This window comes from Erythranthe guttata, chromosome 3 (genome assembly GCF_056151865.1).
Source record: "Erythranthe guttata isolate IM_541 chromosome 3, IM_541, whole genome shotgun sequence".
Lineage (NCBI taxonomy): Eukaryota > Viridiplantae > Streptophyta > Magnoliopsida > Lamiales > Phrymaceae > Erythranthe > Erythranthe guttata.
The window spans coordinates 1729581-1801669 of NC_142535.1; the positions used below are offsets into that span (position 1 = coordinate 1729581).

A 72089-nucleotide genomic window follows, 5' to 3' on the forward strand; every position below is an offset into this window, starting at 1 on the left:
CTCATAACAACGTTGTTTTGAATGACCGGGCTCACCACAATGAGTGCAAGCGTAGTTACTCAATTTTCCCGAACCTTGACCATTTTTTCCTTTGCCATAATTGAAACTTTCCCCTCGCCGATTTCGATTAGCTATCATAGCTGTATTTTCGGAGATCAGTTTAGACGTTCCCATGACTTGTCGTTGTTGTGACTCTCTTCTCACGCATGCGTAGGCACCTTCCAGGTCCAACTTCGGGTCTTTTCGAAGAATTTCTCCTCGAATCTGATCATATTCAGAATCGAGGCCGCTTAGAAAAATATGAACTCGCAAACGCATCATTGTCGAGTGAACTTGTAAGAGCCCTTCAACCGATTCTTCTTGGGCGGTGTTTCGGTGATCAATTTCTTGGAAGATTGCAACCAATTCATTGTAATATGTAGATACAGGCCTCCCATTCTGAGTTGTCGAAAAAGATTTTTGATTTAATTCGAATAATCGTGTTTCGTCAGATCCATCGTAGAAAGTCTTTGACACTGCCTCCCATATTTCCTTTGCTGTTCCAAGACGAATAAATCGTTGCATCAGGTGAGGGCTCATTGAATCGATGAGCCAACTCTTCACTTTGTGGTTTTCGGTAATCCATGTATCATAATTCGGATCTTCAAGTGCGGGTTTTTTCGTTGCTCCTGTTAGATACCCAACTTTGTTGCGAGCTCCAATTCGCATCTCCATCAACTGCGACCATAATGGATAATTAGTTTCGTTTAACACAATACTAACAGGAAAGCCGGAGTTTTCTTGTTGGATAATAATCGGGGCTGGAGCAATTGAAGTTTTTTCTTTTTCAGTCATTGTAATTTCGTGTGAAGATTCGAAGTTATTCGAGAAGGGTATAAAGAATCAATAATGGTGACAAAAGAAATTGATTCGTAGAAGAAAAAAAAATTGGATCAACCATGCTCTGGTACCATGTTGAACACGGCAAAGAGAAGAATTTCTTGTACGTATATTATTAACCCTTAATAGAGGTACATATATAAGAAAAAAAAGAATCAAGACTCCTACTCTAAGAAGGAGAATCAACTGTACAAGGAAAGTAAATAAAATTCCCTACAATCTCGGGATCTATAGAAATCTTCTCGGCTAACAGTACCCGTTTTATCCCGTTCGATCTCCACATTTTGAAACGAGATGATCATAAGATGTGTTTTTTGGCTTGCATATATCATATTTTGGTGCATCAGAAACTGTATTTTGCACACAAAATGACTACACACTAGAGAATATTCCACGGAACCTACTTGATTATTTTGAATTTGATATCATAAGGGTGAACATATAAGAAGATTCATAGTTGAGAGGGGTAGATGTAATCATCCAAACATGAGGGGGTTTTGTAATTTAACCGTAGCTCATCAAGGGGTTGGTTGTAATTTTCCCAAAAAAAACGAAATATTCGATAAAAGTTAATTCCATATCGTTTCCGTCCAAAGTTCACCACTAATTGATTCTTCAAGCATGAAATATGTGTCACACTTGTCACCAAAAAAAACGAACCAGGAAACAAAACAAAACGACACTTTTAATGATTATAATTATTGATTTTGATAAAAGTTGAAAGTGCCCAAATAAAGTTATTAACGTGACATATTAGTCAAACAATGTCACTTTAATAATTTAACCTAAGATAATAAAGCAATAAAAAAACAGCATTTTGGTGGTGGAGCCTTTTCTCCTATTTAATTTTTTATTGAATAATTAATCAAATTAATTGGGCTCTTAGAGATAACCCCAAAATGTTATAATAATAGACAAAGGCCTAATTCCAATTTCCCTATTAGAGATAAGTTGTATTTTTCGAGCAGTTCCAATATTACACTTCACTTTATCCCAAATTTATACGATTATCAACCTACATTCTTAATGTATATTGCTCAAGTCTGACTACTCAGTCTCATTCCGCCTCCTAAAGTGGTCTTCTCTGGAGTCATCACCATTTTATGTCCACTGATCTAGTACTGTTATGCGACAATTTACGTAATGGACTACTTGCTCCAGCTAGTATAATAATGATAAAACAACTATGTTTTTTTATAGTTGATTTATTGCTTCTCAGATCTAATATTTGATTTAATACTTTTAGGCCTTGTTTGGTTGTCAAGATAAGTCATGATTAACTAAATAGTTGGACTTAATTTGATGTTTGGTATCCTCAATAAATTGCCGGGTCGACCCGTCAAAATTATATAATCATGGCTTATCTTGCCTTCTAATGACCTTTTTCTATTGTACATTTCAAGTTCCAATAAAATAATTGGGTTTCATTAGATTATTTAATCTTATCTTGGTTAATCTTATCTTGCCAACCAAACAAGACCTTATGCCTCATTTGGTTGCCATGATAAGACTAACAAGATAAGATTAAATAATCTAACGAAAATCCTATTATTTTATTGGACCCGAAAAGGTTCAACAGAAAAGCTCCCTACAAGATTGATAAGGCATGATAACATAATACTTATAGGTCGACCCGAAAAGTTATTGGAGTTACCAAACATCAAACAAAGTCCAATTATTTGGTTAATCATGACTAATCTTCCCAACCAAACGAGGCCTTAGTCAACTATATTATCATGTAGTCTATTAATAAAACAACTGCGCAACAAAGCAGTTGATTTACGTACAATTTAATCCATTATTTTTTCAAAATATAGAATTAATAGGGGTTATCACTAGTTTCCTCAAAAGGTTGGACGTATTATATTGTATTAAGTGTTAAATGAACAGTTGAACGGACAAAAAAAAATGATCAATGCTCAGCGAGGAAAAAAAAAAGATGTCTAGTAGTCTAGGTCGATGAACGGCGACCAGGAAAATAAATAATAACGAAAAAAGATTAAAGGAAATCGTCGACTTCGACGGATCAACGAACGGTCAATTGTCGAAAAATGACCGATCAACCGATCAATTGATAAATTAAAATAAAATTAGGAATTTAAATTTGAAAGATAAAGTATATTCGTCTAAACATATGTACTAACTTTAAATTTGTAGACACAGTCACAGTTATGGGCGCGAAGCCGTTCAAGCATATGGAAAACGGGCAGCCGGGGCAGCTCCCCACCACCGTTCGGGCAGCTCTCGAAAACACTGCATACAGCACACAAACACGCCCAAAAAGAAAACAAACCCCCCTCCGATAATTATCACATACACTCCCACTCTCTCTCACACCTCCACACTCCCACAGAAAGAGAAGATTTCTAGAGAGAGAGAGAACGAAGAGAAAAAAATACCCTAGTACAATCGAGGTAAAAAGTTTGCAGAGACCGATTTAAGCGGGCTGGAGAAGGAAAAAAAAAAAAAAAAGCAGTACGAAAATCCCAACTGAGTTTTTGGGTCTTGTTAATATCAACTGGGTTTCGTCGATTTTTTATTTATTTATTAAATGCTGTGTAATTATTTATTTATTTGGATCTGTGGTGTTATTTCATGAGTTGGTTCAAATTTAGACACGTTTTTTTTTATTATTATTGTATATAAATATAAATTTACTGTAATGAATATATGGTGATGAAGAAGTTGAAGAAAGGAGAAGAAATGGTTTCACTGTCACTGATGGTGTGGTTAATTTTGTTGTCGCACCCTCTTCGCCGCATTTATGCTAATATGGAAGGTTTGTTTTTTTCTAATATTTTCGGTTTTCGGTTTTCGGTTTCGGTTTCGGTTTGTTTAAATGAAAAATGTAGCTTGTGGGATGAATATGTGTGTTATATTTCTTGGGGTTTCGTAATTTTTAGTAATATTCGAAAATCGTAGTAATTTTAGTGCCTGCATTTTGTTTCGTTGCAGTTATGCAAGAAATCGAACAAAGTTCTAGCATTTCTTGGGGTTCGTTATTTATAATATATGAAAATCGTAGTAATTTTAGTGCCTGCATATTGTTCCGTTGCAGTTATGCAAGAAAATCGAACAAAGTTCTAGCATTTCTTGGGGTTCGTAATTTATAGTAATATTCGAAAATCGTAGTAATTTTAGTGGCCGCGTATTGTTTCGTTGAACAAAGTTCTAGCACTAAAAGTTCAACTGTTACGATTATGCGACCGTTTAATTTTCTTTTGCTATGTTGTAATCAATCCATTTCGAACTTTCGTTGAAAAAGTCTAGTCGAAAGTATAAAACCGTTTTACGATTTCGTAATTCGAGATGCTTCTAAATTTGTTAATTGCATATTTTTGACATGTTTAAAATAGGCGATGCTTTACATAGCCTTAGGACGAACTTAGAAGATCCGAACAATGTGCTACAGAGTTGGGACCCGACACTTGTCAACCCCTGCACGTGGTTCCACGTCACCTGCAACAACGACAACAGTGTCATAAGAGTGTAATGAATTCTGCTATTTACTATCAATTTTCTCTCGTGTTTTTTATTTTTATTTTTTATTTATTTTATTGCATGCTTCTTTAGTTTTTAATCACGATTTAGTTTGCTAATTGGATTGTTCGACTAATCTGTTTCAGCGATCTAGGGAATGCTGCTTTATCGGGTCAATTGGTACCGCAACTTGGCCTTTTGAAAAATTTGCAGTACCTGTACGTCATGTTTTCGTTTTCTTTTTTTTTTTTTCGAATTATTTTTTGCTATAGTGAATAATTTAATGGAAAATCTGAAAGGAATTTCATATCATAGTGTTAAGTAACCATTATTTTTTCGATATCCATAATCATTGGATAAGGAAATCATTCTATCTTCTACTTTTAATTAGATATTCTTGATCATATATATATATATATATATATAATATTTGGTGAGCTTGGATTTGATATATATATATATATATATATATATATATATATATATATATATATATATATATATATATATATATATATATATATATATATATATAATATATTTTTTTGTGACAGGGAGTTGTATAGTAATAACATAACGGGTCCGATACCAAGTGATCTCGGAAATCTGACTAATTTGGTGAGCTTGGATTTGTACTTGAATACTTTCAACGGTCCGATTCCAGCTACTTTGGGGAAGCTGTCGAAATTGCGATTCCTGTGAGTAAAGTTAATCTAAACTAGCAAAATTGTGATATAAATTTTACATTTTGTGATCAAGAATCTTTCTGCATTTCGTTTAGTTTCCTTAAAATGTTATTGTTTGCTGTTATGTCTTTGTAAGGATAGCCGATTAAATAACAACACCTTGACGGGTCCCATTCCTTTGTCGTTGACCAATATCTCATCCTTACAAGTTCTGTGAGTGTCTGAATTTTTTCTCAAATATTTTCAAGGGTTTTATTGCATTATTAAAATCCTTGTGCTTGGTCAAATTGTTAGACAAGTCATCGTGTTATTAATATTTACAAAAGTACCCCTCTATAATGCAATTTTTAGCAAACTACCCACTAAAAACTCACCGTTTAGGGGGTTGTGTGCTAAAAAAAAAGTTATAGGTGGGTTTTTTTTTTTGCTAATATTAGTAACACGGGGACTTTTTTAGTAATTCGATAAATCACAAGGGTACTAAACGCAATAAACTCATAATTTCATATCATCTCACAATTTTATCATGCAGGGATCTATCAAACAACATTCTGTCAGGTGAAGTTCCGGATAACGGTTCGTTTTCTTTGTTCACACCTATCAGGTATCTTCTGATAACATAGCAAGTGGAATTAATTATATGTCAATTTTTTTTAAAGGATTTTAATCAGTTTCTGACAAGAGGTAATTTCTCGTTGGCAGTTTCGCGAATAATTTGAACTTATGTGGACCGGTCACTGGACGACCGTGCCCTGGTTCTCCTCCGTTTTCTCCACCCCCTCCGTTTATTCCACCACCACCAATATCTCTGCCAGGTTATCCGATTTTTTATGTTTTAGCTTAATTTAGTTACTTGGTTAACGACAGATCACAATGTAGCATAATCTTGTCTGATAATCTTGTCGGAAATCTTCAGTAGTCTTTACGTATTTCTTTATGAAAAAAGGATCATTGAAAATAAAAATGTGTAGTTCGGTTAGCTTTCGAACTTTTTTTAGTTACGTGTTTTAATTTTCATTATGAACTATTGCTTAGTATTAAATGGTTTTTTTGGTTTTCTCGAATAATGGGAGGGTATGGTTGTGTAATAAAATATTTCCTCGAAATTGAGTTTCTTTTCTAAAATTTATCCAACTTTAGGAGGAAGTAGTGCCACTGGAGCCATTGCCGGTGGAGTTGCTGCCGGTGCAGCTTTGCTATTTGCCGCCCCAGCAATTGCATTTGCATGGTGGCGTCGCAGAAAGCCGAAGGAATATTTCTTCGATGTACCAGGTTTCTAATTTTATCCAACAATATATAGTTATGTATATGCATAATAATCTTCTTTTTTAGCTTCTCAAGTAAAACCAATTTTAAAAAAAAAAATATATATATATATAATAATTAAAGAAATTGAAAATAAAATAAAAAGCTTCTCGAGTAAAATTTTCTGCATAACTTGTAACAGCTGAGGAGGACCCTGAAGTACATCTAGGACAGCTTAAAAGATTCTCTCTCCGAGAGTTGCAAGTCGCCACCGACACTTTTAGCAACAAAAACATTTTGGGGAGGGGCGGTTTCGGAAAGGTTTATAAAGGAAGACTCGCAGACGGCACATTAGTTGCTGTTAAAAGGCTTAAAGAGGAGAGGACACCTGGCGGAGAGCTTCAATTTCAAACGGAGGTTGAAATGATCAGCATGGCGGTGCACCGTAATCTCCTGCGCCTGCGGGGGTTTTGTATGACTCCGACCGAACGGTTGCTCGTTTATCCGTATATGGCTAATGGGAGTGTCGCTTCGTGCTTAAGAGGTGATATATTTACTTTTTTTTTTTTTCGAGATTCTTGATTTTTTTTATTGCGGTTTATCTAAATAGCATATGATGCTCTTGTTTAAGGAGTTCGTTCTTAAGCGTAAATACTTAAGTATTAGATCCCTAATATATATATATATATGTATGTATAGTTCTAATTTTTGAAATTGATTGATTTTCTTTATTATATATTTTTACCGAATAAAATATTATATAAAACTGAAATTGCAGAGCGTCCACCAAATGAACTACCGCTCGAATGGCCGACAAGGAAGCGCATTGCACTGGGATCCGCCCGAGGTTTATCTTACTTGCATGATCACTGTGACCCGAAAATCATCCATCGAGATGTCAAAGCTGCAAATATATTACTTGACGAAGAATTTGAGGCTGTTGTTGGAGATTTCGGTTTGGCTAAATTAATGGATTATAAAGATACGCATGTCACTACTGCAGTTCGTGGTACTATTGGGCATATAGCACCGGAGTATTTATCCACCGGAAAATCATCCGAGAAAACCGATGTTTTCGGATATGGGATTATGCTTCTTGAGCTTATAACTGGGCAGAGAGCTTTCGATTTGGCTCGACTTGCGAATGACGATGATGTCATGTTACTTGATTGGGTATAAATATCTTCATCCTTTTTTTAAATTTAATTTATTTTTTTCTCGTTTTTCTTTTCTTCTCTATGGATTATTGTTTTATTTATTTATATATATTCACTCGAACCTACGTTGATGAAATTGATGCCCATTAGGTTAGAGCAACATGTGTAGCTTGCGGAATGTCCTATTGGAATATTAAATAATTAATTAAATTGAAGGCTTTCTTCGTTAGGGGTGGAAATTGGAATGGAATCTCTGAATTCCGCTTATTCCGATCAGTATATTTCCGATTTTGGAATGACATTTTTCATTCCGAACTCTAAAAAGTTCCCGATTTTTGATTTTTCTGTTTTTTTTGGAACAAAATTGGAATATGTATTAGATTCCGAATTTCGATCCAGATTTTTTTCTTACTGAAAATTAGACTTATAATACCAATGTTATTACGTCTTTTATATTATAGGTGACTAAAAAATTAAAAATTTAGAAATTCGATCAAAAAAATTCTGATTTTGGAACATTTTTTTTCATTAAAATTTCCAAAATTCCGATTTCTGATTTTCCTGATTTTCTTTTTTGAATGGAATTAGAGTTAGTTTTTCACTTCCGAAAAATAAATGATTTTTTCCGAAAGTACTAATTCCGATCCGATACGTCTCATTCCCACCCCTTTGTCTTCTTATTGCAAGTATATGCATACATTTTCTTACAAGGCATATGCGTTTTCAGGTGAAAGGACTACTTAAAGAGAAGAAACTAGAAATGCTGGTGGATCCCGATTTGCAGAAAAATTATGTAGAATCGGAAGTGGAACAGCTAATACAAGTTGCTCTTTTATGCACGCAGAGTTCTCCAATGGATCGGCCCAAAATGTCGGATGTGGTGAGAATGTTAGAAGGCGATGGATTGGCCGAAAAATGGGACGAATGGCAAAAAGTCGAACTTCTTCGACAAGAGGTTGAATTAATTGCCCCACATTTGACTTCCGATTGGATTGTCGATTCTACTGAAAACTTACACGCTGTCGAATTATCGGGCCCTAGGTGATAAGACAACCTAGGAAAATTACTAGGTTTTTCTGCTTTTGTTTTTCTTCTTTCTTCGATTCTATTAGTCGTATTCGTTGTACTTTGTGCATATATATTGTGTGGCTTTTGAAAAGTTCGTGCCGTGACGAAGTGAGTATACGTGCCATTGTATAACTAAGAAAGTTTGTTAACATGCGTGTTGAAAGGTTTTTGTCATTTTTGTGAACAATGAAAGAAAGTATGGATTGATGGCTAATTTTTTAGGTTTTTATTTACTTGCAGGCTTTGAATTTTTTTTTTTAATCAATTTTGAAGTATGGGTTTATTTTGTTTTGGGGTTTTTGGTATTGTAAATAATGATTTGTAAAGAAAATTAATTATTGCTATTAATTTTTTAATGTATCCTAAGTGCATCTTTAAACTGGCTAATATACAAAGAACCGTTTTAGAGTTTTAATTCTGACAAAATAGTTGGGTAAATTACGGCCAACTCCGTGAGTTTAGGTTAAATTACGAACTGCTCGTGTTTGGGTAATTATAATAACCCATCAACTATGAATTTCCTTACACGTCCACCCTAATCAAATTCAACATAATCTTCTCGATTTCGGTGAATGTATTCTAGTTTGTACTCGTTTTGTTCAAAAAGACGATTTCTGATACACCATAATCTGATATTTACAAGCCACGAGACACATAGTATGAGATCATTTTGTTTTAAAATGTGGAACTCGAATGTGGTAAAACGGGTATAAATTGGAGGATATTCCACATAATCTAGAAAAAATCACTAGATTTGACACTGCAAGAGTGGACGTGTAAGAAAATTCATAGTTGATGAGTGATTGTAATTACCCAAATATGACGGATTTTTTCGAATTTGGTCAATTGACACTGACGCACTTAATCCAACTGCCGGACCATCTCTCGCTGGACGAATTGTTAGTTGTTACTACTATTGTAGAGAGGGTATTTTAGTCATGAATATTGTAAAGAGTAAATTGGAGTAATAATATTAATGATCAATAGGTTTTTTTCTTTTTTTTGAAGAAATATTAATGATCAATAGTAGAATGATGTTTTGTTTATCTTTATTGAAAGAGTTGTACAATAATGAATAGTTAAAAAAATAAACATAAAAATAAAAAAATCGAACCGACTAATTATAATTTGTCAAGACTTTACATTATTATATTTTGAATTTAAAACAGTATTGATTTATATTATTTTAGTTAAAGTCTATATATATTCACTTGTTTTGTTCTACCTTATGCAAATAATCCTTAAAGAAACTAGTTGGTTGTGGTAAACCGTAAATGCATGAAATATTGAAATTAGTACGGTGAAATTTATCGAGATTTTAAGAATTAAATTACGAGGTTTTTATTTGGTATTATGAAACATTATAAATACAGCTAGCTACGTGAATTCCGAAAATACCCTTCGCTAGAATGCACGTTCCGCGTGCTCGTCAACCACAGTTAGAGATCACTGTAGCTCTGGTTAATTTGTTAACTCAACCACGGTTAAATACACGAACACACTATAAAAACCCGCCTCGACAGCTTTTCACCTCCCGCCAGTTCATTCAGCTCACGAATTCCAATCACCATAACAAACTCTCCCATTTTCAAATTCAAAATTCTCATTTTCTCTCTCTAACTTTTCAAACAATGGTGAGCTGAAGGAAAATTCTCTCTAGCTCCTTTTCACCGCTTGTTTTTTTTTTCTTCATTTGGAATGTCAAAAGCATGGCTGATTGTCGTCACTTCTCCGATTTCAGGTGGTTGCGCAGAAGGTGAAGGAGTCGGAGATCACAGAGCAGGATTCACTTCTTCTGGTTAATCACTCCATCCTTTTAGCATACTATTTTTTATATTTTTTTATTTTCCAGGTTTCTGTTCGTTTCATTTGTTCTTCACATGAAACGACCGGTGATTTAGCTTATAATTTTTTTTAATCACGTTTTGATAGTGATGTAACTATTGGGTGAATCTAAATTGTTTTCTGATTTTATGAGTTCCAGCGTTTTGGACGGATCAGAATTCAGATCTGATTCGAAAATTTGCAGATAATCGCATTGGTGTTTAGTTTTTGTATATTAAAGCTGATTTTCAAAGTTTTTTAGTATGTCTTCACATTATCTAGGGTTCGTTGAGTTAAATAAGATTTCGATTGTCCTTCTCTCTCTGGTTTGATTTACTGAATCATGAATTTCAATCTGTTTGATCGCTCTCTGCAATTTTGTTTTGGCTACGTTGGTATAGAAACCACACGTAAATTTATTTTAGTGCGATCTTAGTCATGATGCGACTATGTGTAACATAATTGGTGAATTTCACGAAATCCTTGTCAACTCGGATTTAGATTGGTCGATGTTTTTCAAATTTGGAAATAGCGGCAGTGGTTTGTGTATTTTTCTCTGAGTAAGTGCAGTTCTGTAGCTGCTGGACTGATTGCTGTGTGATTGAATTTTAGTTGACAGCATGTTATTTCGGATAAATTGTTTTGCACAGAGTAAGATCTGTGAGATGTGGAATTCTCCCATAAATAATATTTGATTAATTATAGTTTTCTGAAGAACATTCAATTCAGAGAATAAAACAATACATGAGTGCTCTGGGAATATCCATTTGACATTTCTGGAATATTTGGCCTTCAAAGAGTAAAAACAATAACGGGAGTTACTCGCAGGACTCACTATTTGATGCGTTTTAGATATGTATTTTGAAATTTGTTATTAATTTAGAAATCCGTTGCTTAGAAGTTATGTGGATTGAATTTGCATTGTAACCAGTTTACTATTGTTGTAATTGCTTGGTGCTGGGAAATCTGTATGTGTCATAGTTGCACAAGGTCTTATAAAATGTATGTTGGTAATCGGTTACTTGATAAAATCTGGATCGCTACCAAAATTTGCTTGAGCTGGGATGAAGTAGCATTCTGTAATTTTCATCCTGATACACATATTTAATAGAACATTGTTTGCAATTTTTATCTTATCTCTGTTGGAGTTAAATGAACACTTATTTATTTCATAATCTGTACCTTTTTTGAAATACACCATGTGCGATAAGCGTTCTGCAATTGAATTTTTACTTTTACCAGACAAGGAATCTGTTGCGCATTGCTATATTCAACATCAGTTACATCAGAGGCCTTTTCCCCGAGAAATATTTCAATGACAAATCCGTTCCGGCTCTAGGTAAGTTGCCAATTGTCATTGGTTATTCATGCTAAAGCTACAGGTTATTGAATAGAAATTAAGTCGTCTTGAAATTGTAACAGACATGAAGATTAAAAAGCTTATGCCTATGGATGCTGAATCGCGTAGACTGATTGATTGGATGGAGAAAGGTATACGGACATAAATTAAAGTTCCCAGTTAAAATCTTGTTTTCCGTATCTCTACATGCCCTGATCGGTAGCTCATTCATTTCTATGTTTCCCTTTCTTTGCAGGTGTTTATGATGCTTTGCAGAAAAAATATCTGAAAACACTCTTGTTCTGTGTCTGTGAGGCCGCGGATGGTCCAATGATTGAGGAGTATGCATGTAAGTCTTAAAATAAACATTGTTTCGACAAACACTACTGATGTAGAGAGACAGAGTACATAAATTCCAAAAAACAAATTGACAGAAAATTATGCTTGAACTTCTGCTTAATTGTTATTTATGCCTTTCTATTTGAGCATATATTGATGAAGTGCCTTTCTTGCAGTTTCATTCAGCTACTCTAATACTGACAGTCAAGAGGTTACCATGAACATCAACCGTAGTGGGACAAAGAAGGGAGGAACGTTCAAGTACAACTCCACAACAGAGATAACTCCCAGTCAGATGAGGTAGTTGAATCATGTAACTTCAGATAACTTTTTGTGGTTTAGTGTTTATATAAATAATATGATGATTATTATTTACAGGAGCTCAGCATGCAAAATGGTCCGTACGTTAATTCAACTAATGAGGACTTTGAATAAGATGCCAGATGAGGTGTAATTCTGGAGACTGAGTGATCTATATTGATTTATCTAGTTTTGTTTCACTACTCATATATGCCTTTTTGAGAGAGCTAATTCAGTTAATTACATTATTTTTCAGCGCACTGTACTGATGAAGCTCCTGTATTACGATGATGTCACGGTAAGCCTTTACTTTAGTAGGTTTCTGCGTGGGCTTTATCATTTCAAAACTTTCTAATGACTAATTGTATAATCTGAAACTTTTTAGTCAAATAATGGATTTCGGGTTTTTCACATTTATACTTTCTGATATTGCAGCCAATGGATTATGAGCCACCTTTCTTCAGAGGCTGCACAGAAGAAGAAGCTCAGAATCCGTGGACTAGAAATCCCTTGAAGATGGAAGTTGGCAAAGTGAATAGCAAACATTTAGTACTAACTCTGAAGGTACGGAATCACAACATAAATGAAAAGTTCTTACGTCATTTTCGTAGGCCTTACTAGTTTTTCCACACTGTTAAACTCGACAGGTTAGGAGCGTACTCGATCCTTGTGAAGATGAAAACAATGACAATCAAGATGATGAGGTTAGCTTGGGAGCAGATTCCGTCCAAAAAGATGAAGACACTGATTCTGACAGTGAGGTAATAATGCGTTAGTTGTACTTATAAACTTAAATTCATTACATGACCATCTTGTTTCAACATATCAAAACTTGTCTTTTTCTACCTCCCACTTCAGATCAGCAATTCCGATGATGATCAATACATCGTAGCACCCATAGGTAAAGTCCAGTCTCTTAATACAAATCCATCATTCATTATGATTTGCTGTTGTACAATCACACTTCTAACGTTTTTGTCTAACAGATAAAAAGCAGATTCAAGAAGATAATGGAGCACTCGATGAAGGTGCCGTATAAATCTAATGAAAAAATCGAATTGCAAGTTGAGAAAATTCTAATCTGTCTTGTATTGCAGATGATACACAGGATCCTGCAGAAGATGAACAACAGTTTGGACGAGTAAAGGATTGGATCAGTTCATACCACCTTGACACAGTTGAGCTTACTGATGTGCTCTCAAATTTCCCTGACATCTCAGTGGTAAGTATTCTTTACATGATTCAATCCTGTCCTTTTTTTTTTTTTTTAAAGCCAACTTTTGCAAGTCGATGCTTTGACCTATGTTCAATTATTTGCAGATTTTGATTGAAGGTACATCTGAAGGGTCCTTCTGTCTTAAGCTAATAGAAACGAGGTCATGATTTCTGTAACTTTTGGTTTTTGAGTGATCCTAAATGTTCCTATGCTCCAGAAATTATGGACAAGCTGGTGAAGGAGAGTTTTATATCGAAAGCTGCAGAGGAGAGTTTTATCATTAATAACAGAAAGGTTATTTTTCATCATATTTCCATTTATCCCACTAATGTTCAGATTCATATCTAAAAAAATTTCTGACTCTCGTTTTTCTCCTTACGAACTACATCTGGTTATTAGAAGTTTGACTATGAGTTTGATGCTGTGAAAGAAGAAGTCGATGGAAAATATGGAAATTCGAGTGTAGATCACATGTACATGAAGGTGAATCTTTGAATTTTTTATTCTTCCATGAAGTTCATGCTTGAGGTGCTGTGTTATTACTACATTATCTCCGTCATGTATTTAGTCTTCTTTATATAATTTCATTCCTCATTTCAATTGAGTACCTACAACTTGCATCCATCGAACATAAAAAATTTTGCACGAAAATGTCTATATAGGCTGCTAACTGGAGACTGGTCAGATTATTGCTGCATCCACAAATATAATACATCATTGCATTTAAATATTTAAATCAAAATCTCGTGCTCTCCCCATACTAATTATGTCTTTTCATCTCAGGCCTTATATCACACTCTTCCAATGAACTACATATCAGTGACAAAACTTCAGAACAAACTTGAAGGCGAAGCCAGCCAGACCACAGTACGCAAGCTTATCGACAAAATGACACAAGATGGCTTCGTTGAGGCCGGTAGCAATCGCAGACTTGGTAAATAAACTGAAATGTCATCAATAAGTATTTCATTTCCTGACCAAAGTAAAGATGCTATCATTGATAGAAATGTGTTGTCTATTGTCTCAGGCAAGCGGGTGGTTCACTCTGATCTCACTAAGAAAAAGCTCGTTGAAATCAAAAAGCTCTTAAACTTAGATGCTATGGTATATTTATAAGATTTGTATTTTATTTTTACAACTGCTAAATCATCAAAATTTCTCTGTACTTATGGTTCAAATTTATCAGGACCTGGATAAGCAGGAATCGCTAGTAAACAAGTCCAACCATGCAGAACACGATAATACTGCCGGTGAACAATCTTACCTTCTTTGCTACTTTACTAATAAAATCAATGCCATGATTTGCTCAATTTCATAATCTAACAAATTCGATCTTTTTTTTTTTCATTTTAATTTTCTTTTTGGATATTAGGCAACAAGAACAAGGACTTATCGACGTGTGGTGGGCTCCACTCCATTGGATCAGATATCACACGAACAAGAGGTAGATCTGATGCATACATCAACGTCTCTACTAGGAATACTCCGACTAGCAGGGCTGAGGTATATGATTCCGTCATAAGCTCTCTTTGTGTTTTTTGAATAAATAATTAACGAGTAACTATTTCTACAGCCGGCAGCTTCTAGAGAGAGTTTTGTGCCTGGGGCTGATAATGACAGAGCTAATGCGAATACTAACCATGGTGATGACATGGACATTGTCATGGAAAGCATGCCTACTCAGGACAAACGCTTCAGAAAAACAAGCACGGTATGCCCAAACAGAGTTAGTTAATCACCATTTAATATACATATATTTTTACTTCTCGAGCTTTTCTCTTAACGATTTATTTGTATTTAACTAAGTATGTTTGAACAATTACAGGCAAAGGACCCTATCCTGCAGTACTCAAAGCGCCAGAAATCTCAAGCTGTCTGAAAATTTGTCATGTCGTGATCCTACTTAAATGGTCGTCTATCTGGGGCTATTCACTTTCTCCGTTTCCCTGCTTCAAGCCCCTGTTTCGTTTATTCAGCACGTAAAGGTTATTTCTGTATACAATTATGACTGTATGTATATATTTCGTTTTGTACGAACTAGTTCCACTTAAAAACTGAGACGACAGTTGCAATATGGCGTCGAAATGTTATGTGTATAAGGTGCTATCTATGACTATGGAGTTTTGTCACCACTTGACTGAATCGTTTGGTGTTCTATATGTTTGACGTTAACGTTGACAGTTTTGAATATCATAAAGAGTAGAATTGCGCAATCTAATTAATGATCGATGGTTGAATGATGTTTTGCTTGTCTTTATTGAAAGAGTTGTATCCGCGAAATTGTTAATGACACGCTGATGAATAGTTTTCAAGAAATAAAAGCTCGAAATGATCAATTATAATTTGTAACGAGTTTACATTCTATATATATTCCCTTGTGTTGTCCACTTTATACAAATAATCCATAAAAAAAAAAAAAAAAAAAAAAGCCTAAACTGTATCAATTCTTGGCTTTGTCACTGTATGTATGTAAGTACTCAAATTCGGCGACCATATTACACTTATAGTATGGATAACTTTATGTATTGGGGGCAGTGGCGGATCCAGGAATTTAGCCAAGGGTGTGCGAAAATTTACGGGGGTTTGGGGGCAGCGCCCCCGATTTTTTTTTAATAATAATAATACCAACATAAAATAATATTAATATGTAGGAAAATCGAAATTTTAAGATCAATTGCAATTTTTTGGAGAATTTAGGAAAAATGAGAGAAAATGTTAGAGTATAAATGGATTTGTTGATAGAAAATGTTAGAGTATAAATGGATTTGTTGATAGAAAATGTTAGAATATAAATGGATTTGTAGAGTTTTGGAAAAGCTATCAAAAATTTGATGATTTTGAGGCTCGAACCTATGACATTTCTCACAAAATAATATAACGATATATATATTTGGAATTTTTTTTTTTTAATTTCAAGGGTGTGCAGCTGCACATAGACATGGCCATGGGTCGGGTCTGACCCGGACCCGCCCCGGACCCGACCAGGCGAGCGCCCCGCCCCGCCCCGTTGACCATGGACCCGGACCCGGACCCGGAAATGTATGGGTCGGTTTCGGGTCCCGATATTTTGGACCCGAGGACCCGACCCGAGGACCCGTCGGGTCCACCCGAATAAAAAATATTTTTTTTTTCAAAATTCGAAAATGCAATGGCTAGAAACCGGACCAGAACCGGACCCGACCCGGACCCGGCCCGGACCCGGTCCGAGCATTCAAAAAATGTTTTTTTTTTTAAATTATAATGGCTAGAAACTCGGGTCCACCCGGAACCGACCCGGACCCGACCCGGACCTGACCCGAAAATTCAATTTTTTTTTTTTTTTTTTTTATTTCAACGGCTAGAAACTCGGGTCCACCCGGACCCGAACCGGACCCGACCCGAAAATAATAAAATTAAATTAAAAAAAAAAATCAAGAACCGATTTTGGACCCAGACCCGGACCCGGCCCGGACCCGGAGGACCCGAGTGGACCCGACCCGGACCCGGACCCGCCTCCACACAGGTCGGTTTCGGGTCCCAAAAAAGTAGGACCCGGACCCGGCGGGTCCGACCCGGACCCGGACCCGACCCGGCCCGTGGCCATGTCTAGCTGCACACCCTAGACCTATAGTAGATCCGCCCCTGATTGGGGGTGATTAAAACTAGGCGGCCGTTATATGCAAGCCCATTTTTTTATTAGTTCAAAACCACATAAATGAGTTTATTAGTTCAAGCCCGTAAATTAATCTAATTTTATTACATCAAGACCAAAGATGACAAATATACCCCTATCCACAAATAATACTCAAATACAAATAAATCTTATTTTTAATTTGTTCAAGACCAAAAATCAAAAAAAAAAAAAGAGAGAAAACAAAAAAGAAATATCACGACTGCCAAATATTAATCTATGCTAAATATGTATGAATGAACATTAATCTATGCTTATTTCTTGTTGGGTTGCAATGATTTGGCCGATTTTGGAAAAAAAATTGAGATTGAAATTGGTTTTTTTATTTTTTTTCGTTGGTTTCCCAAATCGGTTTATCCAGACCGATTTTGTACACGAAAATCGGCGTCATAATACCGATTTTTGTTAACCAAATCGGCGACACAACGTCGACTTTACAAGTCAAAATCGGCGTTCTAATGTCGATTATTGAGTACAAAATCGGTTTTCGAATACCGATATTTGTTGAATTTTTTTTTTAAATAATACATTATATATTTGGTTAATTGATATTTTTTAAATATTTGAAACGAAAATGTTTATCACCATTCGGTGGCGTCTACCACTCCTTTAACCCAATCGAGTAGAGTTTTCCGTATCTCAAATAATCCTCCATCAATCCCCTAGGTTGATGCACGAAAGTATGAGAAAACGGTCTTAAAAAAACACAGATAATAAATTCGGTATTTAAAAACCGAATTTTGTAGTACAAGTCGGCATGACAATACCGATAATACAAAAACAAATCGGTGTTGTCATGCCGATTTTTACTACAAAAATCAGTTTTTAAGTACCGATTTTTATTAAAATAATCGGAATGTGGTTACCGACTTTAAAAACAAAAATCGGTATTTGCATACCGATTTTTGGTATCGTCGAATTTTTTTCCCAACAAAAAAAAACGACCCAAAAGCAAAAATAAACGGTTAAAACATATTTCATTGTGTTCTCCACCCTCGTAAACCACCATATCATTGTTTTCTGGTTCCATCGTGAATGTTTGGTATGTATTTGATAATTTTGGTGTGTAGGATTTCTTGGTGGGTTTGTGAAGAAGAATGGGAAGAAGGAGGAGAGTTTTAAGTCGTGAAATAAGGAAGAGTGGTTTTTGGATTTATGTATTTTATTTGGTCTTGCACAAAGGAAATTTTTTTTTTTAATTTTTTAATGCTTTGTGTTTTTTATTTGATTTTAAATTTCATTAAGGGTAAATTAGTATTTTTATGTTGGAGGTCTTGAACTAATAAAAAAATGGGCTTGCATATAATCGCCGCCTTAAAACTAATATCAATTTTTTCTCACTTTCATACCAAAAAAATAAAATTAGGATAATAAATAGGTAATGATATAAATATCCTTAATAAAAATCAATACCATAAAAACATTAAAAATCTTATTTTTCTTTCTTCAATACCAACCCCACAAAAATCCTAAAACCCATCTCCTTCTTCACAAATCCCTCAAGCTCCTCCTTCCTCACAAAAAACCCTCCTAAAAAATCTCAAAACTAAATAAATTAAAACCTCACATAACTTGTAAAATGGAGTCAAATGACAACAAGATGATAGTCTACGACCAAGGAGAACACATTAAGGTATGTATCCATGCCTTTTTTGGGCTTCGAAGTCGATTTTGAAGTTTTTCTTTTTGAAACCCGCCGACAATTTTCGAGACATACTTGTCGAATTTTTTGTCAATTTTAGAGACATACTTGTCGAATTATTAATGTGTTTACAATAATTTTATTGTCAACCACAATAAAATTACTGTCGACGGTCAGCGGCAGACGGAAAATAAATTCAAAAAAAAAAAATAAAAAAAAATCAACGCCACTGGAGATCATTGTTGATCGCCGGTCAGCGACGGAAAAAACATAAAGAAAGAAAGTCTCCGACGGTGGGAACATTATTCAGAAAAAAAAAAATTAAAATCGAATTTTTGTTATCAAAATTGATAAAATTAGAATTATTTTTATCATAAACATTAAATTTGCGTTGATTTATAATACATGTTAACGATATGAGGAGATAAAACACCTAATCGTAGATCAATAAAGGTTGTTCGTAAAGACGTCCTCACAAAAAACCCTACTTTTAATACTAACACTATATTACAACAGATAACTTCTTTCACAAGTCATAAATAAACAAAAGCTACTTCACAACAAGGTAATATAATATCTACAAAATCCGACACAATTAATTATTTGGCTTATTGAGTAAACATGGAACTAACAACGTTAATTAAGAAATTATATACACAACTCCAGAAATTTACCAAAACTATATATTATACACGTCACTTAATTAGTAATTACCAATCTATAATTAGAGTTTTATACATGGTAATTAAGTCTTTCACTAACCCTATAAATACACCAACAAAAAATATTCTTCTTACAACAAAATATTCCTAGGCGCCAAACCTACAAGAAAAGGGAAGAAAAAAAAAAACCATGATCTCGAAAACCTTGTACTCCACGAAGAAAACATTCTATTACGAGTTCTTACGAACCAAAGAAGAAGAAGAAGAAGAATCAAGAATATGCATGTCGGAACCAGCCGGAGATCAATACTGCCGCCGCCAGCTGGTGGAGATACGTGACGTATATCCACCTCCGGCGTTGGATTCCGACGGCCCTTGGCGGATCAAGAAATCAATTAACCAACACGAAATCGATTCGGGAATAATCGAACTAGAGTGGGACGACGTGTTTGAGCACGTGCTTCGGTATTGGAAGATGGGATTGGCTAACTACATTGCTATGGGAGTGAAGGTTCACGTAATTATTTTTTATGTTACGCAAGAATCTTCGCCTAGGAAGTACGACGGGCAAGATGCTTATTTGCAGCATGTGGGAAAAGACGAATTTGTCCTCGCCTGCATGGGGTTGATTAAGGACAGGAATTTGAAGGCGGGTGACGATATTTCGTTGTATTGGGACGAGAAGGCAGCTTGTTTTCGATTCAGATCGATTAATGTTGAAACATGATTAAGTAGGAGTTTTAATTTTGATTTTGATAATTAGGTAGCAAAAGTTTTTTAGGGTTTGCATTATTTAGTACACACACTAGCTAACACACAATTATAGGTTTTAAGTTATAAAAAGTACTTTTCTTTTTTTCCAATTATATATACTTTGCTATATTTTCTGGATTTATTATTTTTCCTACATGATTCTTACAGGGGCGACTATATTTATACTATGAAAATTAATTGAGTCGAGCTGAATGTATGATTGTTCAAATTTGTTTATATTCTATCGAGCTTTAAAAGTTATGTTTTAGGTTTATTTGATAAACAATTAAGTCGACTTGGAACAAATTCTCATAGAGCACAACATGAGTAGCTTGATTATTTGTATTTATGTTATCGTGTGTTCAAAGTTTATGATGGAAATATGTGTGAAAATCTGTGTGTTCAAGTTCGGTTTGTTATGTTATACAAATTAGACGTCTATTTTATTCGATTAGAGTCCATGAGTTCAAATTTTGTTAGTTTAAGACTAGGTACCAACTCTCGAAATCAGAGTTGTTAACATATTATAACTACCTTACTCTTTCATTTCATCTCTTGTAATTGATTTGAACAATGCAATTTATGAAGCAAACCAATGAAACATGAAGAAAAATATCACATTTTGGCGATGATCCAATGTCGTTAGGACTCGAAAAATGCTCCGCTAGTTCTTGCTTCCACCAAATAGTGGAAAAATAATTCGTATCAGAATTACTTTTTTTTTTAAACTAATAAGTTAATTTTGGGTTCCAATAAAAAAACAATAGAAAAGTAATAAAAAATTATTTAAAAAAAAAAGAAAAAAGAAATTGAATTAAAAAACTCATGTAGTTCAAACCAATTTCCACCAACTCCAGCATGAACATCACATTGTCATTGTCACAGAAAAACTCCAAATCCCAGGATTTAGAACTCCCCGCCAAACGATGTTACAACTAATAAATGGTGGATAAAACAAAGTTCATTCCTTCAATCAAATCTTGGTCAAAAACGTGTCCCCGAATTCATAAACCGCGTTTATTGTGTCGCAAACATTATATATATACACACATATACAAGACTTATAACAGTTCAAAATAACATCTGCAAGCTAAGAATTACTGAATACTAACTACAATGAATGTAACTCACATCTCTCAATTCAATAGTGCTACAAATTATATTATACTACCATTTTGTCGTCCGAAAAAAATGAGAGTTATTTCGTGCAAAGCGACCGATGAATTCAAAAAAGAGCTATCTGCTTTAAATTCAAAGAGTGCAAATGTAGATCAGATAAAGAAATCGTACCGTAAAATGGCTCTTCGTTTTCATCCCGATGTATGCGATCCATCCAAGAGAGAAGAATCGGCTCGCATGTTCATTGAGTTAAACAAGGCGTACACGAGTCTTTTAAATCAAGAATTTCAAGAAAGTGACGGTTTTGAATCGGGAGCGTCGAGGGCGAAATGGGAATTCCAGCTTTCGGAACTTAAGAGGAAATCCCCTTCGAAACAAGTGCAAAGTGAGGGAAGTTGGGGATGTAGAATGAGAGCAAAACACCAGTAGAAACAAACTACACTTCACTACCATTTTTTTTTTTTCCTGCAATAATTCTTTGATTATTTGAATTATTTTTCTTGCATTAATCATAATACAATAAAAAATTGGGTAAATTACGGCGGCCACCTCTGAGTTAAGATCAAATTACGAAAAAACCCGTCATGTTTGGGTAATTAGAACCACCCCTGAACTATGAATCTTCGTACACCCTTATGGTGTCAAATTCAATAGAATCTTATAGATTCCGTGTAATGTTCTCTAATTTGTACTCGTTTTATGCTAAAATGCAGTGTTTGATGCTCCACAATCTAATTTACATGTCAAGAAACACATCTTATGATTATCTTGTTTCAAAATGTGGAGCTGGAATTGGGGTAAAACGGGTACCAAACTGGAGAATATTCCACATAATCTAGAAGATTCCACTAAATTTGACTCCGCAAGGGTGGACATATCAGAAGATTCATAATTGAGGGGATTTGTCATAATTTAACCTTACCTCAGGGGTGGCTGTAATTTACCCGAAAAAATTTAAAAATGTTTTTGTATTATGTTCATTGTTATCTTTTGGTAATGAATAGTAACACACAGCAGGGAATTACAAAATTAAATGTGAACGACAAATAACGGGTTTAAGAAAAAAAACTATTTGCCGATGCAGAATTTGCCGAAAATGTTCGACAAAACTTCTTCGGAAATATCTTCTCCACTTATTTGGGCAAGAGCTAAAGCTGCTTCTCTGAGATCAATTGTCCAAAAATCGAAAGGTATTTCTTCGTCGATCGAAGATTGCAACCTTACGAAAGCCTCCCTCGCTCTAACAAGCTGCTCGCATTGCCTCTGGTAATTAATTACATTTTTAAATTAATCGTTAATTCCGATAAAACATAATTATGAACGAATGAACGAAAGGAGAGTAACCTGGTTGACAGTCCATTTGCGGCCCCCACAAGGAATCTTATTGAGACCGACGAGATCCACTATAGAAGATTCTAAATCGGAGATGCCTTGACCGGTCACAGCACATGTAAATACGAGTTTGTCGAAAGAGCTCGAAAGTCTATCGGCCCATTCACAATTAGAAGACGAAGAAGCGCAATCGATTTTGTTCACCACAAGAACTAACGGAGTACTCGATGAAGATGCCCTCTGTCGATTCACGCAAAACGATTAATAAGCATGTTATCATAAGTTCCCGCCCGGAAAAAAAAAAATAAAAAAAAAAAAAAAAAAAAAGGGTTAATTCCACTTTCCCCTTGTACTTTGGCTCGATATCACTTTACCCCCTAGTCCCTACTACTCTCAATTGCATCGATTTGCCCCCCTATACTTGAAAAATGGTATCAATGTAGCCCCCGTCGTTAGTTTTTGGACATTTAACCTCAACACCGTTTGATCTAAGTCCGAAAATTAAAAAAATCACCCCTCCCAGTTTAAATAATTATTAAAAAAAATTAAAAAATTAAAGAAAAAAAAATTGTGGCTGCCATCGTAGACTATGTTTTCTCGTTGTCTTAAATTTTTTATTATTTTATTTTGTTTTTTAATTTATTTTTTGTTTTTTAATAATTATTTAAACTGAGAGGGGTGGTGTTTTTTTGTAATTTCAGAGCTTAGATCAAACGGTGTTAAGGTCAAATGCCTGACATTGAGACAATTTTTGAAGTACAGGGGGCAAATTGATGCAATCGAGAGTAGAAGGGGTAAAGTGATATCGAGCCAAAGTACAAGGGGGAAAGTGGAATTTACCCAAAAAAAAATGACAGTCGACAGACCTTATTGCTTTGAATCCTTTCGAGAAGCCTGTCATCCTCTAAAGTCCACCCCTCGGCAGCACTCACGGTCAACACGATGACATCAGCACTCGTCGCGACTGCTTCAGACCTTTCAACACCTTCAACCAAAAATATCAAAATAACAAAAAATATAATAAATAAATACAATAAAAAAATAAAAAAATAAAAGAGGAATAATAGGCTTACCGATTTTTTCGACGACATCATCAGTGTCCCTAATACCAGCTGTATCGAGAAGTGTGACGGGAATTCCACCGATAGTAATATTGGCTTCTACTATATCTCTTGTTGTGCCGGCAATATTTGTAACTATTGCTCTCTCACTCTGTTACGCTAAAAATGTACGCACAACTACACTATTAGGAATCGCATAGAAATAATTCCGATTCTACATTTTGAAATTAAATAAAAAAAAAGGGACAAATAAATTGAAGTACCCTGTTAAAGATATACACGACACCGCCTACTACAAAAATTGAATAAACCGAACTTGTATTATGTAAAGTAAAAACGAAACTAAAGGACTTGACCCTTTTCGTGAATTCAAGTAAAGGCGTAAACAAAAGGTAGTTGGTGAAAACATAGCAAATAAATCATCATAACGAGGGTAAGAATAAAGAACCCTAATGCAATTTAGGGCACAATAATCATAGTACAAATTACGAGGAGGAAAACTAGCAACGAAAAAGGATTTATAGAGAATAAGCTTTTGAAACATACTTTGCTCCATGCGTTAAGAAGGCTCGATTTCCCAACATTTGGTCGGCCAACAATTGCTATCTGCACACACTTTAGTAATGTTACACCACAAAGCCAATAATTCAAAAATCAAAACTATGATCAAAATACAAGAAGAAACAACAGAATTTTATATATATAATCTTCATCTTCTTCCTCTGCCCCCAAAATATTCTCTTTGGAGTAATTTTTGCGTCCCAAATTGAGGTGGGAATTGGACCGAAATTTCCGATTTCCGCCGATTCCGATCAGAAATTTTCCGAATTTGGAACAATAATTTTCAATCTGAATTCCAAAATTCCGAGTTCCGGTTTTTCAGGGAAATTACTTGGATTGGAATTGGAAAATATATGAGATTCCGATTTCCGATCCCATTATAAGTTCCGAAAATAATCGCAAATTCCACCGATTTCCGAATTTAGAACAAGTTTTTTCATTCCAATTTCCAGAATTCGGATTCCAATTCTCTCCGGGTTTTTTTCAATTTTTTTGGAAAGGGCTAATTCCGATCCGATCCGTCCGATTTACACCCCTAGTCCCAAATTATTTGTCACTTTATAATTCCAATAATGCAATAGTTGCACATTTTTCAAGTTTACCCTTTATCACTTTTAATTAATTGAAAGATAATTAGCTGAGAAACAATTAACAATACGGGTATTTTAGTGATTTTTTTATACCTTTTGCCTTAATCGATGCATATTTCATTGATTTTCTTAATATGTGCGCAACATATATTGTGCGACGGAGGGAGCACAATTTCTTACTATATTTTCTCAATAATTCCATCGTATAAAAATTAAAATTTAATCCGAAAATATATGATCGACAAAGTACCTGTACACCTGACTGTAGAAGCTTGTCGTAATTGGCAGTTTCCAAAGCATTATCCACTTCTCGCAACATCGTACATATTTTATTTACGACTAAACCGGAATCGAGGGGCGGCATCTCATCGTCAAAATCAAGGCGAGCTTCTATCTCTGTTAGTAACTCAATGCACTGTGCTCTTAACAATTTCACCATACCGGAAAAGCCCCCCTGTCACAATATAAATAAAAATTCTGATTTTTATTTATATTTTTTTTCACATGATGGAATTAATGCGACAATCATTATTATTACATGAATGTTGATTCGATCCAATAAATTTTTAAATGATTTTTTTTTTTAAAAACGGGACCTGTATTCCTGCCAATGCAGAATCTGCAGCAGCTGTTGAATTAGCTGATATAAGTTTTCCCACATTTTCAGCCTGGGCTAGATCTAAACGGCCGTTTAAAAAAGCACGGAGAGTGAATTCACCTGCAAGATCGAATATTTATTAATAAATATTGCTCGAAAGTGAAAGGAGAAAAAAAAACTAAACTAAATGAAACTCTAAGGTCTCGTTTGGTTGAGAAAAGATAAGATCAGCCAAGATAAGATTAAATAATCTAATGAAACCCAATTGTATTATTAGACCTTGGAAGATCCAATAAATATTTGCGAGTCGACCCGGCAAATATTTCGAGAACCTCCATCACATTGTATACATGGAAATCAGGAAAAGAAAACGCATACATTTAAAATCATTTCAAGATTTAATAGCTAGTACGAACCACTTTAATGTTGTGTTACATCTAGTTACCACATAGTTGAACTATAGAATCTCGTTAAATTTGAAATTCAGGCATCGTTGGTTGTCAAGATAAGATTACATAATCTAATGAAAACCCAATTATTTTATCGGGCCACAGAACGTCCAACAAAAAAACACCTTAAGAGGCAAGATAAGCCATGATAACCTAATATTTGCGGGTCGACCCGGCAAATTATTGGGGATACCAAACATCAAACAAAGTCCAATTATTTTGTTCATAATAGCTAATCTCCCCAACCAAACGAGGCCTCAGAGTATTATTAAAAGAATAAATGTTATACATATGACGGCACTAGAAAAAATTTACGGTCCGACGGCCTCCTAACAGAATTCCGAGTCAACGAATTAGGAAGATAGTATTTATATTCATATATTAATCGAGCAAAAAATCAAGAAGAAGCAAAAACCTGGTTCTGCCAGCCTGGCACCAGCATCTAGGCAAGCCCTTAAGACACGACGCAGACACACTTCACTGCCATGACACTGAAGCTCGATCACATCTTCACGAGTATACGATTTCGGACCCAACATAGGTACAACCAACACCTAGTGCAAAAAAACTCCGAATTTCATTTATTTTCATGTAAAAATATTATCTTGATTACACTCAGGAGTTGTTTGCAAAAGCATTTCGAAACAGCTTCTGAGCTTTTTTTTTTTTGCTCATAATCTGTTTTTATGTGTTTGCAAAATCAGTTTCTCTTAAAATAAGTTGTTTTAAGCTATTTTTTCCAAAAGCACCTTGAGACCTGCTTTTGTCAATTTAAGTTCATTTTCCAGCGTATTTACAAACACCTGCAACTTTTAGAAATAAGCACTTAATACCCACTTAACTCATAATCAATAACTTCTGCTTTTGAATAAGCTTTTGCAAAACACCACCTAATCTGTGCTCAATAACTTTCCCTTCATTGGCCTCTTCATCTCATTTCTAATTTGCTTTTAAGATAATTTGATTAAAGAAAACTAGATTAAAAAAAAAATTGAACTAAGTCATTTACGAGCTAGATAACGAATCACAAGATAGAAGGCGAACCAAAAGAAGCCAAAGTTCTCTCTCTAGCGTAGATAACTTTCGACGAAACAAAACTCATCAAAAGAGAAACCAGAACGCTAAATTTCGTCTTCTTTACTTTCGATCAACACTTATAAAGTAACTGATTTTCCCTCAGCAGAAATTATCGAAGCATTCACTAAAGTCATCAAAATAAACACAATCTGCAAAAATCTCATTCACAACATCATTTATCCAAGAAACAAAAAAAAAAAAAAAGATTAGCAGTACCTCATCGATGACATTGCAATTTGAATCGAAAACAACACCATACTCAACAACATGGCTAGTAGGCAACCAAGAAAAGTCTTTTCTCCTCTTTCTTGATTTGGGTTGAAAAATCCGACCAACGATAGAAACCGCAGATGGACCGGATAATCGAATAATCCCCACTGCACCCGGTGGGCCCCCCAACGAAGTCACTATGGCCGCAATTGTGGTTGAACTCGAAACCGGCTCCAAGCTGCTCACTTCTCCATTACCCAATCTCTCATCTTTCCTTAGTACCAAAGTGTCCTCTATGCATATTTTAACAACGCATTCGTTTAGAATTCAGACACAAACATATACAGTTAAATCTCTATAAATTAATGCAGCCGAAACTAGCAAAATTCTATTAAATTAGCGAAATATTAAATTATCGAACTAATAATTGAATAGGTTTTTACCGAGTCGGGACCAGAAGAAACTATAATTCAATCGAGGTTATTAATTTATCTTCTCACACATAATTCACTCAACTTTTCAAGAATCTTCACACAAAAATTACACTGAAGGCAACTATATAATTTTGTCAGAAAATCCCAGATGGTCAACTCTTCCGTTGACTTCAGTACCAGAATTTTTTCTGTAATCCCATAAACATAAAATAGACTTTAAAAAAAAATTGTGGGCATTATCAAGAATCAGAAATAATACACATATCTTTTTTTTTTCTTTTTCTTGTGAATTAACCTCAGAAGGAATTAAAAGATTGAATCTTTTCGTAAATGTAATGAGAAGAAATGGTACTTGCCTTTAGCGAGTTTAGAGGAGACAAGAGTCCGAGGATTGGTGGGTTTGTAAGAAGTGGAAAAGATGAGAGAGAGATTTCTTCTGTGAATTGGAGTTGATAATTTGGGGAAAATTGATGCATATTTGCAGCGTTGCAATTGATTAATTAGATTGCGGAATGCTAGTGGTACAGCCATTACTTCTGCTGCTATGTTCTTCGAGGTTTACATACAATCTCTTTTGTCCAAAATCCTAATTTATCTAGTATTTAAATATTGACCCTCAATTTTAACAAATATTACATGTTAACCCAATTTTTAACAGGGGAAATTACAAAAACCCATGTAACAAGAACACTTATTAAAAGAGGCCTCGGACATCCTACATAGGGGTGAAAGTCGGATGGATCGAATCGGAATTAGCCTCTTCGGAAAATTTCCTAAAAAATCGGAATTACAAAATCAATTCCAATTCCGATTCCAAAAGAAATCAGAATCTAAAAATTCATTCTGATTCCAAAAGGCTCGGAAATTTCCGAATTTTGGAAAAAAATCATGGAAATTTTCTCAAATGTTCATAATTTCGAAAAATAAGAACATTCACGTCGATAAAAATAAAACTAATAATTACTAAATTTCATTTCAAAAAATAAATAAAAATAAACACAACATAATATCTAATAAAACTTCTATAACAATTCATTATGTCAAAATCCTAAAACAAAACTTATATGTGTATTTTTCGGAAAAATAAGTATTATATAATATTTATTATTTATAGGTGTATTTTTCGGAAAAAAAATCGGAATTTTTCAGAATTAATTTCAGAAATCAAATCGGATCGGAAATTCCAAATTTATTTTATATAATTCCAATTCCAATCCAAAAAAAAATCGGAAAAAATTCGGAAATCGGAATTTCGGAAATCGGAATTTCGGAAGTCGGAATGAAAAAAGTTGTCCAAATTTGGAACTTTTTTAATCAGAACCGGCGGAAATTGAATTTTCCGTTCCAAGTTGGACCCCTAATCCTACTTTTCTTGCTTGCAAATATATTCACCCGTCCAAACTTTATTTGCAACTAAGACAAATTCTTTTATATTTACCAACAGTACCCCTAACTCATTCAAACCCCAATTCACACCCAATTTCATAATTTAAACCTTAAGTTAGTCCAAATTTCCTCAATTATCAACTTTGACTCCTAACCCAATTTTGACTGTCGTCGTGGGTGATCGTCGTTGACTGCCGGTCTCAGGCGTTGATTATTTAAGAAAAAAAAAAAAAAACAAATTCGACAGGTCAACAAGCGTTGACATTTTTTTAAAACCTCTTTTTCAATAATATTATTGTCCGCGGCTGTAACTTTACTGTCTGAGACAGTAATATTGTAGGGTGAGACAATATTTTACTGTCTTAGTGCAATATTACTGTCTGCGACCATATGTGTTTTTATATTATAAATCAAGTATTATATTATTTATTAGGGGCTCTTTGACATAACTAGGGGTGTGAACGAGCCGAGCTCGCCTCTTTTGGCTGGCTCGAGCTCGAGCTCGAGTCTATTTTGTCGAGCTCGAGCTCGAGCTCGTCGAGTTCCTCTTTTTTTGGCTCGAGCTCGAGCTCGAGCCCAAGCTCATTTTTTTTAATAATTTTCTAATCATTAGTTTATTATTATTAAAAATTATTTAATAAAAATACAAAATAAAAAATAAATTGTAGTTATATATATTTTTAATATTTTTATTTATTTCTATAATATTTTATATTATTATACATTATTTAAATAAAAATAACATATAAAAAATAAAATAAATAAAAAAATAATAATAAATAAGGCTCGCGAGCTCATGAACAACTAAAAATCGGCTCGAGCTCAGCTCGTTAGAAAGCTCGAGCTCGAAAAACTCGAGTCCGAGTTCGAGCTTTATACGAGCCGGCTCGTCGAGCTCACGAGTCGGCTCGACTCGTTTACCACCCCTAGACATAACCTCCCATCATTTTTTTTAATGTGGAGAGGCCCAAAATATTTTATTGCATTTAAGAAAAGCCCATACTCTAGTTTCAGCCACCTGTTTTCCAATTTTGCCCCCTGCCACCTGATTAGCCTATCACGCGCTCCTGCAAATCGTGCAAAATCAAAATCACAAAAAAATCAGAAAAACTGCAAAAAAAAAAACTCCCTGTCTTCCTCCCCATAAACTGTCCCACCGGACGTTTCCTCCCTCCGTCGTAATCGTCTTCTCCCACCGTCATTGCAAGGAAAACGACGTCTCCGAGTCGATTAGTGTTCCGGCTTCGATATAACCAGGAACAACGCCGCCGCTGTCGACTAACCAAGGTTCCGCAACTATACTACTGCAAAAAAAACCCTGTCTCCCTCCCCCGGAAACCGCCACGCCTCACGCTTCCTCCCTCCACCGTAGTCGTCTTCTCCGACCACCATTTCTTTGAAACGACGTCTCTGCAGTCGATTAGGGTTCCGGCTTCGATATAACAAGAAACAACGCCGCCGCTGCACCAACGCAAAACAAAAAAATCGTTCGAACAAAGAGAATGCAGACTAAAGAAAAATCAAGTCGTGAGTGATTAGGCTTCTACATTTTATTCAATTATTTAACCTAATTTTGTTTTGCATGACGCCATTTTTCTCGTTTTATGCAGGCGACAGTAAGAAGAAAGGTAAAAGAGATATACGGAAACTTGATGTTGGTATGAAACCCCCTTAATATTTAAAAATGTTGATAGTCGATTAGTGTGTGATTTCGTCTGGTCGTATGCTGGATGGATTGAAGTATGTGTGCTGATAAAACTATGATTATATCATAGTCGATTAGTGTGTGATTTGTATAGTCGATTTACTAGCCGTCTGGTCGTATGCTGGATGGATTGAAGTATTTGTGCTGATGAGCAGAATGTAATTATATCATAGTCGATTAGTGTGTAATTTGTATAGTCGATTTACTAGCCGTCTGGTCGTATGCTAGATAGATTGAAGTATGTGTTGCTAATTTTCAAAATATCATTTGCAGAGTTAAAAATCTAAAGACAAACCCGCCATTGCCGTCGCACTAATTTTTCTCTCTCTCATCTTTCGTCGTTCTTTCACACTTCAAATATCTCTCTCTCTCTCTCTCTCTCTCTCTCTCTCTCTCTCTCTCTCTCTCTCTCTCTCTCTCTCTCTCTCTCTCTCTCTCTCTCTCTCTCTCTCTCTCTCTCTCTCTCTCTCTCTCTCTCTCTCTCTAATGACCACCTCAATAGTTACTGAAATCTATCATTTAATATTAATATCTCCAATACGCCCCCTCAACAACCATAGAATTGTAAAGATGTTTGTAATCTTAGGATGTTTGAACTTCCTGAAGACATTTAAGAAAAAATTAAGAAACTCAAAATGATAAAAATAATTGGTTTTATTCAGAAAATGAATTTTTTTTAAGCAATTAGATGTTTTGGAGAAAAAAAATATAAATACCGAAATATCCCAAGTAAAATGGACTGAAAATGGTGAACAAATATAGTGGGAAATTGTTCAAACAAACCCATATATATATGTGTGTGTATATATATATATATATATATATATATATATATATATATAAATTTTAATATTATTTTGGAAATAATGTAACAGTAGGGGGTTTTTGTATCTATATATAATACACGAGGTATATGATACAAAGTTCATAGTATAAGGATGTTTTTGTATTTAACCCTAAATTTTGTATAAACCATCTTAATTTTAAATATATGTATAGTCGCCAATCGTATACAATTACCATATATTCTATATACAATCTCTATTACTATTACATCCCGCATTTGATTTACACTCAACCGTATAGAATACAAGCAAGGATATACAACAGATGGTATATATCCACGTCGGTCTGGTAGTGTTCAAACAATTCTCGATCCACTATATACGACGTAATAAAAAATTATTTACAAGGATGTAAGAGGCATATCGAAAGGACGTCGAACCATCACGCTACTAAGTGTATGGGGATTGAGGCGCGGCCTATTCTACCTAGTCAAAACTCATTAATCATTACACTATTAAAGCAATTGTTGTGGAGTTGGGGATATATGCGGCTCTCGCGCACTGTGACGGCAGTTTATCAGACGGAACGTGTAGAAATAATAATATGAATAATGTTTTTCATATTTTTCATTAACCAACACTACATTCTTATATATACATATATGCATGATCAAAAAGGATCAAGCAAATATTCTTTAATAAATGTATATAAAATCAAATCAAATATCCTAATGATATTTACAATTAAATCAAATATTGCATATAATCAAATCAAATATCTTTGGGATTATCTCTAATATGCCCCTTCAAGATGGAGCTCCGTGAGGAGAGTCCAATCTTGTCTCTAAGATAAAGAAATCGAGCTCGAGGTAGTGGTTTGGTGAGAGCATCGGCTAATTGATCGGTGGATGAGACATGAGCAACTCGTAGATCTCCATTTTGAACTTGAACTCTAATGAAGTTAAAGTCAATGGCAACATGCTTCATACGAGAATGGAATACTGGATTAGAACACAATTGTGTAGCTCCAATATTATCACAATCGGGTGACTGAGGTAGTTGGATATGGAGATCGGTGAGAAGAGAACTTATCCAAGATAATTCAGCAGTTGTAGCAGCAACAGACCGATATTCGGCTTCACTAGAAGAGCGAGCAATTGTACGTTGCTTCTTGGAACTCCGCGAAATAGGATTGTGACCGAGATAAACAATATAAGCACTTGTAGAAGAGAAATCATCCTTATTTCCCGCCCAATCCGCATCGGAAAAGGCATGGAGTGACTGTGGAGTATCACGATAGAGACATATGCCATAATCAGAAGTACCAGAAAGATAGAGTAAGAGGCGCTTAGCTGAAGTCCAATGGTCGGTGGTTGGACGATGCATGTATTGAGATAGCTTGTTTACTGTAAAAGCTATTTCTGGCTGAGTAAGAGACAAGTATTGTAAGCTACCCACGAGGGCTCTGTATTCCGTTGGATCAGTAAGAGTAGTGCCCGGGTGAAGCGTAAGTGTTGGACTAGTGGGGAGAGGGGTGAGTACTGATTTGCTATCAATCATATTGGTACGAGAAAGAAGATCGAGAATGTACCGGCGTTGAGAAAGAATAACTCCATGTTCGTGCGGAGTGACTTCCACACCAAGGAAGTAGGCAAGCGGTCCAAGATCTTTAATGGAAAATCGATGAGAGAGAGATGTAACAATCTGGTTGACTGTAGCATTATTGTCACTTGTGATTATAATATCATCCACGTAGACAAGAAGATATACACATTGATTACCAGTGTGGAGAATAAAAAGAGACGTATCTGCATGTGAGTTTCGAAATCCAATTGCAATAAAAATTTGACGAAGCTCATTGTACCATGCACGCGGAGCTTGTTTAAGGCCATATATTGCCTTGTGAAGCTTACACACGTGTGTTGGGTAGTCGGGATCAACAAAACCTTGTGGTTGAGCCATATATACATCTTCGTTGAGATGCCCTTGTAAAAATGCATTATTCACATCGAATTGTCGGAGAGACCATCCACGACTTATAGCTATACTAAGGACAATCCGAACTGTGGTAGGCTTAATGACTGGGCTAAATGTATCATTGTAATCTACATCGGGTCGCTGCTGAAATCCTTTAGCAACCAACCGAGCCTTGTACCTATCAATTGAACCATCAGAGTGACGTTTAGTTTGGAAAATCCATTTGCAACCAACAATATTTTGGGAAGGTACAGATGGAACTAACTCCCATGTCCCATTTCGAACAATAGCATCATATTCTTCAGACATGGCTTGACTCCATTTAGGATCTTTGATGGCTTGGGTCGCAGTTGTGGGTTCCAACTCAGTGTTATTGGAAAGTTGGGCAGTGAGGTTCAATTTTTGGGTAGGTTTGTGGATTGAATTTTTGGCCCGTGAAGTCATACGGTGTGAGTTATGGTTTTCAGGTACATGTATGGCTTGTTGGATGTTTGGTTCATGAGGGTTTGTGTGATTAGCTGATTGAGTCGGTGCTAAGGTTACAGTTGGTGGGTTTAGAGGTGATGGAGTGTTTGAGGATATGGGTTGGATATTTGGTTCAGGAGGGTTTGCGAGATTAGGTGATTGGGTCGGTGCTAAGGTTATAGTCGATGGGTTTAGAGGCGGTGGAGTATTTGAGAGTGCTGATGGATTGGGTGGTGTCGGGACTTCACTCGAGAGCATAGAAGGAGACCGCTCGTTAGATGGCGTGGAGAGTAGCCGGAGGTGAGTTTCTTGTGACAAAATTTGTAGAGGTGGCGGGATCCATGTGGAGATGCTGTGTGGTTCAGGGCGAGGTAAATGGGTATGAAGGGAAGAGAACGGGAAAACCGATTCAACAAACTTGACGTGACGAGATATAAACATTTTATTGTTAGAAGGATCATAACAAAAATATGCACTTTGTGTGAGAGAGTACCCAAGGAAGACACAAGGTGTAGAGCGAGATTCTAGTTTATGGAAAGAATATGGTCGAAGCCAAGGGTAACATAGGCAACCAAAGATCTTGAGTTTAGAATAGTTAGGAGAGGTACCAAAAATCTTTTCAAAAGGTGACAAGAGATTTAATGTTAGAGTCGGCATACGATTTATTAGATAAACAACAATGATGAATGCATGCGACCAAAAAGTTAAAGTAAGTGAAGCATGAGAGAGAAGTGCGAGACCAATTTCGACTATGTGACGGTGACGTCTTTCAGAAAAACCATTATGTTCCGGTGTGTGAGGTGGTGTTTTAAGGTGAGAAATACCGTGAGTAGCTAAATAGGAAGTTAGGCTAATATATTCGCCACCATTGTCAGAATAAAGAGTTTTAATTTTTCTGTCAAAGTAGTTTTCGACAATTGTTTTGAATCATTTGAAGACATCGTAGACATCTGATTTGTGCTAGAGTATATAAAACCATGTATATTTTGTAAAATGATCAACAAAAATAACATAATATTTAAAACCATCATGCACGTCGGAAAAAATAGTTTGAAGAGGTTGAGTTGAGTGATGTGATAGAAAAAGGGAGTTTGTGACTTTTATTGCAGTGGGATGCATTACATGAATTAGGCAGAATTGAAGACGACAAATCTAAGTTATAATGAGACGCAACATGTTTTAGAATAGAGAAAGACGGATGACCTAATCTATGATGCCACTCGGACGAAGTGGTTTTGGCACTAGAAAAGGCAATTAGAGGTGGTTTCAGGGATGAGGAAGTCGGCCACTCATACACTCCATCCTTCGTTTGGCCCTTTTGTAGAATTTCCCCCGTGCGAAGTTCCTTCACAAGAAAATGAAATGGTAAGAATTCAAAGGATACATTATTAGTGAGGCAGAATTATAAAATAGATATTAAATTCTTTTTCATGCTGGGAACACATAAACATTAGATAAATTGAACGAAGCGGTCGGGGTAATGAGGGAAGTGGAACCAGTATGTGTTATCGGTAGACCCGTGCCATCGCCAATCATAACGTCGTCTGTGCCTGTGTATGGTGCATGAAGAGATAAGTTGCTAAGGTCGGCAGTGACATGATGAGACGCACCACTCTCAAGGAGCCACGGTGGAGTTGCAGATGCAGAGGTGGCAGCAAAATGAGCCCTAGGTTGCCATGGTGTTGTAGAACGGCCAATCGGAGTTTGAGTTGAGGACGATGAGTCATTCGGTACAAGGCGAAATGAAGGACATCGTTTGGGAGTATGACCTTGAATACCAAAAATTTGACAGTGGCCAAGATATGGTCGTGATAGTGAACAATCACCTCGAGATTGACTTTGACCCGAAGAAGGTCGCCAATTGAAGGAAGGACGCCATTTGGTGTTGGTCGATGGTGGACGCCACCCAGAGGTACGCAGATCTGTATGTGTGCGTTGTGCGGGATTGGTAGTGACTGGCATATAAGACTGATCGGGTTTCTTCTCTTGCAAATGCGCTTCAAAAGTGAGTAGTTTTTCATGAAGCTCATCAAATGTGATCAGTGTGTCACGAGCGTTGACAACATTGACAAGATCTTTGTAATCATTGCCGAGACGTCAAGAATTTTTTCCACTAGATCATCATCATCCATAGGGACACCCAATAACGCAAGTTCATCTTCCCGAGCTTTGACAGATTGTAGAAATTTTGTTATGTTTTGAGCGCCTTTAGTAGGGTTTTTGAGGTCCCTTTTAACTTGTTTGATCCGCCCTCGAGATGCTTTGGCATAAGTATTAGCGAGAATAGTCTAAGCTTCACGAGATGTTGTTGCACGGGCAATGAAAGGAATGATGGTAGGAGAAAGTGAGCAAATAATAGCGTTGAGTATAAGTTGATCCTGACGAATCCAAAAAGTATGGGCAGGGTTCGGTTGTGTTGTTTGGTTTGTAGTGATGGTAGCGGGTGGGCAAGGTTTGGTCCCATCAATATAACCAATGGGATCATAACCAAAAAAAAGGGTTTGAAATTGGAATTTCCATGAGGTGTAATTAGTAGAGGAAAGTTTAAGAGGGGCTTGAGCAAGTACATTGATGGTAATAAGCGTTTGGCTTGTATCAATAGTGGTAGTTGAAGGAGTAGCAGTATTGGCCATGGTGTAATTTGAGGTGTAGAGGTATTAAAAGAATGAGAGAGAGAGAGGTTTGTTAAAAAAAATGTTGCTCTGTATACCATGTAGAAATAATAATATGAATAATGTTTTTCATATTTTTCATTAACCAACACTACATTCTTCTATATATATATATATATATATATATATATATATATATATATATATATGCATGATAAAAAAGGAACAAGCAAATATTCTTTAATAAATGTATATAAAATCAAATCAAATATCCTAATGATATTTACAATTAAATCAAATATTGCATATAATCAAATCAAATATCTTTGGGATTATCTCTAATAGAACGGACTAGAATGGGGTCGAACGGCTTCTGGCGGTGTTCGTGGTGTGTTTTTTGTGGCGGCGGGAATGGATTTAGTCACTCAAGTTTTCAAAAGTTTCAACTTAGGTCCCGAAATTTTATGATTTCTATTAAAATTTTAACCCCCAAATTGGAATTTTCTGTATTTTTTTCACCCTTTTGCACATTTAAATGCTTTAAAGGAGGTTGTTGTAACATTGATATAACATTAATTTTTTATTGTAATATTATTTTAATAAATTAGCATATTATAATTTCTAAATCTATTTTTAGCATTTTAATTAACAAGTGTTCGCTTCGGCCGCTAAATTCCCGTGAAGTTGCAACGGTGGTCTTCGCAATAACGCCTACGACGTTCCCTTTTATATATATTTAGATTTAAAAAAAAGTGTACAGGATACATAAAACTTACAATGAATATTGAATACTATAAATACTTTAATTATAAATTTGTACCAATTAGCATAATTTTATAAGTTTAGGCCCCGTTTGGTTGGCAAGATAAGATTAAATAATCTAATGAAACCCAACTATTTTATTGAAGCTTGAAACGTCCAATAAAAAAAACTCATTAGAGGGCAAGATAAGGCATGATTGTATAATTTTGGCGCGTCGACCCGGCAATTTATTGAAGATACTAGGGCTGAAAGTCGGATGGATCGGATCGGAATTAACCTTTTCGGAAAATTTCCAAAAAATTCGGAAGTACAAAATCAATTCCAATTCCAATTCCAAAGATTTTGGAATCTAAAAATTCATTCCAATTCCAAAAGCCCTGGAAATTTCGGAATTTTGGAAAAAAATCGGAAATCACATAAACTTTAAAATTTGAAAACTTAGCCGAAAATTTCTAAAATGTTCATACTTTTTCAAAAATAATAACATACATGTCGATAGAAGTAAAACTAATAACTACTAAATTTCAGTTCAAAAAAATAAATATAAATAAACACCACATAATATCCAATAAAACTTCTAACAAAAATTCATTATGTCAAAATCCTAAAACAAACCTTATAGGTGTATTTTTCAGAAAATAAGAATTATATAATATATATTATTTATAGGTGTATTTTTCGAAAAAAAAATTTGGAATTTTTCGGAATTAATGTTGGAATTAAATCGGATCGGAAATCGGAAATTCCATATTTATTTTATATAATTCCAATTCCTATCCAAAAAAATCGGAAAATCGAAAATCGGAATTTCGGAAGCCGGAATGAAAAAAGTTGTTCCAAAATTGGAATTTTTCGAATCGGAACCAGCGGAAATTGGAAATTCCGTTCCAACTTGCACCCCTAGAAGATACCAAACATCAAATTAAGTCAAACTATTTAGTTAATCATGCTTATCTTGGCAACCAAACGAGGCCTTAGCATTTTATTTGAATTTTAGAAATATTTATTTGTTGAAATGAAATTTGTAAACATTTTTTTAGAAAATTACATGTTAGATATATTCCATTCATTATAATATTAAAAAAAAAAAAAAAAAAAAGTCTACTACTTATTTTAATATCTTAATATGAAAAAAAAATTATTATTATTTTATTGCTAGAGTTATTTTCACAAAATAATATATATATATATATATATATATATATATATATATATATATATATATATATATATATATATATATATATATATATATATATATATATATATATATATATATATATATATATATATATATATATATATATATATATTTTTTAAAGTAATATATCAGTGACTGTTGTGCGTTTAAGGAGATAGTTGTACCATTTGATGTTCACGATGTATTGTATAATATTCTTCTGCTTAATTATAAATGAATGTCATTTCATACAATATCAAAAATAAATTTTGTGAAACACATTTCAGTAGAAACTTCCGTATTTTTCGTAAACAGAGTATAAACTATATAGGATTAGACTATCACTTCTTGTGAAGAGAACTCTTTCGCAATTGGTGTGCTGGCGCATTATTTACACATCGAAGAATCTCGAGAAGATTCCTCGATTTCAGTACCGAAACAACTTAGGCTTCAAACCTCCTCAGCAAATTTAGGCGAAAATGTTTGGACAGCGTCCGCTACGGTCAGAAAAATCTTATCTTCGCCTATTACATTCGTAAGCTTCGATGCATGCAACTTGTCCATAACTACTGGCCCGGGATTTGCAAGAACAAGCTGTTCGAACAAAAACAAATGCTTTTTTTCAGGTAAATTTTCGAGTTATATTTATTTGTGCTTATAAAAAGATTTTTTTTTTTTAAATAAAGTACGAAGTTCGATTCGTTTTTACCTGAACAGATCTCTTCTGAAGACCTTTTTCCAGTTCTTCCAGTGCATGGATACCACTCGTGTCGATGTCCGTAACGGCTATAAAAGTACCATGAAAAGACGATAAGAATTTAAATATTTTACACGTAAAAATTTTGGTAAATATTTATGGATTTATTGCGAAAAATCGCATGCAATTCAATTTATTTTAGCAAACTACTCCTAGAAACTCACTATTTCGGGGGTTGTGTGCTACAAAAAATGCATTAAAAGGGTTTTTTTTTGCTAATATTAATATCATGGGGAGTTTTTAAGAAATTCGATATAACCTACTAAATGCAATAATGAACTCAAAATTTTACTTACGAGACATTTCGACAATCAAAAATTGAATTTGAGGAAGTCCGTCGGCTTTCAGCTGCTCGTCTTCATCCGTCAGCCACCTCAATAACCTACACAATTTCGAGAAAAAAAGAAAACACATTAGATTCATAATTTTACGTGTTTTTTTTCTTATTTTTCACAACAAGAATAGATTTCATTCGATTTACCTCTCCCTAATATAATTCGAATTCGAGAAGTATATTGCAGAATCGACCCTTATAATCAAAACTCCGGGGACTTTAGTTGCCTCCGGATACTGTTGAATATTCCGATAAACATTCGATCCCGGGATTTTTCCAAGAAGTGCCGTTCTTGGTCTTGTTACTTGTAAGAGTAACTTAGCGAAAGATATCGATACCTATATAACGAGTGTACAATATAATAATAAATTATAAAATTCACCAAAAACTCGAAATGATAAAAAAACAATTTTTTGAAAATAACAAATTTTTTTTTTACTGCAATCAAGAGTCCCATTTCGACGGAGATAAAAACGACGCCGAAAAAGGCTCCCATGCAAGCGATGAAATCGAATTTATCGATCTTCCAAATAAGAATTGCGGCTTCGTAGTCAATTAAGCCAAGTACTGCAGAGATGATGATTGAAGATAGGATTGCGTTTGGCGTGTACTCGAAAAGTGGTGTGATGAATAGTAACGTCAAAAGTATAACTATCGACATCACTATGTTAGAAACTGCCGTTTGGCATCCGGCCATGAAATTTACAGCCGATCTCGAAAATGAACCTGCAAATAAAACCATATATTTAACACATTTTTTTTTATCCGTGCAATATTCTTAGGTCTTGTTTGGTTGTGAAGATACAGCATGATTAATCTCGAATTCACTAATTCGGACACAAAATTTCGGGATTTCCGGAAAATCCCATATTTTAAAAAAACGGTCGGGATTTGAGAATTTCTTCATACCTTGAAGACAAATTTGTGATGATAGTACTTAGAAACAAAAAAAAAATCATTAGTTGAAAATTAAAAATAAAGTAACATAAGTTGAAAACTGAAACTAGAATTGCATAATTTGAAAACTTCGGGATTTCCCGAAATACGGAATCGGGTAAAATTTAAATCCCGAATCCCGAATTTCCAATTTTCCGAAATCTTGTTCCGAACGAAAATCGTCTTTTTATGAGATTCAAAGCATCGTTGTTTACATGTCCGAATATTGTTTCATCGAGGAATCGAATTATTACCTGTAGCCACATAGCAAGATGTCATTGAACCAGCAATATTCATTGCACCAAGAGCAATCATTTCTTTGTTTCCATCTATTTGATAGTCTTTCATCGCAGCAAAAGTTCTTCCGATCGCAACAGCTTCCTGATATATATCCCGTTCGAATTACCGGTTATTAATATGATTCTTGAAAAGAAAAAAAAAAAAAAAAAAAAATTACCGTGAGAGCAACCATGCCGGCCACTATGCCTATTTTAACACCTTTCAAGAGATAATCTCCCGTAAAATAAATTTCGTCTACCGATGGACGATTAATTCCTTTTTCTATATGCTTTACCTAATTGTCATAAAAAAAAATTAAAAAAAAATTATATTTATGTAACTATAAAAGTGGTTAATTTCAAGTAAATGAAGTAAAGGTCTTACAATTTGTACTCCTTTTTTGTCTGCATGAGTAATGTAGACGAAGAAAGTCGATAAAATGACGGAGATTAGAGGAGCGATTGCAGCTATCCAGAATAACTTCTTCTTCTTCTTTCCCTGCATTCATTTCTCTCAACGTATGTCAGAAAAATTGATAATCGAGTAATTGGTTTATGTTTTCCAACATATATACAGTAGAACCTCAATAAATTAATACTCGATAAATTAATAACTTCGCTTAAATAATAATTTCTTACGGTTTCGACTCGGTAAAAACGTACTAAATTATTAGCTCGATAATTTAATATTTCGCTAAATTAATAGAATTTTGTCAGTTCCGAGTGTATTAATTTATAGAGGTTTACCTGTATTATTAGAATATATATGTGTATATATAAGAAGCAAAAGTACTTGAAAAATCTTACAATGTACTTTGCTAATAGGAGAAACACCAGAAAAGTTGCTCCGATGAGAATCGTCGGCACGTTCCACTGTGCAAATATAATATCATGAGAGAGAGAGAGAGAGAGAGAGAGAGAGAGAGAGAGAGAGAGAGAGAGAGAGAGAGAGAGAGAGAGAGAGAGAGAGAGAGAGAGAGAGAGAGAGAGAGAGAGAGAGAGAGAGAGAGAGAGAGAGAGAGAGAGAGAGAGAGAGAGAGAGAGAGAGAGAGAGAGAGAGAGAGAGAGATCAGAGAGAGAGAGAGAGAGAGAGAGAGAGAGAGAGAGAGAGCTCACGCCATGATGTGCCGAACCGAAGACAGATTGCATAACCGAAATAATATCAGTGTTCTTCGTAAATTTTTTAATGCCCAAAAAGCCCTTGAGCTGTTGGAGTGCAATTGTTATAGCAGCACCAGCCATAAATCCAACTATAGCAGCGTGTGATAGAAAGTCGATCAAGAATCCCAATCTGTCACACGGTAAAAAAAAAAACGAAACTTAGCCACCAAAAAAAAAAAAGAATTAACTTAATTTTTAGTCGATAAATTGAGTTTGAATAATCGGAAGATAATTAATTACCTAAGAATGCCAAGAGTAGCTTGCGTTATACCGGCGAAGAAAGTAGCCGTAAAAGCAAGCCTACGATATTCAAAAGGATTTTTCACGGGGTCTATTTCATTTTGCAAAAGAGTCCCTAACAATAGTGACACAACCGCAACCGGTCCGATAGCTATATCTCTCGAGCTTCCCATAAACGCGTAAACCAAAGGCGGGACGAAGCTTGAATCTAAAAATTCATTTCAAATATATTATTAATTGCTTCCTTAAATCATATATTATTGCATTCATCACCCACGCACGCGTTTACTCTAATTGCTAAAAATGTCATAGTGTTAATGTGTTATTGATATTAGCAAGAACCCCCCTATGATTAATCTTTTTTAGCAAACTACCCCGTAAAAAAACCAGTATTAGGGATTTTTTTTTTGCTAATACTAATAACACGAGGATTTTTTTTTTTTTTTTTTTTTTATATATTCGATACAACGCAGGGGTATAAATGCAATAACCTCTACATGAAATGGTTAATGAAATAATAATGTTACTCACATAAGCCATACTGAGGAGCTAAATTTGCAAGCTTCGCGTAGCCAATATCCTGTTAAAAAAAAAAAAAAACGCAACGAAAAATATAACTAAATTCGTCGAACAATTTAACCAATATTGTATTTTTCTTACACAACAACAATAAATAAATATATAAGTATTGTAATTTGTACCTGAGGAATGCAGAGACTGGCAATAGTAAGCCCCGCGATTAAATCGCCTTTGAATTTAGCAAGATTGTAGCTTCTACCCCATTCAAGAATCGGGAAAACGGCTTGTACACCTAAAATGAACTTGCGGGACCCGCTTTGATCCTTAAACGTGCGAAGAGGGTCGTCGGAAAAGAATGTCTCTTTTAAAGTTGTCGAGAATTCCTTCCATAGCTTCTGCTTCGGAGGAACCCCCACTTTGTACGGTGGATGATGAGAATACGACAAATTTTCAGTTTCCATTTATAACCCTCGTTTCGATTTTCGGTACTACAAAAGAAAAAATAAATTGTAATTAGATCATTATTGTAACATTTCGTCTTGTCTACTTATATAATTGTCCGGAAATTACGAGCTTAGCACCATTACATTACAAAAGTCTTCGATCGAGTGAATATATATCGACCAATTTTCGTATAAACCAGCGCGTTATAAAAACAATTAGCACTATTTGAAACATAATTCGTTGTTCAAAGGCGAAGATTCTACAAAGTAAATTCGGTCATGATCCGAAAAATTATAAATATAAATCCAACAGCAGATTCATAATTCTAAATCGAATATCTAATTACAGTGATCACATTTATGAAAATTATATATGAATGTATATCTTTTTTACAAATAACACTAATTAATTAAAAATCAAGAAAATAAAAATCCCAGAAATTCTCACCTAAATTAAAGTAGATAGGATAGCCCCCACACACGACCACCTCTGCACCAACAAAAAACAAAAAAACTATTAAATTAACAAAAGCATCTCCGACAGCAAAACGACAAAGGGCCATTACATAAATAACCAATTTTTATTGGGTTATTTATGAAATTAATAATAATAAGTTTCCAGGAAACACACGAATTTGAAATTGAATTTGAAATTTGTTACCAATCTCACCTTTTTGCCTTTTAATTCTCACCCCCAATAGTGTTCATAAGAATATTTTCTGGGCCACAATCATCATTTAGAAAGATGACTGAAAAATATTAAAAAAAAATTGATAAAAAAGAATAATAAATAAAAATAAAAATCCAGGTGAATTCAATTTATTCTCGTACTAAGTACTAAATTAATATAAGATCGATCCGAGGTTCAAGGAATAACTATATTGTATGTATCTGTACGAGAAGTTGTATGTAGACGGAAATTTTGATCTAATACGTATTAAATTAATACGGTCAAATGTATTTTTTGTGTGTGTGTGTTTGACCGAAAAAAAAAAATTGAAATGAAAAGACAATTATGTAAAGCATTACCACATACTTACTACTTGACTGGGTTGACTTTTAGATACAAAGTCATACCTTCAAAGCAATATAAAGAATTAATTAATAGTAGTATTTGGACGACATTGTCAAGATACATTGGTGATATTGATAATTTTTATTATTTTATAAATAATGATGAATTCATGAAAAGATTAGGGTAATCCAATGGATTTTGATAGTATATAATATAACTATGGGGGGAATTAAATAAAATTTAGTATTTCTTTGATAATATTAGTTTTCTTCGGCGTTGCTTTTGATATTTCAAGTTTCGATTCATATATACTTTCTATTAGGGGGTTAACAAAACAACCGAAAAACCGAACAAAAAAACTGAAAAATCGAGCAGTTTCGAATAGTAAACCGGATGTACGGTTTCTTATTCTTGAAAAATCGAATTATGCGTTTCATATGCGGTGCAAATGACGAATAACCGAACCGAAGTTATATATTTTGATTACCCTAATTGTTACTTTCTATCTTTCGATTACTAGTCTCATTCTAAGCATTTGTGTATAAACTGAGACATTAGTATTTAGTATTTTAATCATTTAGTAACTAAATCGTTACTTAACATAATTTTAATGGGATGGATGAAAGTAGAAAAAAGAAATATAAGTATAATGCATCATTTCTTTTAATGGAATATAATAGTATAATGGATCATCTAAAATCTAAATTATGTTAAGTGTCACATGGAATTAAATTTTTATATTTATGTTGCGTTTAGTATATTTATTTTGATGGAATAGTTTAATGCTCCTTTCCTATAATTAAAAAAGAATATCCTATTTTTTTGTCTTGCAAATATATCGACACGTCCAACACTCTTTGTTACTAAGGAAACTCTCTTATATATACTGATTCGGACTAGAATTTGACCCACTAGGCCCAAAGCAGGAAGCCCATTAAGGACTAGGACCTGACCCGTATGACCCATTAGAATATGAAGCCCATGAAAGGAAGAAAAGGAGGGGGGCCCACCACCCGGCGGCTCAGGGCTGCAAGAAATAGGACTATCGAAATGGCCCGAGCGCACTTACGGCACCCGAGAGTCCCGTCGAGGGCATGACAGGTCGGAACAAGTATGGAAGGGCAGTCATAATGGAGGTGACAATGCCCCCTTTTGCACCCCTAGCGGCCCAGTTAATGTTCTGATGAGGTATTTAATTCTTTGACGATGGCCTTTAATGTTCGAATGACCAGACGCGACTTAAAGACTGAGAAAACGTGGGTAGAAATCCATATTATATCTACAGAAAAAAGGTCTGGCTACAAAAATGATCATCATGATCCGAGCCACCCGGGAAAAGGCATGTAAATAACGTCGAAAGGCAGCAGCAAGGACTCCCCGACCCTTATTCGGGGACTCTTGGGGAGCGAGCCGGAGAAATACTATAAAAGGAGACAGATAGTTGCTAAAAAGGGAGATATATATACATTTTTACTCATTCACTTGTTATATAATATAAAGAATCCTCTTCAAGAACCACGTTCGGTCCACTACTGACTTGGCCGTTGGAGTGCTAACTTCGGCGTCAGTCTGGCTTCCCTCTTTTGCAGGCTATCTTCACTCTTGCAAAGGATGCCGCAGGATTGTATTTCTTTTGGACAGGTTGATTTTGGCGGTCGACGCTGGTCTTCGCCATTGACCTTTTTTTTAATCTATGTTTATGCCACTACCGTTGACTGGCGGTCGGATTCCTCGACGTAATTTTTTTTTTCATTGAAAAAAATAATTATATTAGTGTCTCATACAATGATATTGTTGTGTTAATGTTATTGTTAACATAGTAATATTATTGTTAACATGGTAATATTATTGTGTTAGACAATAATATTAGTATGTTCGACAATAATATTACTGTGTTGGCGGTTAAAAAGTGGAAAAAGAATGGTTTAAAGAAAAACTAATATTACACAGAGAACAGTAGTATTAAGGGTAAATTACGGCCATCTCTATGAGGTATTGCCAAATTATGAAGAAAAAAAAAACCTTTCTAGTTTGTGTAATTACAACCACTCCCCTCCTTTTATATATTTTTACATAAAATTTATGTAATTCGGTTATTTACTGAACCAAATTGTATATTTAGTTCGGTAAACGGTATGAAATGTTAGTGTACCGAAAATTCGGTTCGGTTTTAACGAATTAACAACCCTAAATTTACCTCTGGAGGGGTCTTTTCGTAAGATAATACATAGTTGAGGGGGTGGCTGTAATTATCCAAACAGGAGAGGAGTTATCGTAATTTGACCATAACTCCGGGGGTGGCTGTAATTTGCCCTAATATTAATATGTTAGACAATAATATTACTATGCTCACATAAATTTCTTGACCGGTCAACTATGGAAAAGAAAAAAAAAATCAAAAAGTCAAAACCAGAAACCGTCAGGAAAAAATTCTAGGAATAAAAATTCCAAAAAACTCAACGCCGGTGACATGGTGAAAAAAAATTCTAATTTGTTTTTCAAAATATTATGAAGATAAGGTTAATGTGATATATTTATTATAAATTATAGTCAATGTGCAATATTGATTAAGTTAGAGTTTCAACTTTCATGGATGAAATTAAAATGATGTAAATTATATTTGGAAGCGCATTTTCGCCGAAAGACAAGGGGATGAGGTTTTTTGCGGAACTAACTTTGGTCTGGATATATATATATATATATATATATATATATATATATATATATATATATATATATATATATATATATATATATATATATATATATATATATATATATATATATATATATCAGTCTATGGGTCTATATGCAGTTTGCCTATAAACTTAATGACATGAGTATTTTAGTCATACTATATATTTCCTCAAAATCAACGCGTATTTATTAGTTTTCTTGGAAACAATCCAAAATAACACTTGGTAGAACGAATGTAGTAAGTTCTTAAATCTATTTCAGTAACTCGAAAACAAATTGATGCTACAAATTCCTAATTTATTTAAAAATTGTATCCATCCAAACAAATTCAATAAATTTATTGTTAATGTAGATTTATGAAACTAATGATTTGTTTTAATTGTTTTCGAACTTGTGCAGGTTATTGAGGTGGCTAACAGATGAAGACGAGCATCTGAAAGCTTGATGGCCTTCCCAACATTCAGTTTTTTTTTATCGTAGTAAAATGCAAAGACTATTTTACCCCTTAGCTTGTTATTAGTAACTCATGGTCCGGATCCAACATGAAGTTCGTCTCCACATCGCGACATTGGCATGCTTTTGGAGATAATTCAATGGATTCACGCCAATGTTCGAGTCTTTTCACGTGTCGATTGACTAATTGCTCCAGTCTTAATTTCTTTGCCAATATTTTCTAGATTGATCTTGTTATATATGGGTAGATACAGTGTGTGATTTACATCTCTCGTTTAATTTACAACCTAATTGACGAAAGTTGGAATTTTCTCAATGCACCTACTGTTAAGTGTATATTTTTACACTTTATCGTATCTTTTTATTTGAGCTTTTTGTGTGTTTTAACGATAATTGGTGCTTAAAAAGTTGATTTATTGTATTTTAGGTACAAATTGAAGAATTGGAAAAGTATGGGGTCAAAACTACAATTTTGGAGAAAATATGGGTCAAAAGTGAAAAAATCAAAATTCTGAAGATTTAAAGCTCGGACCCGTCCGAGTTTTAGTTCAAATTGTGGGACCCCCGTCCGAGACTCCGAAGCTGCGCAGTAAAGGAATTTTAATTGCACAAGGAAACTGCCTTCTTCCCCAAGTTCTTCACCCTATATAAGACCAACCCAAGCACACAATTGGGGATCGATCTTTTTACGCAATTTGGAGAGGAACAAAGCAATAACGAAGACGAAGAATTCGAAGACTCTAAGCATAGATTTATCGTTTATGACTTATTTTATTTGTGTTTTTGCTTTAATCATGAGTAGCTAAATTTCTTATTTCTAGGATTTTATTTGGAACCCTATGTGGGATTTATGAACCCTTTTCTATGATTTTATGCAAGTTTTAATTCCGGATTATTTCTTCTACTTGTTTTATTAAGTTCATGAAACTGACCACTTTATGCGCTTTTATGTTATTATTAATCGCATGAATCGGAAGATCGGGTTAATAATTAGAACTGTGGTAGAAGAGCCTTTGTGGTATTAACATAGGAATATAGTTAATCTCTTAGGTAGCCATTATTGAGATTTGTGCTTAATGCTGTGTTCTAGAATTAATTGCATAGGAATATAGTAATTGAATCTAGGGTATTAGAATCGTAATACACGCGGAAGCGGGTTACGATTATTTTAGCATCTCAGGTTAATAATCCGGGTTAATTGCTTGCATAATTAAAGGAATTGGGGGAAATAATAATCACATAGGGGGAAGAATAAAATCCTAGGCTTGTTTACTCTAATAAATCTTCGTGTTTAATTTGATTTCTTGCTTTGTCGTTTTAATTTGCTTTTTAATTTAATTTAATCTAGTTAATTCTTCTAATGTCGACTGTGTAGGGTGGGCTTGATAATAATTGGTAGAATTTAGCGTCTAGGATTTAGTAATTAAATATTCCCTGTGGGTTCGATATCTGGACTTAATTGTCCACTATATTACTTGTACGATACGTGCACTTGCGTGTAGGTATTTCAACCAACAAGTTTTTGGCGCCGTTGCCGGGGATTATTTTAATTATTTATTTTATTCTAACTCTAGATTTGAACAATTTTCACGATTCACCCATTTAATTTTTGTTTTATTTTATTTTTCTTTTTAGGTACTGTGTATGCGCAGGAGACTCGATCTTGCTAGAGAACCGTTTGATCCCGAAATCGAACGTACTTTTTGAGCCGCTAGGAGACTTCAACGCGAAAACAATATAATGGAGGACGAAGAACGCAGGGCAGCGGGCAATTTACTCGAGGCCAACGGAAACCAAGTCCAAGACCCACCCCCTCAACTTCCAGCACAACCAGCAGTTCGTCCACGGGCACTTCAAGATTACATAATCCCAACTCTAGACGGATTCCGCCCGAGCATCCAATATCCACCCATTGAGGCGCACAATTTTGAGATCAAGCAAGGCCGGCCTCTTGACGATGCTCCAAAATAACGGGTTATTTAGTGGATTGGCAGGTGAAGATCCCCATCTTCACATTGTCAATTTTCTAGATACCTGTAACTCCCACCGTCAAAATGGCGTTTCCCAAGAGGCGCTTCAATTAATTCTCTTCAAGCACTCCTCACAAGGAAGAGCTCGCCAGTGGTTGATATCCCAAGCCCCCCACTCTATCTCATCGTGGCCTCAACTCCTCAACCTTTTCATGAAAGTTTACAGCTCACCCGAGAAGGACGAGAGAATCCGACGAGAAATTCATATTTTTTTCCAAGAGCAAGGCGAGCAATTATACGAGGCATGGGAGAGATTTAAAACTCTTTTGCGGCAGTGTCCAACACATGGAGTCGAACAATGGAGGCAAATCCATATCTTCTACCAATGGATCAACGAGAATGCACGAACCGTTTTAGATGCCTCAACCGGAGGTAATTTTATGAGTCAATCGATACCGGATGCATTTATCATGTTGGATCAAATTGCTCAAAATCGGTTTGCCAAGTCAAGCGAGAGGACGGTTAGTGGAGCCAAGAAATTCCCGGAGTGTTGGAGTTAGATGCAATTACAGCCCTTCAAGCTCAAGTGACCCAAATTGCTCAACAAAATCAACTCCTTCTACATCACATCAAAGCAAATCCACCACAACAAGTCCAAGCCGTTGAATCTCCATGTTGTGAAATTTGCGGTGGAAATCATTACACGCTCCAATGCCAACAAGATGTGGAATCGCTCAACTACGTCAACAATGCGCCTCGCCAATTCCAAAATCAAGGGTGGAGATCTCAAGGGCAATATGGAGGAAATCAACAAAGCCAAGGATATCAAAGACCTCAAGGCCAATTCCAAAATCAAGCCCCTCCTCAACAAAGCTATCAAGGCAACAATCCACCGGCCCAAAAATCAAACACGGAGGAGATATTGGCCCAATTCATAATCGCTACCCAAGCCTCGTTGCGAAATTTGGAGAATCAAGTCGCTCAATTAGCTTTGAATCAAGAGAACTGTCCGCAAGGAGCATTGCCATCGAATACGGAAGATCCTCGAAAGCAAAAGTTCGAGACGTGCCAAGCTATCGATTTCAAGATCGAGAAAAAAGAAGAAATTCAAGTCAAGCCGCAAGTCACTGTAGCCAAATGGGTCGAGCCAATCCCATATCCACAAAGATTGCTAACGAAAAAGATCGAGGTTGAAACGTGCCAAGCATCAACCTTGAAGAACGGTAAGCAATTGGAGGAAGCCCCAGCAAAAGAGAAGAGAAACACGGTAATCGAGAAGCCGAAAGTGAATGAGGAAAAAGAATCAACTCATGAAGAGCCACCATCAACGGTGCCTTCACAAGTACCTCCAATTCCTTATCCTCAAAAGTTTGTAAAGAAGAAGCTCGATGCCGAATATGTTAGTTTACGTTTTAAAACGTTTTTAATTTTGGTCCACTAATCTTTGTTTTAATTAATTAAATTGTGGGTAATTCAAATCATGGTATTAAGGTGATTTTATTGTAATTGATTTGTAACGTTGAAGGCAGTAAAAGACCATGATGGGTGGGATTTGTCTTCTGCCGTTACAAATCAATCGTGGCCCTCTTCTCTCGTCTATAAAAGAAATCCACAGCTCTTCTCCTCAACCATCAGACGCAATTGAGAATTCCATCACTTACAGAATAATAGCGAGTTGTGATATGAGAGAGATAGAGAGAAGAAGGTGTGCTACGAATAAAGTTTTCACAAGGAGATTCGAAGGAGGCCTGGCTAGGCTCGGCTTGTAGATTGCTATCATCCTTGTTCATCGTCTCTATCGGAATCCATGGCGAACGGTATGTCGATAATCTCTATTACGTGATTATATTCTTAAGATGAATTTGATTTCAAGATTCTGTGATTAAAGTTTTCCGCATAAAATTAAATAAAAGTCTTTCAATTGGTATCAGAGCAGGGTTTTGAAATCGATTCATCTTAGAACTTAAATATGTTATATGTTAATCTTACGAATTTATGATTTCATAAAATTGAATTGCGATTATGATTATTATTTGTGTTTTGATATTAGTTTTGAGTAATTGGGTGATTATTATTATTCCTGCAAAATCACAACCTTTCCACGAATTAATGTTTTGACAAAAGTGTCAGAGACTTTGTGGGTTTTACTGTTCTATTTTTATTTATTTTATTATTATATCAATGTATTGATTTGTATATGCCGATTGTATGAATTGTATATGGCTGTATTTTGAGTGTGTGTGTGTGTGCAGCGTGTTGTGTGTGTAATATGATAAACACACGTGATATTTAATAAATAAATAAATAAATAAATGTCCTGGTTAAAGTTGTTGATTGAAGAACCAACAGTGGTTTAAATATATTTAATCAAAGAAATATATTATATTTAACAATTGGTGTATTTGTATGTTATAACTGCATAACAGAATTTATACTTTTGTAAGCTGAATTATATGCGATCTGATAAAGTTTATTGTGCATGTATTGAATTTTAATCATTCTGTGACGTACATCATTTTGTTAATGTATCACATGCCGTAAATTATTTCTTTTGCAAAATGAATTGTTATTGTTATGATTATTTATTCCATGACTAATTTGCAATTAAAGGTATCATTTAAATTAAAATAACGAGAATATTATTAGTTTTATATTTATGAAATTTACTAATCTCGTAGTTGCTAAAGTGATCTAGATTAGTAAAATCTAATAAATATAAGAACTATATGAAAGTTTAATCATTTACATGATATTAAAGATTATAATATTCTCAAATTGCAGTCATAATTAAGAAATTGAGACTAGCTCAAAGGATAGTCGATTTTAATTAATTATGAACTGGGTAGGGTATCATAATTTGTATTACTTAGCAATTAGAATTGTTTACCTAAAGGTAACATGAATAATTGACGAGTGAGACAAATTATGTTAGACCCTACTTAGGTGTTATAAAAGATCTTTTACACCAACATAGAGTGAACAATAGGTATGCTGTATTTCACCCAAAGGCGAACTTGTAGTGATATCGATAGTTCATCTTACTTGACTCAAGGCCTTATTCGAGCATCCTTTTATCTTTACCTTATTATATTTGCTATATTTTATTTCAGTTGCTATTCCTACTTCATTGTACTCGCATGCTTCTGGTATTAAGACTCTCAGTGGGTCAAATTTCTCCGAATGGTATGAACAAATTCAATTCACCTTGGGTGTTATGGATTTGGACCTAGCATTGCTTACTGAAAAACCTGGGGAAATAACGGATGCTAACAGTGAGGAAGAAGTTAGCCTAATTGAAGCCTGGACCAAGTCCAATAGGCTTAGTCTTATGCTTATTAGAATGACCGTTGCTAATAACATTAAGACTTCTCTTCCCGAGGTTGACAATCCTATGGAACTGTTAACGGCTATTAAAGAACGCTTTAAATCAGCGGACAAGTCGTTAGCAGGGACACTCATGGCTGAATTGACTACCATGAAATATGGTGGTGATAAGGGAATTCAGGAACACATCCTGAATATGACTGATAAGGCTGCCAAACTTGGAGCTCTTGGCATGAAAGTGGAAGAGTCCTTCCTTGTGCACTTTATCCTTAACTCACTTCCATCAAAGTTCGGCCCATTCAAAATCCACTATAATACTCAAAAAGATAAGTGGAATTTGAATGAGCTGACTAGTATGTGTATTCAAGAGGAAGTGAGATTAAAGCAAGAAGGAAATCACTTTGCATTGGCTGTAACTCATGGAAGTATGAAGAAGAAAGGGAAATTTGTGAAGAGTGGAAAGAAATTCGCACCAAACAAAAGATATGAACCTGGTGAAAGTAGTCAGGGTCATGGAAAGGCTTTTGTTGTCACCTGTTACTTTTGTAACAAGAAGGGACACGTAAAGAAGGATTGTGAGAAACGAAAGGCTTGGTTCGAAAAGAAAGGTATTCATCTTTCTTTTGTATGTTATGAATCAAATCTTATTGAAGTTCCTTCTTATACTTGGTGGCTTGATTCTGGTGCTACAACTCATATCACAAATTCATTACAGGGATTCCTTACAACTCGGAAACCGGAGGAAAGTGAAAAGTACATCTATATGGGGAACCGTCTCAAATCTAAAGTAGCGTTTGTTGGCACTTATCGCCTCATATTAGAGACGGGTCACAAGATGGATCTTGAAAACACTTTTTATGTACCTTCGTTTTCTAGGAATTTGGTTTCTTTGTCAAAACTGGATGTTTGTGGTTATTCAGCTTTAATTGGTTGTGGAAAACTCAGTTTTATGTTTAATTCAATAATAATTGGTTCCGGTATTTTATGTGATAGTTTATATAAAATATCTTTGAATCATGAGTTTGAACAATCATTATTAACCACTCATTCGGAAGTTGGCGTAAAGCGAAGCCTAAATAACGAAAATTCTTCTATCTTGTGGCATAAACGATTGGGGCACATCTCCAAGGAAAGAATCGAAAGATTGGTAAAAACTGGAATTTTGGAAAATCTAGACTTTACTGATTTTCAAATGTGTGTTGATTGCATTAAGGGTAAGCAACCAAACACAATAAAAGGGGTGCCACAAGAAGTAAAGAGCTTCTTGAGTTAATCCATACAGATATCTGCTCGCTACCTATTCCATGTTTTAGTGGAGAAAAGTATTTTATCACCTTTATTGATGATCTATCTCGTTATGGTTATCTCTATCTAATTCATGAAAAATCTCAAGCCGTTGATATGCTTGAGGTGTTTGTTACGGAAGTCGAAAGACCATTAGATAGAAAAATTAAAGTTATACGATCAGATCGGGGTGGGGAATACTATGGTAGATATGATGAGTCGGGACAAAATCCTGGCCCATTTGCTAAATTCTTAGAAAAGCGTGGTATTTGTGCTCAATACACAATGCCTGGAACACCACAGCAGAATGGAGTTGCTGAACGTCGTAATCGTACTCTCATGGATATGGTTAGGAGTATGTTAAGTAATTCAACTGTACCCATTTCATTTTGGAATGAAGCCTTGAAAACCGCTATGTATATCTTAAACCGGGTTCCCAGTAAGGCAGTCCCAACAACTCCTTACGAGTTGTGGACTGGTAGGAAACCTAGTTTAAGACATTTACATGTTTGGGGTTGTCCAGCAGAGGCTAGAATATACAATCCAAATGAAAAGAAATTGGACCCTAGAACAATTTCTGGATATTTTATTGGTTATCCACTAAAGTCAAAAGGGTACAGATTTTATTGTCCTAACCATACTACGAGGATAGTTGAAACTGGAAACGCCAAATTCTTAGAGAATGGTGAAGTTAGTGGGAGTCTTGAATCAAGAAAGGTAGAACTTGAGGAAATTAGGGTGGATATTTTACCATCTTATTTCCCTCAAGATAACGTTACTCTTCAGCCTATACAGCAGGTTGATGAAACAAATGATTCGCCACTCCATTCACCACTTCATGTTATTATTGGCAATACTGTAGAACCACCACAGCCGGTAGCTTTGAGGAAATCTCAAAGGGAAAGAAAGTCTGCCATATCCGATGATTATGTGGTGTATCTACAAGAATCTGATTTTGATATTGGTATTCAAAATGATCCAGTTTCATATTCACAAGCCATGAAAAGTAAAGATTCTAATAAATGGATTGATGCTATGAATGAAGAGTTGAAATCAATGGACTATAACGGTGTCTGGGAACTTGTCGAATTGCCTAAGAACAGTAAGAAAGTCGGTTGTAGATGGGTCTTTAAGACCAAACGTGACTCTAAGGGCAATATCGAAAGATTTAAAGCCAGATTAGTGGCCAAAGGTTTCACTCAAAAAGAAGGCATTGATTATAGAGAAACTTTCTCTCCAGTATCTAAGAAAGACTCTCTTAGAATCGTTATGGCTCTTGTAGCTCATTATGATTTGGAGTTACACCAAATGGACGTGAAAACCGCTTTTCTGAATGGGGATTTAGATGAAGATATCTATATGGACCAGCCTGAAGGATTTGCAAAACAAGGAAAGGAACACTTGGCTTGTAAATTAAAGAAATCCATATATGGACTTAAACAAGCTTCTAGACAATGGTATATAAAATTCAATGATACCATTACTTCCTTTGGATTTAAGGAAAACACTGTTGACCAGTGTATATATCTAAAGGTCAGTGGGAGCAAGCTTATCTTTTTAGTCTTGTATGTGGATGATATTTTACTAGCAAGTAGTGATCTTGGTTTACTTCATGAAACCAAGAATTATCTTTCCAAGAATTTTAAGATGGTTGATATGGGTGAGGCAAATTATGTCATTGGATAGAGATCTTTAGAGATCGATCTCGAGGATTGTTAGGCTTGTCTCAGAAAGGATATATCAATCGAGTTCTTGAAAGATTTAATATGCAGTTTTGTTCAGCCATTAATGCTCCTATCACGAAAGGTGATAAATTAAATGAAAAGCAATGTCCAAAGAATGATTTGGAAAAGGAGAAAATGAAATTGATTCCATATGCATCAGCAGTTGGAAGTCTGATGTATGCACAGACTTGTACTAGACCAGATCTTAGTTATGCAATGGAAGTACTTGGTAGATATCAAAGTAATCCGGGAATAGATCATTGGAAAACAGCAAAGAAGGTTATGAGGTATCTTCAAGGAACAAAGGATTACATGCTTACTTATAGGAGATCGGACCAATTAGAGGTTATTGGTTATTCAGACTCCGATTTTGCTGGTTGTGTAGATAGTAGAAAGTCCACATCGGGCTTTGTATTTCTACTAGCTGGTGGACCAATCTCTTGGAAGAGCATAAAGCAAAGTATTATTGCTTCTTCCACAATGGAGGCTGAGTTTGTAGCATGTTTTGAGGCCTCGAGTCATGCACTGTGGTTGCGAAATTTTATCTTAGGGCTTAAGGCTGTTGACTCAATTGCTAAGCCTTTGAAGATATATTGTGATAACACCGCAGCCGTTTTCTTCTCTAAGAATGGAAAGTATTCAAGTGGATCCAAGCACATGGATCTTAAGTACTTGGTTGTTAAAGAAAGAGTCCAGAAACAACAAGTGTCAATAGAAAATTTAAGTACAACTCTTATGGTTGCTGATCCATTAACCAAGGGATTGCCTATAAAGACATATGAGAAACATGTTATTAGAATGGGTCTTTTGAGCAATCCATGATTTAATGAGTTATGATTATGTAATTGACACTTAATTTATTTAATGAAATGTTTCTGTTTTCCTGTTTCCAATTATGTGTGCACATATTATATTTGGATTTAACAGGGTTTGTCCTAACAAGACAAAATTAAAGGGGCTATTATGGATTAGAATAGTAAGGGTTATTAGTGGCGTGATACATAGAAGGGAATATGATGAATGAATCATATAACCGCTATGATTCACATTAATAACTCAAACTAGTTCTAGTATTAAAGTACTCTATTTACCTATTATGGTAATCACCTTAATTTTCTTTTAAAATCGTGATCACGTGTCAAATGTTTTGTATGAAAAACCCACCGAGTCAAATATTTTTTAAACTTATTTTTTCTTAATCGATTCAGTGGACCAAGTGGGAGAATGTTAGTTTACGTTTTAAAACGTTTTTAATTTTGGTCCACTAATCTTTGTTTTAATTAATTAAATTGTGGGTAATTCAAATCATGGTATTAAGGTGATTTTATTGTAATTGATTTGTAACGTTGAAGGCAGTAAAAGACCATGATGGGTGGGATTTGTCTTCTGCCGTTACAAATCAATCGTGGCCCTCTTCTCTCGTCTATAAAAGAAATCCACAGCTCTTCTCCTCAACCATCAAACGCAATTGAGAATTCCATCACTTACAGAATAATAGCGAGTTGTGATATGAGAGAGATAGAGAGAAGAAGGTGTGCTACGAATAAAGTTTTCACAAGGAGATTCGAAGGAGGCCTGGCTAGGCTGGGCTTGTAGATTGCTATCATCCTTGTTCATCGTCTCTATCGGAATCCATGGCGAACGGTATGTCGATAATCTCTATTACGTGATTATATTCTTAAGATGAATTTGATTTCAAGATTCTGTGATTAAAGTTTTCCGCATAAAATTAAATAAAAGTCTTTCAGAATATCAAAGATTTTTGGCCAAGTTGAAGGAAATTCGCATAAATATTCCTTTTATTGAAGCACTTCAAAAAATGCCAAAGTGGGTGAAGTTCCTCAAGGATCTCGTGAAGAAAAGTAAGAAATTGCTAGGGAACGAGATGATCCAACTCACGGAGCAAATTAGTGCAATTCTTACTCGGCCTCTTCCACAAAAACTCGGCGATCCAGGTAAGTTTACTATTCCTTGTACTATAGGAGGTAAAAATTTTAGATCCCTCATTGATTTAGGCGCTAGCATTAATCTTATGCCGTACTCTACTTTTAAGAATCTTGGGTTAGGAGAAATTGAACCGACGGCTATAACTCTTCAATTAGCCGATAGATCTTTAGTTTACCCAAAAGGTATTTTAGAGAATGTGTTACTGAAGGTTAATAAATTTATCTTCCCTGTAGATTTCGTTATACTTGATATAGATGAGGATAAGGAGATACCTCTTATCGTAGGGAGGCCGTTTTTAGCCACGTCGAAGACGCTAATTGATTGTGCTAGTGGTGATCTTACAATGACTGTGCATGATCAAACAATCAAATTCAATGTTTTTAGTGCTAATAAAAATCCATGTGATAATAATGATTGTTTTGCTATTCAGCTTATGGATTTTACAAATAATGAAAAGTTTGATGTTTTGATCTTGGACAATGGGAAAGCATCTTTGAGTGCAAGAGATGATGGCGGAAACAAGAATCGGAAGGAGCAAGTTTACTTCATGGCTCAATTTCAACTCCTCCGAGAGAAAGTCATACGAGTCGAGGTTTTGACGACGAGGAGAATGCAAGGAAGATGTTGCCACCCAAAGACTCGAGCAAGTCACGAGAGAAGGATGAGTCAAGCTATTGTGGTCGTAAGGAGAAAATCAAAAAGGAATTGCACAAAGGACAATTGGTGTTATTGTGCAAATCCCGTCTTTGGTTATTTCCAAGGAAGCGCAAATCAAAGTGGTCGCGGCCGTTTATTGTCCAAGAAATTCTTCCTCACGAGGTGGTCAAAATAAAGGAGCGAGATTCAAATCGTACGTTCAACATGAAGCGGAGCCAGCTCAAACCGTATTGGGAAGCGAGTGAAGATTGCCAAGTGACTTCGGTCGCTTTAGCTTGAAAATAAAGAAGCAACGTCCGGCTGAAGACTTTAAACTTAGCGCTTCTCGGGAGGCAACCAGAGCTTTATTGTTTTTCGTTGTTTTCTTTAATTTTTCGTTTCGTTTTTAATATCATAGGCATGCATTCTAATTTGTTTATTTGAATTTTACTTTTCAGGGTCGAAAACATGATCAAGGATCCAGTCGGCCGTCCGCGAAAAAAAATAAAAATAAAAATTGCAGCACTGCATTTGAGACGGCCGTCCCAAAATATACCTTTAAAGTGGGACGACCGTCCCACGTCCAGAGGTGAACCAGTAGCCTCGGACGGCCGTCCGAAAATAATGCACAAAATCGGGACGGCCGTCCCTAAACCAGTGAGGCAAGACTACTTCTCGGACGGCCGTCCGAGAAATAGGCAAAAATGTGGGACGGCCGTCCGAACTCAAAAGGGGGCGTTTTAAATTTTATAAAATTAGATTTTCTCCCCCATTATTTCCTAAACCCTCATCTTTTCTTCTCTCAAACTCCCACACACAAATTTTTGAATTTTTTTTTCGAATTTTTCTTCCAAAATTCACAATTTTTTTTTCTTTTGTTGGTGTTGACAGGGAGGTTAGAGAATCGAATCAAATTCTCCAAAATCTACTTATTTGAGAGAGCTAGGGAGGAGACCCCGATCACATCGACTCCGACTAAATCAGGTGTTTTCTATCCTTAAAACTTTGTGCTAATTTCGTTGAGGGCAACGGAAATTTTAAGTTTGGGGGTGAAAAACATATGTTTATGCTTATTTGTTTTAGTTTGCACGCATTAGGCTTTATTTGTTTTTATTGTTTTTATTGCTTTTATCGTTTTTTTTTCCGGAATATAAAAAAAAAAAAAAAAATTGCTTGAGTCGAATGCATCGATGATTTATGATGATGAGAGATGATCAATGTTTGATGATGAGATTGCTTGTTTTGTGTGATAAGGATTTGATGTTTGTTCAGCTTTCGATTCAACGGGACTTAGAAGCGAATTATTGCTAGGAATCACATTTTGTGCATTGCTTTGGTTGAATGTTTTGTATTTTAAATTTGGAATTAATTTGTGCTAGATCATGCTATGTTCGGTTTTAAGACTCACCTTAGGAAATTTATGATTCGAAGTATTGAGTAGTGAGTGATTTGTGATATGATTTGGGCCTTCTTTGAACCGTTTGAGCCTTTCAAGCCGACCTTTTTATCGAAATTATCCTTAGAACCTTGATTTGAGTCTCGGAGAAAAGGTGTTCTTTCTTTTAGCCAATGTGTAAGGTAGAATAGGTGGAGATTCGTGAAAATTACCCCTTGGAGTTCGGTCGAATTTTTTTATAAGATCCTTCTTCTTCTTCGAAAAAAAAGAGAAAAAAAAAAAAAAAAAAGAAGACAAATATATATGCTTCTATATATATATTAAAAAAAATAATAAAAAAAAAAAGAAAGAAAAAGAGAAGAAAAAGAGACTAGAAGGGAGAAATAAGGACTAGTTGTTGAATTATTTTTGAAAACTCGATCCATTGTCTCAAAAGCAAAAGTGGAGACTTTTGAACTTTTGAGAATCGAGTTTATTAAAGTCCGTAGAGGTGAATTCATTGTTTCAAACACCTATCTTTCAAATTTTGGCGTAATCACCTAAATTCAAGAAAAATAGCCACATATACCCATATTTCTTACCTCGAACTAAAGAGCCTAACAATTGAAAGCCACAAAGCCCCAATGATCCCAATAGCTTAATGTTCGATATTAGTAGAGTAGAATAATTTGGTGAGTATTTGGAGTCAAGCATATGCATGTAAGTATAAATTATTTCTATCTTTAATTTGCAAATATTGGATGCTTGAAGCAATTGTATGTATTGTGGTTTTTGGTAATGGTGAGTGACTAAGTGTTGTTGAATTTTGAGCTTGCGAATGCCTAAGAATTGTCATTATAATTACAAGTTCTGAAAACGTGAAGTTGATCATTGATCTATGTGATGAGATGTTATAGTTGAGTTATTTGCTTATTGGTAGATTTTGCTTGAGGACAAGCAGTCAAGTTTGGGTTAAGTGTATATTTTTACACTTTATCGTATCTTTTTATTTGAGCTTTTGGTGTGTTTTAACGATAATTGGTGCTTAAAAAGTTGATTTATTGTATTTTAGGTACAAATTGAAGAATTGGAAAAGTATGGGGTCAAAACTGCAATTTTGGAGAAAATATGGGTCAAAAGTGAAAAAATCAAAATTCTGAAGATTTCAAGCTCGGACCCCCGTCCGAGTTTTAGTTCAAATTGTGGGACCCCCGTCCGAGACTCCGAAGCTGCGCAGTAAAGGAATTTTAATTGCACAAGGAAACTGCCTTCTTCCCCAAGTTCTTCACCCTATATAAGACCAACTCAAGCACACAATTGGGGATCGATCTTTTTACGCAATTTGGAGAGCAACAAAGCAATAACGAAGACGAAGAATTCGAAGACTCTAAGCATAGATTTATCGTTTATGACTTATTTTATTTGTGTTTTTGCTTTAATCATGAGTAGCTAAATTTCTTATTTTCTAGGATTTTATTTGGAACCCTATGTGGGATTTATGAACCATTTTCTATGATTTTATGCAAGTTTTAATTCCGGATTATTTATTCTACTTGTTTTATTAAGTTCATGAAACTGACCACTTTATGCGCTTTTATGTTATTATTAATCGCATGAATCGGAAGATCGGGTTAATAATTAGAAATGTGGTAGAAGAGCCTTTGTGGTATTAACATAGGAATATAGTTAATCTCTTAGGTAGCCATTATTGAGATTTGTGCTTAATGCTGTGTTCTAGAATTAATTGCATAGGAATATAATAATTGAATCTAGGGTATTAGAATCGTAATACACGCGGAAGCGGGTTACGATTATTTTAGCATCTCAGGTTAATAATCCGGGTTAATTGCTTGCATAATTGAAGGAATTAGGGGAAATAATAATCACATAGGGGGAATCCTAGGCTTGTTTACTCTAATAAATCTTCGCGATTAATTTGCTTTCTTGCTTTGTCGTTTTAATTTGCTTTTTAATTTAATTTAATCTAGTTAATTCTTCTAAAGTCGACTGTGTAGGGTGGGCTTGATAATAATTGGTAGAATTTAGCGTCTAGGATTTAATAATTAAATATTCCCTGTGGGTTCGATATCCGGACTTAATTGTCCACTATATTACTTGTACGATACGTGCACTTGCGTGTAGGTATTTCAACCAACACCTACCTATATGGTTGACTATGACTTTTTTTATTATTATATATATATAAAAAATAAAAATAAAAAACGATTTGACACTAGGTTAAGATATACAAAGAAGTTAAGTGAAGGTAAAAGTGATTTAGCATAACAAAACAAAAATAATTTAGAAATAAGATGTGAGATTAGGTTAAGATACACAAACAAGTGAAGTGAAGATGTAGAGTTGATTTAGCATAACAAAAAATATACTATAAAAACACAAATATCCCCAAGAGCTTTGGAAGATCTATTATTTAATTTCTTTAATTTTAACCCTAAAGTTTATGTTGGGAAAAAGGTTGCTTCAACTATACCCAATTATATTCAAATAGGACAATCAATTATTAATGAAAATGATGAAACTTTCAAGATGAGTGGTGGGCAAAGAAAGTGGCCAATGTCAACGTTACTTAATCCTTTTCTATATATATATATATATATATATATATATATATATATATATATATATATGTATATATATATATGTGTGTGTGTGTGTGAGTGTGTGTGTGTGTATTACTTAAATCATTTTTTTCTTCTTCCTTTTTGTGATCTTACGAAAAAGAAAACATTAATAGGTGAAGGAATCAGATCGAAATTAACATTTTCAGTTGAATTTTAATATTTTTCAAAAACTGAAAGACTAATTTTAATTCCATTCCAGGAATACAATTTTTCAAAAACAATAGTCAAACGTCAATTGAAGAGCGTTGAACTGAAAATTTTAAATAAATGTAATTAGCGCATTCAAGTAAAATTGCAAAAAAAAAAAATTTAAATAAAATGAAAATATCCAATACTTGTAAAAAGTTATATATAATTTATTTCAAATTACTGTTTATACAAAGCAAAATACATTGAAGTATGAATTAAATAAATTTATATATTGCAATAAGCAAAAATAAATAAATAAATAAATAATAAATGAATAAATAAAATTATCCAATAGTACCTATCGATAATATTTCCAAATTCTATGGGGAGATAGTGGGAAGCTGTTGTTCAAGTAAAGTAATATGGAGGTTGGAGCACTATATAAAGCAATGACCAAAAGCCACATATATTTTCTAAGTGCCCTAATTTAATAGGAGTGGACCAAAGAACAATAACACCACATCATATTCTTGTCAACTTGCAACCCATGTCGGTTTTTTTTTTTTTTTTTTTTTCTAATGTGGTTTGCGAGTTATTGTACGAAAACAAAATTTATTATGTGCATTTCGAGTGACTGTGAATTCTCGCTTGTTAATAAAGAAAATGTGTCTTATGCCAAAACAAATTAATTTACAATTTGCCTTCGTAAGTTAAGCTAATTAATATACTCGTATGATTAGTTAAATGCTCGATGATTCTGATTTTATTTTTATTCAAGAAAATAATGATACTCAACTTTGTTAAATGGAAAATATGACGGTAAGTCTCGCAATGGATGACCTAGCGGTTGGAGCAAGTGAGCTTGTGTCAATTGAAGTTCCACATGGTTAGCCTAGTGTGGTTTACGTTTCTTGTATGGTTTGCAAGCTATTATACGAGAGTATAGGTTTACCTAATGCAACTATATGATTGACTGTTTGTTACTTCATAACTAAGAAAAGAAGAAATGTGACAGTAAAATTAAATTGAACGTCCGTCTGATACTTTCTTTTATCCGAATCCAATTGGGAATCCGACTCTTTGGCCATTGATTATTTACCTAATTTATAAGTGTTGGGGAAATTGGTTAAAAGTTGAGTCATGAATAACGTTTGATAAATATTAATGTATGGTCTATTTCATTATTTAAATCAACATTTGGATTAGATTAATATATATATATATATATATATATATATATATATACATATATATATATATATATATATACATATATATATATATATATATATATATATATATATATATATATATATATATATATATATATATATATATATATATATATATATATATATATATATATATATATATATATATATATCAACCAATTTGTGGTGAATGAAAATTATTAGTCCAAATTTTTTTATTTTTTTTATGGGTTATTAGTCCAAAATATGTTGCAACAAGGAAAATGGGATTTTGAGCTATCCCACATTGGAAAAATAGTGAAGTATTGAGTTACTTATATATCTCAATGTTCGACTTGTGGGTCAAGCCCTTTGGGCATACAACTTTGTTTGGGAGAAAGGCCTATATGTTATGAGTTTTGTATCATGCCCACGTGCCGCTGTCCAACTGGCTCAGCTCGATCGTTTGGATCTGATTTGTTAACTTTTTGGGCTAAAAACATTAGGGGCCGTCAACCCATTGTACTCTCCTTACTCGAATGGTCCAATTGATGCAACCAATCGGCTCAACTCGAAATGGTGCAACCGATTCGACCCCAACGGCTCCTTAGCCGAAACAGTTTAAGTCCAGGGCGAACCGGTTGGGTTTTTGTACATTTTTCTCTAAAGGGCACTACTTTTCAAATCTTATAAATAGACCCCATTTTCCCCACAATTCAATCCGAAATCCTTTTCTGCATTTCTAGCCTACCCTTTACAGATTCTCTCGAAAGTTCTACACGAAGTACAGTTCGTAGTGCTTGGGATTTTGAGTGCTCATATTCCAAGTTTTTGCCGATGTATCTTGGGAGACGATTTCCGTTCAAACCATCAGCACCGTTGCGGAGAAGTTTCGTCTTAAGGACAGAGATAACAATAAGTTTATAAATATTTTTTAATTATGATCAAAATTTCAATAAATATTCTATATTTTTAACGTAGTGAGTTCCCGAGTTCGATCTACAATATATTATTCGAATTTAAGAATTAAGCCTTATAGTGCGTTCAAAGAGAGATGCATGCACTAATAACTTTGTGTCATTTCCTAATTTGGGAGGTCCTGTTTGATAATTGTCTGAACTATACACATTTTGTTACGTAAGCAAAAAATGTTTGGTCCTAAAAAAGAAATTTAACAATGATATATAGTTGCCAAAAAACAAGACAAAAAAAATTAAAAAAACAATTAAATAATTAAATAATTCTAAGTGGAGTGGAGGAGATGTTGGTAGACTCTAATTTCTATTTGTGGCCAATGTCAACGAGTTGACTTTGAAATTATTACCCCCTTTTTTTAGTGAATCCACTTTGCATGACACGTATACAGTCCTCGAAACACTTATCCTTGAAATTATTGTTCAACTTGTTACCCTCAAATTTGGTTTGATAGAAAATACAATTAAATTTTATAAGTAATCCCTCCGTTCCCTATTAAGTGTTGTTTTTGGCTTTGCACAAGGATTAAGAAGCTCAATAAATGTGTCTTGATTTTAGGTAAAATATATTAGAAAGACTAAAATAACCTTGATTATTTAATGATGTGATAAGAGAGAGTTAATACTTATAGTTGAATTAATAAGGTTAAAAAAGGAAAAAATGCATTTAATGCAGTATTGGAAATCTAAAGTGACAGATAATATGGAACAAAAATATTTTTAAAAAGAGACAGTTATTATGGAACAGATGGAGTATTTCGGTTCATGTTTCAAGATCATATTTTTTTTTAAATGGGCCCCAATTTTAGTGAAGTACATGAATAATATTCCATTCAAATTCAACTCATACGATTGGACAATCTTTATTTTATTTTTTTGATATGCTAAATTAAGATTACTCTGGGTGCTTCTAGGAGTGGAAATCCGATTGAACTCCGCAGATTCCGATCCGAAATTATTCAAATTTGGAACTGTACTTTTCATTCCAATTTTCGAAGTTGCGATTTCTAATTTTTCCATTTTTAACGGAATCGGTATATATAAAGTTACCTAAAATTCCAATTTTCATTCTGATTGTAGATCCGAATATTTCTAGTATTTTCTGAAATATATAATTTAATCTTATGATATATTTTGTAATGCCGTAATATAATTTATGTTATTTTTTATATGAAAAATATAAATAACCAAGGGCCAAATAAACTAAAACCCTAGAAAAAGTTAATTGGTATCAAAAACTTTTTGTTGCATTTTGTTGTTCCTATATGTGGTTTTATTTATAGCATTTTGTTGGATTGTCTTTTGAATTTTCTTGCAGTTTGCTGGAAAATTCTAAAAAAAAAAGAGAGAAGAAAATAGTGAAATTTTCATTATATCCGAATTTGGAACAATAGATTATAAATTAATGCAATTTCCAAAATTTCTAAGATTCCGCCAATTACGAGAGATTTCAAAATTGGACTAGATTTTTAAATTACGATTTTTTTTTTGAAAGAAATTGGAACACATTTTTTAACTTCCACAAAAATCTGAATGGTTTTCGAAAAAACCATTTCCAATCAGTTTCGTCCGAGTTTCATGCCTATGTGCCCATATTTTAAAAGTAACCCTAATTTTTTAAACAATACAATATGGGTCCATTTGGATGGAAGGATTTGATTTGGGGAAGAAATTAGGAAGAAAGATTTGAAATGACTCCAACTTGGGGTGTCATTTGAAATCAACCACAATTGCTAAAACTAAGGGGTGTGGATTTGAATAACTTGTCAAATACCTCAATCGAGACAGGTACAATGAATTTGTTATTATGAATTTAAAATCCCTCCATCCAAATCCAAATGTACCCTAAAATTCCTACTTCCAAATCTTGCACAAGTGATGGTAGGTCTATTGTCCAAGAAGGGCTGACCTAGTGGGTAGAATAAGAAAGTGATCGATGTGGTGCCATCTGACCCAAGCTACGTTTAAATTATTTATCAATAATCGGATCGAACTCGTCACATATAATTATTCTAGTATAGTTTGCAAGCTATTGCTCGAGTTTTCGCTGCATGATATATTCTAAGTCACGTATATATTATGAGTGGTGGCCACTTTAAATATGCATTGCATATAATCCATATGCCATTTGTATATCTTATCGAAGTTTAGCTATATATGAATAATATGGAGTGGGATAGTCTTAACCAGTCATTTTCTTATTAAAAGCATACTTTATTAGTCGTATTTTCTAATCTTACACGCTTCAATATTTTTAAAAATTCCAATTCTTTATCAAATATGATTTGAATGGATTCTATAGAAATGTATTTACAATAAAAATATATGATATGGTTGCACCCAATTGCATAGCACACATAAGAATCTCCATCCAATCGCCGAAAATAGAGATTCGTTCACATGAAACATCGAAGATTGAGCGATTGTTGGGTAAAAATACTCCAACAATCGTGTTAGGTGGAAAAGACCGCTAAAAAAAAAAGATAATAATTATGATATGTTCGGTCCCAGGCCCGAGAGGGCTAAGGTGAAGACGGAAAAAATAAAATAAAATTGAGGCCCCTTCGCTAACTACATAATAACATTGAAAAATATATAAAATGTATCTAAATCAACAATTCATAAATACCCAACACAAAAATACCTTCAATAATCATTAAAATATTATTTTTATTGCCTTCTGAGCTACAAAAACTATCGAAACGTCCCCGAATAATATTTTTCAATAGACAACATAACTAATTGTAAGATTTTAAGCAACTTTATATTTGAGAATATTTTCCCGGAGGCAAGGCAACTTTAATTAACCGGTACAACGAGTAGTGTTTTATAAGCGATCTATGCATACCAGAAACAAAATAAATATTAAAAGAGTGAGAGGAAACAAATATTTAAAAAAAAAATTGTCAAAAAAATATTGAAAAGGGGAGAAGAATATTTTTAGGTCTATATGGATTTGTGAGTTTAATTTATTAGACCACGTTCTAATTTGGCCTTTTCAGCCCAACTAAATAGTAAATTAAAAAAAAAGATGAGAATTATGAAACATTGATGTCAATTCGGACACACGGTCTTACAAAGTTATATATAAAGTTTTCCATACTGGAGGCCCTAAATATAAAGTTTAATAACATGGGCACTTTACATGTTACTCCTTCAATAAATACTTATTCATAAAGGGGCCCTGACAAAAAACTATTTTACAAAAAGTTCCACATATTGTCAAGAGGTTTGTAAAACACTAAAATAGCCCCTCACATATTAATATGCTCCAATTTCATCATTTAATTTAATTTAACCTTAATCTGACCCAAAATTTCACAAATCATTCAATTTTGACCAAACCACAATTTTATGGACAATTTCGTCATTTGCCGCCGTTGGCCGCCAGGCAACCGTCGTGATTTTTTTTTTTCATGATTTTTCCGCCGATTTCCGGCGTTGACTTTTTCGATTTTTTTTTCTTCCTGATTTTTTCGCCGCCAGTTTCCGGTGTTGATTTTTTTATTCTTTTTTTTTTTCATTTAACATCTTTTTATCCCCCGTTTAAACAACAATATTGTTGTGGTTGACAGTAATATTAACTATATTACTGTTAAGCACAATAATATTAACTATACTAAAGTTTAACACATTAATATTGTTATATTAATCTCTAGCACAATAATATTAAGGTGGTGTTTGCAAATGCTTTTTGAAAGTGATTATTCGGTTTTTTTGCTCATAATCTATTTTTAGGTGTTTGCAAAATCAACTTTTGCTTTTGCTTCTCTTAAAATAATCTGCTTTAAGCTATTTTTTTAAAAGCACCCATAACCCTGCTTTTTCAATTTTAGTTCATTTTTTGAAATATTTGCAAACACCCCAACTTTTAGAAATAAGCACTTAAAACTAACTTAAATCACAATCACTAACTTCTGCTTTTAAATAATCATTTGCAAACACCACCTAACACAACAAAAGTCATTATTATTGTGTAATAGAGTAATACTAATATGTTGACAGTTCAACGAAGGTAAACATAATAAAAGGCCAAAAGAATTAATATTGATGTGGTTGACAGTAATATTACTGTAACAACAGTAATATTACCAACAACCACAGTAATATTATTGTGTTTATAATAATATTACAATAGTAGACAGTAATATTATTATGTTACTCCGTCAACAACTCAAACAAAACAAAAAATCCCAAAAAATAATAATATTGATGTGGTCGACAATAATATTATTGTGTTTACAGTTATTTTACTGCCAACGAAGGTAATATAATTACGTTGACTTGTCAACAAATCAAACAAAATAAAAAAAAAAAATTATAATATTGTCGCTGACTCTAGTTGTACTGCCAACGACGGTACAATTACATAAATGTACTGTCAACGATAGTACAGTTACATTAATGCACTGTCAACGACAGTATAATTACATTAATGCACTGTCACTGACAGTATAATTACTCTTAATGACAATACAATTACGGTCAACGTTTAGCGGCATGAGTAAAAAAACGGATAACAAATTTAGGAGGAATTTTTTTTTTTGAAAAAGTCAACGCCGGAAACAGGCGGCGGAAAAACCAGACCAAAAACAAAAGTTCGAAAAGTCAACGCCGGAAACCGGCGGCAAAAAAATATTTTTTGAAAAAAAAAAATTTTGGATTTTTGTGGTCAAAATTGATTAAATTGGGGTAACAATTAAGAATTTGTGTAAATGGTTGGGGTAGTTTTGTCATATACATTATTTTTTTCTTTATTTATAATACATATTAAAGGGATGAGCTTATTGGCGAAAGAGATTAACCCCTGAACCTAGAATAATATGCACAAAAACCCCATAATATTTAAATTGGATAGTACCAAAATGTATATTTGATTAACAATTTGCATTTTCCGATTTAACGTTTGCATTCCTTGAAGTTAGGACTGGGACTAGGTTGGGTCGGTCGATTACCAGCCTAAAAATAGACCCATCCGACAAACCAATTTTGCTTAATTTTGTAAATCGTTGCCGACTCAACCTTTTGTTGGGAATCAGGCACATGTACGTTGCGGAAAACAAAAATTTTACGTGAATTAAACAATTTAAATCACATAAAACACATGCTCGATTCGTATTTAAACAATTAATTGCGTACATTTGCGTTTCCAGCGAAAATTAAAAACAACAATCATGCGTATTAATTTAATCGACAGTAAATCAACTAGCATGCTCGCAGTAAATCATGAATTTCATATAAACACGAAACACATATAAATTTACGAAAACATACTACGAAAACAAACACGTATAATTTAAGTATAATTTAATCTAATTAAATTAAAACCCTAATCGAATATCGGATTCGAAAGTTTACCTCTTGAAGCGTGAGGTAGGCACATGGATAGAAGCAAGACTGCTACGGAAACCAATCTGTGCAGTCGGGAGCGGCGACGGCGGCAGACGCGCTGGGGAGGGCGGCGCGTGTGGATCACGCGCTGTCTTCGGGCGGCGCGTGAGGGCGCGTGCGACGTCGGCTCGGCGGCTGCTTTTCGGCGATTGACTCCTCGATCTTCCTCTCGGATTTCACCTCGTATACCGAAATCAACTAACTACGTGGCACTAGACACGTAAAACTCAGAAAAACGGATGAATAAAATTAAAGGAAAAATACTACCGATAGTATTTTAGGCGCGTGAGCCAATTCCGGCGACGACCGCGACGGCGGCGGCGGTGGGAGGGAGATAGATCGGCCGTGTGAGAGCTTGAGCGGCTAGGGTTTGTGCAATTGTGTTGTGCTGTGTTCAAGATCTATAAATCATGTATTTATAGTGTCTTGTATAAAAGCCCTAACGGGCTTAAGTTGGACCGGGTCCAACATCTTAAGTTCGTTAGTTCTTTACTCGCTCGTTTCTCACAACTCAATGATTGGAAAATTGTAACGATGACATTTTCGAAATCATTGTAATGTCCTCGTCATTACGAGTGCCAATTCTCGATTTCCAATTTCTAAAAGTGGAAATCCTAATTCAGTGCACTTTCTAAATTTGGAAACTTCCCGATTTAGAAAGTTCATTAAGATGTTTGCCTATTCTTTTCCTTTTTCTTATTCTCATTCATAATTATAAATTACGAATGTTGGACTCAATCACATTAACTTCCAATCATGCAAAGATTAAACATTTTTATCTTTGACCGTTTATTCAAAGATCTCGAGTGCACGGCAGTGTGACCCTCGATGGTTGAGGTGTAAGCTAGCCGTGGGTCCACAACCCTTTGTGGTCTAAACTCGTACCTTAGAGTTACGAGTAAGATGAAGCTCGTTTCACCTTAATCACCCAACGAATCAAGATTGGTGTCTAGCAACTACGCGTCATGATTCCCTAGATACAAATGAAGTGCCTGCAAGAACCTTTTGATATAGTTAACGTACAGTACGATCCCTTCGATTCATATGTCCCGATCGAACTAGAGGCATTGGTTCATCGAGACCTCCTTAGTAGTTCAATAACGGTGCGATCGTTCTAAGTGTTGTAATCGGTATGTGCATGACTTAGAGAATCAAATTCTCTAATCATCACTTAGTTAGCTCTGGCCAGAGACTTAGAGATTACAAACTATGAGAACACACAGGACATCCAAGACTATTCTAGCGATCGAATCCCCGACTACAATGCACAGACCTCCCACTAGATTTCAGACTGCACGAACACTGGCCCTTGGGGCGGTCCTCGGTGGAACTCAGGGACAAGTCACGATACAGCTGGTCTTGTAGTAAAGTCACGGTGATGTCTATGTCATAAGGACTAATGGTGTACAACTATACCATAGATATCTCTACTCGATTATTCAGAACCACTTAGAGATTTCTAGGGTGAGGGAGTTCAGTGAACTCGTCAACTTACGAGCACCCACTTATACATGCCGATATCACAATACCGTTTACTGATGAGATGCAGTACACATACACTAAGTGCTAGTCTCTTAACAGGAAAGACTGATATCCTCATTGGTGGCGTAACCCTTCGACTAGGAACACGTTTAATAGTTATAATACTAAAGTAAATACCTCACGATCCCAAAGATCAATTACTAGTACTTGTAATAACTGTAAGGACTATATCTATGTTTGAGACAAATGGACAAAGATATAGAATGCCAAGGTGTTTTTATCATTAATACGAAAAAATATTATTTATTACAAGAATAAATAGAAAGACCACAGCCACAAGTTGGCTTGTTGGTCACCTACTCTAACACCTTTGTGGGTCGGTTGATAGTTGGCAACCGAATGTTTGGTTCCGGAATGGATCGCTTGATAGGTTATACCCGCCACCTAGTTCACTTAATTGTTTTTCAACTTTTGGAGTAAAAATATGCCCACTTTAGGTAATGTCACTACACGATCATCATTTATCAGTTCAAAATAATTAACAGTAATTTGACAAAAAATATAATTAAGAAAATCAAAGTAATTAAAAAACACATCCTCTATTTTATAATTTTTAATAAAAAAA

General features: G+C 34.6%; 6 protein-coding genes across 6 annotated transcripts; 4 read left to right on the forward strand and 2 right to left on the reverse strand.

Annotated features, from left to right (window-relative positions):
- The first annotated feature begins 3007 nt into the window (after window positions 1–3007).
- LOC105951026 (somatic embryogenesis receptor kinase 2) lies at window positions 3008–8729 on the forward strand. The gene is made up of 11 exons (XM_088815378.1): window positions 3008–3658; window positions 4236–4368; window positions 4506–4577; window positions 4914–5057; window positions 5187–5258; window positions 5578–5649; window positions 5748–5860; window positions 6186–6317; window positions 6493–6834; window positions 7069–7463; window positions 8175–8729. The coding sequence occupies exons 1-11, from the start codon at window positions 3550–3552 to the stop codon at window positions 8490–8492; spliced, it is 1902 nt and encodes a 633-aa protein (XP_088671504.1). The 5' UTR covers window positions 3008–3549; the 3' UTR covers window positions 8493–8729.
- A 1325-nt stretch (window positions 8730–10054) lies between these two features.
- Window positions 10055–15713, forward strand: LOC105951001 (meiosis-specific protein ASY1). The gene is made up of 21 exons (XM_088815380.1): window positions 10055–10149; window positions 10257–10313; window positions 11582–11678; window positions 11762–11830; window positions 11935–12027; window positions 12194–12317; window positions 12396–12465; window positions 12574–12615; window positions 12753–12881; window positions 12965–13078; window positions 13176–13218; window positions 13304–13345; window positions 13415–13543; window positions 13751–13827; window positions 13933–14016; window positions 14317–14467; window positions 14561–14637; window positions 14720–14783; window positions 14906–15036; window positions 15107–15244; window positions 15359–15713. The coding sequence occupies exons 1-21, from the start codon at window positions 10147–10149 to the stop codon at window positions 15410–15412; spliced, it is 1788 nt and encodes a 595-aa protein (XP_088671506.1). The 5' UTR covers window positions 10055–10146; the 3' UTR covers window positions 15413–15713.
- A 4077-nt stretch (window positions 15714–19790) lies between these two features.
- LOC148771486 (B3 domain protein) lies at window positions 19791–20234 on the forward strand. The gene has a single exon (XM_088816008.1). It carries the CDS (start codon window positions 19791–19793, stop codon window positions 20232–20234), a length of 444 nt encoding a protein of 147 aa, XP_088672134.1.
- Window positions 20235–21451: 1217 nt separating this feature from the next.
- LOC105951025 (chaperone protein dnaJ 20, chloroplastic) lies at window positions 21452–21808 on the forward strand. Its single transcript, XM_012974418.2, has one exon. The coding sequence runs from the start codon at window positions 21452–21454 to the stop codon at window positions 21806–21808; it is 357 nt and encodes a 118-aa protein (XP_012829872.2).
- A 526-nt stretch (window positions 21809–22334) lies between these two features.
- LOC105951000 (tRNA modification GTPase) lies at window positions 22335–28284 on the reverse strand. The gene is made up of 10 exons (XM_012974392.2): window positions 28048–28284; window positions 27264–27550; window positions 26386–26524; window positions 25520–25641; window positions 25174–25377; window positions 24319–24378; window positions 23785–23923; window positions 23578–23696; window positions 22724–22951; window positions 22335–22642 (listed from the first exon to the last, which is right to left on the reverse strand). Exons 1-10 carry the CDS (start codon window positions 28220–28222, stop codon window positions 22448–22450), a joined length of 1668 nt encoding a protein of 555 aa, XP_012829846.2. The 5' UTR covers window positions 28223–28284; the 3' UTR covers window positions 22335–22447.
- Window positions 28285–38791: 10507 nt separating this feature from the next.
- On the reverse strand, window positions 38792–44261 carry LOC105950998 (sulfate transporter 1.3). The gene is made up of 15 exons (XM_088815381.1): window positions 43902–44261; window positions 43680–43721; window positions 42971–43276; window positions 42801–42849; window positions 42270–42477; window positions 41985–42159; window positions 41676–41741; window positions 41254–41367; window positions 41048–41164; window positions 40845–40971; window positions 40094–40380; window positions 39802–39992; window positions 39617–39702; window positions 39273–39349; window positions 38792–39157 (listed from the first exon to the last, which is right to left on the reverse strand). The coding sequence occupies exons 3-15, from the start codon at window positions 43247–43249 to the stop codon at window positions 39014–39016; spliced, it is 1920 nt and encodes a 639-aa protein (XP_088671507.1). The 5' UTR covers window positions 43250–43276; window positions 43680–43721; window positions 43902–44261; the 3' UTR covers window positions 38792–39013.
- Between the last annotated feature and the right edge of the window lie 27828 nt (window positions 44262–72089).

Coding starts and splice junctions, on each gene's coding strand:
- LOC148771486 (XM_088816008.1), top strand. CDS start 19,791: ATGTCGGAACCAGCCGGAGATCAATACTGCCGCCGCCAGCTGGTGGAG.
- LOC105951000 (XM_012974392.2), bottom strand. CDS start 28,222: ATGGCTGTACCACTAGCATTCCGCAATCTAATTAATCAATTGCAACGC. Junction 25,642..26,385: donor TGCCAGGCTGGCAGAACCAG/GTTTTTGCTTCT, acceptor TCGATCTTGCAG/GTGAATTCACTCTCCGTGCT. Junction 22,643..22,723: donor GCAAATGGACTGTCAACCAG/GTTACTCTCCTT, acceptor ATTAATTACCAG/AGGCAATGCGAGCAGCTTGT.
- LOC105950998 (XM_088815381.1), bottom strand. CDS start 43,249: ATGGAAACTGAAAATTTGTCGTATTCTCATCATCCACCGTACAAAGTG. Junction 40,972..41,047: donor CCGGCATGGTTGCTCTCACG/GTAATTTTTTTT, acceptor GATATATATCAG/GAAGCTGTTGCGATCGGAAG. Junction 39,158..39,272: donor TTCAGAAGAGATCTGTTCAG/GTAAAAACGAAT, acceptor TTGTTCGAACAG/CTTGTTCTTGCAAATCCCGG.
- LOC105951001 (XM_088815380.1), top strand. Junction 11,831..11,934: donor GATTGATTGGATGGAGAAAG/GTATACGGACAT, acceptor CTTTCTTTGCAG/GTGTTTATGATGCTTTGCAG. Junction 15,245..15,358: donor GCTTCAGAAAAACAAGCACG/GTATGCCCAAAC, acceptor GAACAATTACAG/GCAAAGGACCCTATCCTGCA.
- LOC105951026 (XM_088815378.1), top strand. CDS start 3,550: ATGGTGATGAAGAAGTTGAAGAAAGGAGAAGAAATGGTTTCACTGTCA. Junction 5,259..5,577: donor ATCTCATCCTTACAAGTTCT/GTGAGTGTCTGA, acceptor TTTATCATGCAG/GGATCTATCAAACAACATTC. Junction 6,318..6,492: donor ATATTTCTTCGATGTACCAG/GTTTCTAATTTT, acceptor AACTTGTAACAG/CTGAGGAGGACCCTGAAGTA.
- LOC105951025 (XM_012974418.2), top strand. CDS start 21,452: ATGAGAGTTATTTCGTGCAAAGCGACCGATGAATTCAAAAAAGAGCTA.